Below are 64,065 nucleotides of genomic sequence, written 5' to 3'. Positions count from 1 at the left end.
TTTATACTAAGAAATTTCAAAGAAATCCATGTTCAGATTGGACAATATCGCTTAAATACCTACACAAACTTTCCCTAAAGTTTTCAAAGCTGTTTCAAACCCGTATTTATTTAATAACGTTACTTCAATTATACATATTTACTACTCGTCTAAATCAATTAACTCATTAAAGTGACTTACCAAACATTTGGCAGTGTACAAAAATCAGAAAAAAATATGCAAAAAAGTGCTTGTCATGTGCGCTTTTGATTACCAACGTTAGAGTTAGAAAAACTAGAGTAGGTCTTTGAAGGCAGTTTCTTAAAATGAATAACGTTTTCAGTCACAATAGTCGAAAACAAATTTATACTTTTTTTCGATATTGCTTAGCATTTTAAACAGGGGCGTTCAGTGTTTAGTAATTGTATTGTTCCTTTCTGTAAATGTATCGCTCCTATATGGGGCGAGTATGACACATAACCGATCCAATGACCGTAAGGACGTGGCCAGCGCCGTTATTGACTTTCAAATGTTGAACTCTCGAATTTTGCACATTGAGAATGGTTAGCTAGTCCCAAGCCTTGCTTTCATTGGTTCTCTGTGCAACTCTGGTCAATCACGGAGTAGCAACTACGGTGTGTACGATTATCTTTGATTTGCTTTGCCTAGAATTTTAAACATTTTTTTTGAATGAAAAGTGCTACATATTCTTCCACATGAACACTAGAAAATTACTGAGAAATATGTGTTAAATAAAGATCTAATAGTACACCAATTTTGGAAGAACAGGAAACTACGACGTATATGTAATAACATGGGACACGGTTTATATTGGAAAATATAAAAAAAATGCAAAAACTCTAGTTATTGTATACTTTTTGAGTTCCATTTTGGTCCCATATCAACTGTGCAAAATATCAGGTCGATCGGGAAAACTATTTTTTGCGCCCGTCATTCTTAGTTTTTCAGACGATTTTATGAGAAAATTTACTTCTTCAATGAAAAATGGCTTGGGGTCACCCCTTGGTCCCTAAAAATAATTCGATGAATGATTTCTGTAGCAAACTTCACGATGAATTAGACCTCCGAAGACCGCAAAGCGATGTGAAGTTCATGGAAAAAAGTTAAGAAGCCTTACCCGATCGATAAAATGACGAGATTTGATTATTTATTGTTATTCCTTACATGTCAAACAGCGTTTCCATGCTATTCGGTTTTCAGTCAATAACTTTTTCCACATATCTTAGATCCCTTTGTGGTCTTCGGAGGGTTGGTTCCTCGTTATATACAGGGGATGGCCAAAATGTTTGGGATAGGCAACTTTATTTCTCCCACAAAAAAATTCAACATGCTGTAACTTTTCATAGAGTGCATCAAAAAATCTCAAATTTTGATTGTTTGTCAATCTATTATGTGTGCATCATTGGTACAAATTTGGGCTCGATTGATTAATTTTTCGCGAAGTTAGAACCGTTCGCGCAAAACACTATTTTTTAGACAACTCATTTTTGAGCTGTCATAACTCGGAAACCAGTGAACCAAATTGAATGAATTTTTTAACGTTTATCAACAATATATTGATACTCAATACGACGTTATAAAATGTAATATTTTCTCACGGCGAATTAAGTTATATCGGGTTGAAATTTTTACCCATATAGAGGAAAATAAGTAAAATTAACAATACCACACAAAAAATTATTAAATGTGTTTTTCCTTCAATCTAAATAGGCTCTAATATATCTGATTAGAGATAATTTGAGAACAGAAGTGGAAAATCTTTGGATATCAACACGAAAATTTACTCACATCAATTTAAAAAAATTACATTTTTTCGAGAAAAGTCCAAAAAGTGTCAATACATGATAACTTTTTTCAACGTTTAAAAAGTATCTATGTTTTAATAGTTTGTGAAGCATTTACATATTGTCAGTGTACGTTCAAAATTTCATTCAATTCGGTTCACTGGTTTCCGAGATAGGACAGCTCAAAAAAGAGTTGTCTAAAAAATAGTGTTTTACCCGAACGGTTCTAACTTTGCAAAACATTGATCAATCGAGCCCAAATTTGTACCAATGATGCTCATATAATAGGTTGACAAACAGTCAAAATTTGTGATTTTTTGATGCACTCTATGAAAAGTTATAGCATGTTGAACTTTTTTGTGAGAGAAAAAAAAGTTGCCTATCCCAAACATTTTGGCCATCCCCTGTAGTAAACATGTTGTAGAATTAGGGAAAATTTTAATGTATAACACTGGGATGTGTAATATGTTCATAAAACAATAGGGAAAAATCGCGTTTTAATGCTTACGTTAAAACCATGCATGGCTTGGAAAAACATACTTCTGTCAGTTTAGTCAGTTAATTGAGTTAGGTGAGTAGTAAATATGTATAATAAAAGTTGCGTTGGTAAATATACACTGGTTTGAAACAACTTTGAATACTTTGGAGACTTCTTTTTGTAGGTATTTAAGCGATATTGTTGAATCTGAACATGGATTTCTTTGAAATTTCTTAGTATAAAACATCAAATCGAGATTTCTCGAGATTCCTCTTAGGGATTTTTTTTTTAAATTTGCCCAGAGGAGCAGAATGGCACCAAGATTCGACCCCTGTACTTAGTTTTGATGGACATTTTTATTTTATAATAACGGTCTGTGGGGGCACCGTGAGCTATGTTTTGGGGTCACTCCAAATTAGCATTTTTTAGGCCCTATCCACGCAATTTTCGTCGGATTTAAAAAAATCTCATGCAAAAGATACTAAGCCAAAGAAACTATGAACATGATTTAGGCGAAACTTTTCCAACAATATTAAGTTTATGCTGCAAGATTTTCTCAAAAATAAGTTGCAATTTCGGCAGTTTCGCAGGAAATTAGGTGAATCAAATTTTAAGATGAGAGCTAGGGTGGCCCACACTTATATGAAAAACAAAAACTTCAAAAACTGCTAAGTCTTACTTCCTAAATCAGTTGTTTTGGACTCCCAGAAGCTACGTTCAAAATTTGAGCAAAATCGATTGAGCCTAAGAGGGCGCTCAAAACGCTTGAAGTTTGTATGGGAAAACTTGGCCAAATGTAGGCAGAAATTTCAAGTTTTCGAATTTTGCCGCTAGGTGGCGCTGTAAGCGTTCAATTTATAAACCCTTTGGTATTATTGTAGGTGACTATATGCCAAACAATTTTGTCGAAGACCGCGAAGTGATCCGACGACTGTGGAAAAAGTTATACCCTAGGCAAAGTGAGGCAAAGTATTGAGATTTCATTATTGATATTATTCCTTTACATAGCTCAGCTTGGTTGGGAAGGATTTGATGCCAACTCTGAGTTCAACAGGTTTCAAAAAACCTTCCATGACGAAGAGACAAAACTGTCGAAAATACGTAAGTTCCCCTACAGCAAGGAATATTATTCCAAAACGTTTTCTGAATCTCTGAAAGTGGTCCTTCGACATCTTTGATGAGAAATTATAAACAGCATGAAATCTGAAAATTAAAATACACATAAATAAAAACAGAAAAGTTTATCATCTTGAGGTCTAGCTCCTGAAATCCTGATCAACTTTGACAGAATAAAATTTTTCAATGCGATCTGATTCTCGAGATACAGAAGTTAACGATTTCTAATAGGTTACGCTCCCAAAATAATCCTATTCGAAAACAACAGATTATGGCACCGATTGATTCTGTTATTTTTGTTTTCACGCGTGCTCATTTCTAACAAAAATACAAAAATATTTTATTTTATTTTATTTCATTGATGCATAAGGGGGTCATGGGGCCAAGTCTCCAATGCAAGTCCAAGGACTCACATTTTCCATAATACACCGTGGAATTTGGGAGTAGGCATTGCAACCTCTTTAGCCAATTCTAACAAAAAATACAAAAATATGAAACAAAACAAACAACGCTTGAATCACCTTGAATCCTTCGTTTTCGTAGGATGAAAATGGAAGCCACATGCTTCATAAGGGAATCAATACCCTACTTAATAGTGAGTCGCTGCGACATCTATCGATAAGCCTAGACAAAATTACTTCATCATCGGATTGCTTTTCAAGTCCTGATCAACTTTGCCGAAGACTAAATTCTCAGTATAATTTCTATGACTGTTGCCGCTGGGAACACTGTATTCACTCTGATGACAGTCAAATGTTACTGCGACTGACATGGGAGAATTGTGTATAAGAGAAAAGAAGAACCAAAGCTTTGAGGCAGCAAGTGACTTGCAAATCCGTGCATCCTTAATGCATTTTCGTTAATTAGTGCGTCTTAAAGATAGTGATTTACTTTAAACTATATCTAAACAGGTAACAGTGAGTGAAATAGTTGAATTGGTTCTTACTCTATTTACTTATATAAATTTAACTGGCTTACAGCTCCTAACTGAAATGTGGGCACTATCTGGATTACGATGCCAACTGCAATTTATTAATTCCTAAAAGTAACTATTTAAATCCATGCAACATAATCCTAGCTTATCTAAACATGCATTCAATTACAGAAAGAACTAAATGTTATGTGTGGTTGGGAAGCAATTGGACATTTACGCGGTGAAAACACTGATAGTGTAAGTTTTAGTTTATATATATATATTTATACCTAACCTCACCTATGCCTTACCCTACCCAATGAAATATATTTACAGTTTAAAGCTGTACTCAACCGAAGCCCGATGTTGAGCCTGCTAAAAACCCAGTGTCCGAAAACCCAATTTGCCTGGCGCCGTAACAATGACCTATTAGCACCACCCAGCGGATAAACAGAATCAAATAGCTTATCATCGGATAACTCTTGATGTCCTCATTAACTTGGCTGAAAACGAAATTCTTCTATGTGATCTGATTCTCGAGATGCAGAATTTTAGAATTTCTAAGGCTGTTGACGCAACACCTATCAAATTAAAATGTTTCATGGTCACTAGCGCCACCTACTGGAGCTACAGGGGATGGCCAAAATGTTTGGGATAGGCAACTTTTTTTCTCCCACAAAAAAATTCAGCATGCTGTAACTTTTCATGGAGTGCATAAAAAAAACTCAAATTTTGACTGTTTGTCAACCTATTATGTGTGCATCATTGGTACAAATTTGGGCTCGATTGATTAATTTTTCGTGAAGTTAGAACCGTTCGCGTAAAACACTATTTTTTAGACAACTCATTTTTGAACTGTCATATCTCGGAAACCAGTGAACCGAATTGAATGAATTTTTTAACGTTTAACAACAATATATTGATACTTAATACGACGTTATAAAATGTAATATTTTCTCACGGCTAATTAAGTTATATCGGGTTGAAATTTTTACCTATATAGAGGAAAATAAGTAAAATTTTCAATACCACACAAAAATTATCAAATGTGTTCTTCCTTTAATCTAAATAGGATCTGATATATCTGATTAGAGATAATTTGAGAACAGAAGTGGAAAATCTTTGGATATCAACACTAACATTTATTGACACTGATGTAAAAAAAATAATTTTTTTCGAGAAAAGTCCAAAAAGTGTCAATCCACGATAACTTTTTTGAACGTTTAAAAAGTACCTATGTTTTAAAAGTTCGTGAAGCATTTACATATTGTTAGTGTACGTTCAAAATTTCATTCAATTCGGTTTGCTGGTTTCCGAGATATGACAGCTCAAAAATGAGTTGTCTAAAAAAACGTGTTTTACCAGAACGGTTCTAACTTTGCGAAATATTAATCAATCGAGCCCAAATTTGTACCAATGATGCACACATAATAGGTTGACAAACAGTCAAAATTTGAGTTTTTTTTATGCACTCCATGAAAAGTTACAGCATGCTGAATTTTTTTGTGGTGTAGGTTGACAAACAGTCAAAATTTGAGATTTTTTGATTCGTTATAACATGTTGAACTTTTTTGTGAGAGAAAAAAAAGTTGCCTATCCCAAACATTTTGGCCATCCCCTGTATGTATTAAATTAAGTCCTATTGGAGAGAAGGGGAATTCAGGTATTTTGGGCAGACCGTTACGCGTATATGATATGGACATTTACGGCAAAATCAAATGTAAATGTCCAAAATATATACGCGTAACGGTCTGTCCAAATTACCTGAACACCCTAACTGACCTCCTCTACAACTTTGCTAACACTAGCCTTCCAAGATGCCTAATTTCTTCACGGTAATTGTAATAATTATTGATTTATAAATAGGGAATCGCGCCACTTGGGCGGTGGCTTCTATATTCGTCTGTTTTCCACTATAACTCAGTCAAATTTGAACCAATTGACACAACTTTTGGAATGTGGTGAGATAGGTATAGTATCTACCCGTGTACAACATTTCAAGTAAATTGGTTCACAATTGACTGCGTTAGAGTCCGCCCTATGTTGCTTATCCTTTGACAGATACGCGTATTTCGACTACCACTTGTAATCTTCCTCAGTGTCAGTTATCCACTCTAGAGTGGATAACTGACACTGAGGAAGATTACAAGTGGTAGTCGAAATACGCGTATCTGTCAAAGGATAAGCAACATAGGGCGGAATTAAAAGGTACGAAACTGATTACACTCATTCATAGAGGGTATTCTGCTTAGAGGGTTCGAAAAGTCGGTACAAGATGAGTTAGAGTGGAAAACAGACGAATATAGAAGCCACCGCCCAGACCACTTGGTGTTTGAGGCATCTTAACTTAAAATAGATCGCTAGGCGTAAATGGGTTAAACATAGGTATTCCCAACCAGCATTACAACTGAATAATTCTTCATATCAACTGTAAGCATTACTAAAAATTTTATAACACATAACGGAGTTATGTTTTCCTACCACGCGTATTGCATATCTGACAGGCGCTCTTCTCCTCTCTCGTAGCATAAATTCATGCTCACAAATACTAGCAACTTTTATGCTTCTGAGAGAGCGTGTGTGGTCAGTCTATGGGAACAGCAACAAACCTACACAATGGTTGCATATTGACTGCCAGATGTTTGTATAGTTTGCAAACCGGTATTTTTTGTATACCTACATATCGCGCGATAGGGAGAAAAAGTTATAATATGCATCAATTATTTTAACTTATGCAGTTTAGGAAAAAAAATCACAGATACATTACTAAAATTGTTTTGGGCTAATTGTAGTGATACTAACTCAAATCAATACAAATATAATTTGTCAATTCAGATTATGAATATGAACTCACATACGCTAGATTATATACAGTTTTTGATGCGAAACTAAAGTACTGGTACATTTTTAGTAAGTTTGAATTAAAAATATTCAAATTGACATTTTGTTTTTAAACTTTTAACTAAATATCTCAGCGAAATTCTCAATTTTGTTTCATACTGCATGTATTTATTTTTAAAATTCTTCATTCAAGTTACAAAGTAGAGACGTTTTTGTTCAATCTTGGAGGAAATTCGTTTCTGGTTTGCTATTTATGCAATGTCTTTAACTTTTGCAGTGTTATGGTTCTCTTCCACGTAAAGAGCCTTGACATTTTAGTTGTTTTTGTAACGTTTTACAGAAATCCAAAATAATTTTTTTTTCTCTTTTGTAAAATATAGTTAATGTTTGTACCTCTTTCTATAATTTTCAGTAAAAATAAATAAGTTAATGAATACAAAATAAAAAAAGAACAATGTTCAGACTACAATATAAATAACTTTTCGATAATGTCATGTATTATTTGAAGATAGATATTTAATACAGCCATTCAGATCTTTATTGACATGAATATGTAATAAATTCTAACGTAAAATGCGGCGAACAACAATAGTTGCTGAACTGGAGAATGGTATCTGACGGCGTAGCATGATTTACGAATTGTACCAAGTATATGTGAAGATCGATATAGTGAAGCGAATAAAATACGGCAGGCTGCTATGGGCTGGGCACGTAGACCGTATACCGAAAGAAAGACAAGCTAAAATCATATTCAGCAGAGAACCAGGAAGGGACCGTTGGCTTCATGGAAGGCCGCGCACACGTTGGCTTTTACCAGTTGAGGGCCTAAGAAATCTAAACGTTAAAAGTGACTGGAAGCGATTGACCCAGGACCGAGACCTGTGGCAATGATTCTCCGCTACGAGTTGTAGCCAATCAAATATCAAATAAGTATTGAATAAATAATTGACTTTGATGTGATGAAGGAATTAGTAAGTACAAAAATATTTTGAAACCAAGCTGATTTGAATCAGAGGTCTCAGATTTGTAGAAGTCTGTCGTCGAAACAGTTTTTTTTTTTTTTTTGAGAAATCCCCAAGTCGTATTCTCAAAAAGCACATTTTACGCCGCGCTCTCCCTAGCGTACAACGACCGAACGAAGATCCAACAACACTGACTGTAGTATGTAGCGAGCGAAGCAATCAACTGTGCACGGAATTCCACTGGTCACTTGGTCAGTCAGTCATAGCTTAGATCTCACCAAGTGCGGTCGTGTGTGTCCCAGTAAACCAACGTCTATCGTCAACCCACCGTCAACAGCTTAGAGACTTCCTGCTACATCTCATTAAAAGGGGAATTGATTTTTCTTTTCTTTCGGCTTTCATAGCAAAAACAGGTAAGTCATCCTCCATTGTAAAGTGTCTACGTGTCACAAAATTTGCGAAGATGGGCTTTTTAGTTTAAAAGTTTTGGTTTGTTCGTGTCTACGAATCCTTCTTCTTGTGCCTCGACGCTAGTTAATACCATTTTGAGGGCTGCGACCATAGTTCAATGGAACGTCCGGTACATTAGATAACACCACTTGACTATGCGGAGTGGTTGTAAATAAACAGGTTGTTAGGCAGAAGTGCAAGTTACTGCAAATAGTGACACTTCACGATGACCAGATTCGAAATCAGCCTGCTACGATGATACACCACTCCATTCTACATACCTAGCATTAATTTTCGCGACCATCGAAGGGGTGTGTGCGCTTGGTTACACGTCACTAATGCCGGGCGCGTCGATGGTGTCGTGTAGTGTACGGACAGACAAATTAAGAATGCGAATTAATGCCGAAATTCTGCCGGGTGATAACAAGAACGCGAAACCGGTTGGAGTGTTATGTAAGCCGTCGGCGATGATTTGGTAACTTTTAAAGGTGCCTTCCCGCAAAGGGGGATGGAAACCTTCGAAAAACAGTTTAACTTGACAACCAAACTAATGCACCTTCGTTGGTCGTTACGATAAGGGTGTGAGGTTGGGGGAACGCTTTTTAGACTGCTCCGATGATTACAATGGGTATGTAGAAAATTAAAAAAAAAATGTTTTGCAACAACTTACATAAAATGAGGTTTCATAATGTAACGAAGATAAGTTGCATTATCAACGTTATTATAAATTCATAAAAGTAGGTCATTATGATACTGAATTGAGTATTACATAATTTGAAATAGAAATTATGGCATACTGAATTGCCCTTGAAATTGCCTCACAGTTATTTATACAACGAGTAGCACGAGTAGTGATTATGTATTCCGTAAACCGAGTCAAATTGATCAGTCGGGGAATCAATTGTATAATTCCATACCAGGAGCTTCTACACCTCGTTATGGTCATAAACTTCTAACCTCATCTAGTTCATAGATGTCTAGAGATGAGTGTGCAGCACTATTAGTTTTTTTAGAATATGTTGGACATGCAATATTTCTTTTCGAATTTTTCAAAGAATTTCTTACATTGACCAATCCAAAAGCCTCTGTGGTAGTGATTTGTGTTCAAATTTCCCGTGTATTAAAAACTTTAAGAACTTTGTAAACATCTTTTGTTCTACCGTATATGGATAGGTTTGTATTAGGTTTCGTGAGACATTTTTTGGACAACTGAATCTATATATATATATATATATATGAGTTTGGTGTTTATTTGAGGCAACAAAACTCAAGAACGGATGAACCAACCAGCATGACTCTTGCAGGATTGGGTTCGTATTCGTGTTGGCTGTGTTTATATGTACAAAAAGTTTTTTTTTTTTCTGTATTAACGAGATTTTTAGCCCTAGGCTAGTTCATCTCGGTACAAAAAGTTACGAAAATGAGCTAAAAAAATAAAAAGTGCTGATTTTTTGTCACCGGGAAGAAAATCAGTACGATCGAAACGAAACCAATCTAGAGTGCGGTGCTTATGGGCTCAAAAGCTGTCAAACCACCACACGATTGGCAAGACCTGGCCAGACAAAGTTTGCCGGGACAACTAGTAGCGGATACATTGATACTAACACAGCGAAATATTTTTTTTGTCTCAAAAGCGAACTCATGTGTCTCTGACAGATTTCGAATCCGGGCTCAAGTTTGCTCCACCACGTAACAATTTTGAGCTAAATTTCAATTTCTTGAGTAAATCGTGTGATTTTGGGTTTTTTTGACAGCAAGCCATGAAGCATGGAAGCATTTTTTCAAAGCAATCAAATCAAAGTGTTGATTGTTAATCAATTAACATCTAAATTAACTATTTATGCCAAATATTTCGTTTAACCAAATCAAATTTGTTTTACTCCATCGATTCATTCATTCATTCATGTTCAATAATTTTCTTCACGGCCCCAATCAGTTATGCCTCCAGAGATTCATGAAGAAATGCATACAGACAGAAATTCATTCAGGAGTTCCTCCGGGTATTCTTTCACGTATTTTCTCGGAAATTCTTCCAAGCTTTCTTACAAAGATGCCTTTAGAAATTTCTCTAGATTTTTTTTTAAATTTCTCATAAGACTTTTAAGTTATACTTTACAAAACTTTAAGTGTTACTCCAAACATTTCCCCTAAAAAACTTCCATGAGCTTCTCCGAGTGTTGTTTCAGAAATTCCATGTATTTTGATAAGGGATTTCTCCAGGGATTCTTCTAAGGGTTTTTCAATTAGCTTTTCTAGGTATCACTCAAAGAATTTATTGAGCAACACCTTCTCCGATTTCTTCGGGAATTCCCTTATGATTCAGATCAGAAAAGAGAATTGTCGGACAAAAGAGGCACATAACAAGCAACAAAGAAGGCGCAGCTATTTCTCTTCATCCCATCTGGTAACAGATAATGGTAATGGTAACAAAATAGAAGGCAAATTCATCGCGTACTTTTCAACTCGTCAATGATCGATTACATTAGTTTACAGCATTTTTGAACTCGGTATGCTGATGATCATTTTTGGTGTAGAATCATGCCCTGAGTTCGAAAACGCAAAAGAAAAAAATTACAGTAGAGCGGAATTTTTTTCGACTTTCCATACAAGGCTGATGATTTGAAATCGATTTTTGTTCTATTTTTAAGCAAAGTCGCTCACTTCAAACATTTCATTCTCCGTAATCAATGCTCCGATTGAGCTGAAATTTTTACTGTAACTCGACTAAATATGATATGTCAAATAAACGTCGAGAAAGAATTTTTAAGTTGGGTTTTTCTTATTGAAAAAAAAAATACATTTCTTCAAAAAATTTTGGGAATTTTGCTAAAATTTAAGGAGATCGTCCCTAAAACAAGCCAATATCTTGAATTTCATCAATCTGATGCAAAACCTGTATTCAGATGATCGAATGGTATTGTATTCAGATTTTAATTTATGGAAAAAGATTCCGAATTGGTTGAACGAAACGCAATATATTTTAATTTTAGTAAATTACATATTTTGAAAAGTTGCAAAACTCGATATTGAGCTAAAACTCAAAAACTGTTCTACTTAAAATTTTTTGAAGGTCGGTTTCGAAATCAGCACTAAATTCTGGAGCAACATTTGTAAAGGACCCAAGAGGTCTTGTGTCTTTTTTCGAAAACACTCCGTAGGGCCTAACAGCAGCCCACCCACGCAAATGAACACCGTTATCCGAAAGATCGATGTTTGCTCTATCTGATAACGGTCTTAGTTTTTGTGAATAAGCTGATGGGGGCTCAGGAGCGACGTCTGAAGTCATTGTTTACCAATGCTTGTATGCCCTTTTCAAATGTTGCTCCAGAATAGTGCTTCAAAAATTTCGTTCGTTGACAGAAGTTCACGACTTTCGTTTTATTTTGTAAACTTGTGTTATTATTAACCTAGAACCGAAACTGTTCTAGGTGATGCTTTAACAGCGTTGCAGTATTTATCACCTCGAAGTAACCCATATGAAAATAGCTAAGCTTGGCTTGAACATCTTTAAACTCGTAGTGTATGATCTTTATCTTATTAAACCTATTCAAGTTGGGACAAACCTATATCGCATTGGGTGGATTGTCGCAACAAATGTAGGTTAGAACATTATCATTATTGTTGCGCGATGGTTGAATTTTAATTCAGTGTTTTTTTTAAGTGTTTCAGCTATTCCTTCAGGGGTTTTTTTTTTTAATAATATCCCAGAGATTTCTACAAAAAATAGACAGAAGAAATATTCAAAAAATACTTCAAGAATTCTTTCAGAAATTCCTCCACGGATTCTTTTTGAAACTTCTTCAGGAATCCCTCTAGATATATTTGCAGGAGTTTAATTTTTTTTTCTTTTAATGTCAGAGATTTTACAGAAATTAGACAAAAGATTTATTCAAAAACTAGCAGTCCCGGCAAACGTCGTACTGCCTGCCTACTCTGTTTTTTGACATCCGGTTCCATGAAGAAATGCCTCTCAAAATGGAATGAAATTTTGCCTGGCGGAATGCAACAGTGAAAGAATCATGTCGATCTGTTGACCCGTTCCCGAGCCTATTCGTGACATACAAACACCCTTCCATTTTTATTTAAAGATAGATTCTTCTTCAGGAATTTCTCTAGAAATATTTCCAGGAGTTTAATGTCAGCAAGGAATTTCCTGCGAAATTCTTAAATGGCGTTTTTATCTCAGAAATTTTTCTAAAGTTTTTTTTTTAATTCTGCAGCGATTCATAAAAAAATCTTTTAAGGACTCCACCAGGCTTCATTTTGGATCCTGCGGTTCCTTCAGAAATATTTCTTCAAAGATTCATCCAGGAAATCTTTCAAATATTCCTTCACGGATTTTACAGAAGTACTTCATAAAATTATACATAAAATAGAGAAGAATTTTTATTTTGGAAATTAAAGGAATTCCTAGAGATACCTCTGGAGATTTCAAGAAAAAATCCTGAAGATTCCTGAACAAATTTCTCTGATGTAATTTTTGGAGGAGTTTCAGCAGGCATCTCTGGGGAATACTTGGAGAAATTTCTTGAGATGTCTCTGGAGGAATTCCTAGAAGAATTTTATGGGAAACTTTTGGAGGAATTCAAGGAAAAATTCCTGGAGGAGTTTCTGAAAAAAACCCCTTGACGAGATTTCTAAAAGACACTCTTGCGGAATTGCTGAAGTAAACCTCGGGAAAATTTCTGTTAGAATCCGAAGTAAAAACTGAAGACAAAGGTATTGGAGGAGATCTGACCAGATATTTCCGGTGAAGTATCTCAAAAGAACTTCTTGCAAAATGTCTGAAGATATAAGTGGTCAAAACCTTTTCTTAAATAATCGCTTGAGGAATTGTCGGAGGGAATTCAGCAGAAATGTGCAACAAATTTTTAAGAAATTAAGGATTCCAAAGAAATGCCCGGAAATGTCGCGAATTTGCTGCAGTTATACCATGAATAATTTCTAAAGATATATTTATGTACTGGCAGCGAGGTTAGTTTTTATAGAAACTTATGATTTCCTTACGCCCAAAAAAGGCCACATTTGTTCTTTGGGTACAGAAAACAAATTATGTATTCAGTGTTGACGTTTTTGAAGGACTAGTTCTAATCTTTGCTGGGTTTCCTATCATATGGTACAGTTAGGCAGCATAATCAGAAGTTGTGGTCCACTTACCTTTCTCACTGTAAATTCTCAGTGACAGAAAGATTAACAGAAAGGTAAAAAAAAACCGTTCACTAAAATAAGATTGATCCCTCAGTGTATGATTCTCAATATTCATGATGCTGACAATGAATATTTTGCTCTCTGACACTGAAGCATATCACTAGATGGTGGTACACCCGTTTTATTTTTGTAGGGGTAGTTTGGTTTAGCCAATTGACTTGATTTTTATGGATAGTAAGGACTGTTCAATTTATAAAACGGACAACTTTACAAGGCTATAAAAAGAAGACGCGTAGTTCAAATTTAACCACCCTTGCTTCGCTGTTCAGTACGTCATCTTTCATTATAGTAATCATTTTTGAATCGAATAAAAATAGTTTTATTTTATAGAAAATCAGCCAGGTGTTACATGAGGTGAATTTTTTGATTGCTGAAAATTCAAAATAAATATAAAATTACTGTTCACATATGGTATATCGTTTTTAATATCAGAAAAGTATGTGCCATGCTGCAGCAGCATGAGCAATAAACACTCTGGCGAAATTTGAACTCAATTGGAAAATTGGTTGTTGAGATATTAAAGTCTCAAGTGAGATTCGATTTTTTGAATCAAATGCAATTGTAAAGCAAAAAGGGCATGAAAATATTAAATAATCAATTTTTTTATGCATCCTGTTGAAAGTGGGAATAATGTGGCTTTAAATGCAGAAAACTGCTTCTTGATAGCATTGCTGGTTTGGTTACTGTGCGCCATTACAGACACAGTAATCAAAACAGTTTCGTTCTCTGAAGGTTCTTCCAAATAACCACAGAGAACAGACATCCAAGTCCGGTTCCGAAACTGTGTAAGGAATTTAACGGCCATTTGAAATCGGCAACACAAGTGGCAATAGCGCGGCGCTGCAATCGGTTAATTTCCCATACTAATTTAATTCACCACTTGAAATGTTTCAATTCACCACTGACTGGCAATATGGTGTTTGGCGGTGTTAGTGATGGCACCGTGTATTGGTTTGCAACCTTACTTAAGTGAAGATGCAAATCCTTACACAACTTTCTGAATGAAATTTGTTCTAGCCTGGATGTCTGTTCTCTGTGAAATAACTATGCAACCTAAAGCAAATTTTGCATAACAATGATGTTGGAAATAAAAACTTTGCATCCGATTATTTTTATAAAAGGTGTACATAGGACCAACTTTGTTGCAAATAAATAATAACAAGATACGCTAGAGTCGAAAATCTGCATCAATGGAGCAAAAAGTATGAAATTTTTTAATATGACCATCTTTATGGATCAAATTTTCGATGAAAAATGCAATTAAAAGTAATTTTTTCTGCTGTATCATTCAGAGAGCAATATTCTGCTACTCTGGACAAAGTTTTAGCCGGGTCCGTGATTCTATTGCAACACAGGACTTAAATGAACATTTTTGAATAATTTCTATGAAAACAAGGCAACTCACTATATCAAGCCGGAGAATGCTTGGTGCATTATAACTGACCAACTATTGAGCTTTACCTTTAGTAGAATAGTATAAGATTCCAATACATTAAAAACATGAAATGTCAAATGTCATGAAATGTCCAGGTTAAGTATGTGGAAAGTTATGTCGAATTTTGAGAAATGAGTTTTTATTCATGTTTTACGAAAACCGCTTCAGTTACACAACAATGAACATTTTGCTTAATGTTATATTTTTCCCATATTTGAGAATAGCTACAGAAAGTTATGCAAAAAACTGATAATAATTTTATTGAAAAATAAAAAAAGATATCACACAAGCAAGTTGTCCGTTTTATAAATTGAACAGTCCTTATTTGCCATGTCTCACGGTGTACAAAATGTCATGTGAATTGGTACAAAATGTACTGAGTTATAGCAAAAAAAAATCGAAATGTGTAAACAGGAATCGGGTGTAGTGAGCAAACGTGAAACAACTGGAAAAATGATGTGAGCGCCGAAAGCGGCCAATCGTCCAAATACCGAATTATTTGAATCAAGCGTTAAAGTGTAATCGATGTAGAACGAGCAGAATGTGACTTCCATTTCTCTCTGTTTCCACACTTTTTACAGAGTATCTACTGAGAACGAATTAGATTCGATGCAAAGACTAGTAGTTTATTGTTATATTACTTACTTATACAACGAGTGTTTCATAAACTTTGGCCATTTTATGCGACTAAGAAATAATTGATACTGTATTTTATTTCGATACTCGTTACTAAATTTAATAGTTATTTATGTAACGAGTTGCAAAAAGTTGTTTTTTTCAGCACCAGTCGTACATTTAACCAACGAGGCTTGCCGAGTTGAATAAATACGAAGAGTGCTGAAAAAATCGAGTTTTGCAACGATTTCCATACAAAAAATTATGCAATGTTTTTTTCATTATACAACTCATTTTGCATAATATTCATAATTTTTCAGCACGAGTCGTTCATTATGCAACTCATTTTAGTTGCATTATAAATCGGTACGGAAAAGTAGGTCATTATGATACTGAAATGAGTAGTATAAAATAGAAGTTATAATACTGAATAGCATAAAAGAATACATAATACCAACATTTTGATTATTTGTTCTTAATAATTTTCGGCACAGTCTATTCTAAACACCCATACCTATTCCCTTGCCGATCGTTCGTCCGTCCGTATGCACAATATTCTGCTTCATCACGCCACTCCGAATATCGCTGTCCATCAGCCGGTATATTCGTGAGTCCACTATACGATAAGATTGTGGTCGCGGAGACGTGCTCATCCAAATGAGCTGATAAAGAGCGGAACGCACGATGTACATATATATATTTTTTGTCAAACGATCATTTCGTTTTTTTTTATTCTTTCGTTCCGAGACCATTATCGCGAATTGTGGTCAAAATTTTTACGCGAAGAATCATTCGACAATTGAGCTGAACAATACAAACACTACAAAGCCTTCATCAATAAATAACCAGAAACGGCTGGCTATGCGTGATTGCAAGTTTCTCGACAACCGGCGTGGCGTATGTGTTCGCCGGTTCGGTGCTGCTAAGGTCAAGGTTTTTTGGCGAGGTGCCTACAAATACTTCAATACCGTACGACGATAGCGTTCGGGTTGCGCGGGTTTAGAAGTCAGCGGTTAATAGGTGATGCAAATTACGCACGCTTTTTATGTTGAGGAAAGGAAAGTGTTACGTTTTAGGTAGATTGCATATAACATATCAACGGAATGGATTTGATACTAGGAATAGGCAAAATTATCGTAGCAGGCAAAATTTAATTTATGCAATTGAGTACCATAATTTCTATTTTATATAACTTAAATATTATGGTATTATAATAGCCATTTTTTCCAAACTGGTTCATTATGCAACTGAAATGAGTTGCATAATAAAAAATAGTTGCATAATGTTCATAATGCAACTCAAATGAGTTGCATTATGAACATTATGCAACTCGAATGAGTTGTATAATAAAAAATTATTGCATAAAATGTTGTATGGAACTCGTTGCAAAACTCGATTTTTTCAGCACTCTTCGTACTTATTTAACTCGGCAAGCCTCGTTGGATAAATGTACGACTCGTGCTGAAAAAATCAACTTTTTGCAACTCGTTACATAAATAAATATTAAAAAATGATTCAAATTACTGCATTTTTGTAAGTTCCACTAACAATTCCGAAAATTTGTTAGTTAATTATCTAGATGTATGTAAATGATACAAATTTGGCAACATTATTAGATTATTCTACAAACAGTTGGAACGTTTCTAATAAATTGAATGATTATCTGACAGCAGTTTTGAAACTGTTATATTTTCGCATTTAATTAACCGAATAATAACTTAAAATACGTAGTTCACAAGAGTTTGATCATTTTTTTGTGAAGTTTAAATATTACATGTCGCGATCATTTTGTTTATCCCATTATTGATCTGAAAGTTTGATTGCTGGAATGTTTCGTTGTGGAGGCATGGAGTTTTAAAATACTTTTGTTACTTTTTGAATAAATAACTATTATCAGTTAATTGACATAAATTCTACATGAATGATGCTATACTATGATATATTCTGAACCTTTTCTCTTTGCAGAACCCCCATTTAAAACATGGCAGCCAAGATCAAGGCCGGACCCGTCGTGGACATCCTGGGCGATGAGATGACCCGCATCATCTGGGACTCGATCAAGGAGAAGCTGATCCTGCCTTTCCTGGACATCGAGCTGCACACGTACGATCTGGGCATGGAGCACCGCGACAAAACCGACGATCAGGTCACGATCGATTGCGCCGAAGCGGTCAAGAAGTACAACGTGGGCATCAAGTGTGCCACCATCACTCCGGACGAGGCTCGCGTCAAGGAGTTCAACCTGAAGAAGATGTGGCGCTCGCCAAACGGAACCATCCGTAACATTCTGGGTGGAACGGTGTTCCGCGAGGCCATCATCTGCAAGAACATTCCCCGGCTGGTGCCCGGATGGGAGAAACCGATCGTGATCGGTCGTCATGCCCATGGTGATCAGTACAAAGCCACGGACTTTGTTGTTCCAAGTGCCGGTAGCCTGGAAATCAAGTTCACTCCAACTGATGGAGGAGAACCAGTCAGCTACGTCGTTCACGAGTACAAGGGACCAGGAGTGGCAATGGCCATGTACAACCTGGATGATTCGATTAAGGACTTTGCTCATTCCTCGTTCAAGGTCGCGTTGGACCGCAAGTTCCCACTATACCTCAGCACCAAGAACACCATCCTGAAGAAATACGATGGCCGATTCAAGGACATCTTCCAGGAAATCTACGACAAAGATTACAAGGCCCAGTTTGAAGCTGCAGGAATTTGGTATGAGCATCGTCTCATCGACGATATGGTTGCCTACTGCATGAAGGCCGAAGGTGGTTTCGTGTGGGCTTGCAAGAACTACGACGGAGATGTCCAGTCTGATACCGTTGCTCAAGGTTTTGGATCGCTGGGTCTGATGACTTCGGTTCTGGTCTGTCCGGATGGCAAGACTGTTGAAGCCGAAGCCGCCCACGGAACCGTCACCCGTCACTACCGCCAGTATCAACAGGGCAAGGAAACTTCGACCAACCCGATTGCGTCGATCTTTGCCTGGACCCGTGGTCTGCTGCATCGTGCCAAGCTGGACAACAACGCTGAGCTGAAGAAGTTCGCTGAAACGCTGGAGAAGGTCTGCATTGACACGATCGAATCCGGTAATATGACCAAGGATTTGGCTATCTGCATCAAGGGCATGGCCAACGTTACGCGGGCTGACTACATGGAAACGTTCGAGTTCATGACCAAGCTGGGCGACAACCTGAAGGCTGCCCTGGCCTAAATTAACCCGAAACGGGAGTTGGGGTTCATGCATGCTAAAATGCGGGCATTTAACGCTGTACTTTTAGGATAAGCCGTACCACGGAATTCTCAGAGAAAGCTGTTGCTCGATACGTACTTTTTGTGTTGGTCTAATTGAATATATGTATTGCGAGATTTTTGTGTAGGTCTTTTTTGGAAATAAATCACATCTTATGACAACTAAGAATTTATTAACAACCCGGCTTTTTCAAAGAGATCCGAAGTAAGTGAAATAAAGGCATAGGCTCCCTCCTCCGGAATCGGGAATTGACTCAGAAAATCATCACCTGAATTGATTCCCAATCCGTCGCTACGATTCATGGGTTTGTTTTTGGCTACCTTCCGGGCGGTTTCCATAAGTGGTTCCAGTGGATGGGTCGGTAGTCTGCGAAATGGTCCCATCAACTGATGCTGCAAGAGGTAACTCATCAACACCAGCAGATGATCGTTACGGATGCCCTTGGCTCGAGCACAGCAGTTTCTATCGATTTGCGACAGAACTTCGATCCACTTGCAGGCAATCCGTAGCTCAGGGTAAGAAGTTAACGAGTGCATGTAGTACTTGGTGAGATACAGGAAGAATTCGAATTGCTTGTCCAGGAACTAAAGGTAAGGGATACAAAAAATGTATCAGAGAGCCTGTGCCATTTTGCTGTTCAAAAAACTTACTGTAGATCGAGCATCTTTACCGCCAGTACACTGTTTAACGTGAGATTGACACTTCCGGATGGCCGGTATCTTCAACTTCTTGTACAATTCCGACAGCAGCAACAAGTGGTCTTTCCACTCGGCCGCACTCACGTGCCACGCCGGCGGTGCGAACGTTGGTCTCTTGATCGACGATACTTCCGGCAGTTTGGTAACCGGTGCCGCATTGAACGGAGCCTGAATGTGTCCGCTCAGCAGACATATGCAAAGCATCATCAGAAAGCGGTTTCGCTTGTCGCGTAGATTGCGTACATTCAGGGACGGTTCCACTAGCTTCGTCAGCCATCGGTTGGCGTGCTCCTGCTCGTCGGGGTTGCGAAGGTTCGGGATCAGTTCATGTAAGAGAGCGCTGTCGAAATGGCGACGATGTATGGTTAGCGGCCATTTTACAATGAGTAGGTTTAACAATGTACAGATAGTTACCAATAATAGTGGAACTCCGTATCAAGAGAATGATCGGAGGGTTCGGTAATTTGCGAAGCATTGGCTCTGGAAATGTTTGATTTAGATGTTCCCGGCTTCGGTGTCGCCATCTTGACAATTTCTGTTTTAAGAATAAATCTAAGCCAGCTATGATTAGGAAAACATGGCATAAGATTGATGAATTGAAAGAGAATTGGCTTCTTTAACGGTGTTGAGATAATTCAATATTATGAAACTGCATGTCAAACTAAGCCGAAATCCAAATTTTCATAATTTTTGGGGCCTGGGAACCTATTTAAAAATCAATTTGAAGTTTGTATGGGAGCGATTTGTCGAATCACCCCTCGTTGTATTTTGTACTGGGCGGAGTTGTCAAACAGTTGCCCAGCTGTCAAAAGGTGATTTCAAAAAATCTCTTTGAAATTGATTTTAGGTACCAAAATAAAGCTTTAGAAATCTGAAAAAATCATAGTGGCTCAGAAAAAGGTTTCATATAAAATCAAAAAATCATTACATTTTTCAAAATTTAAAAACCCAATTGTGGCTCATCCGGCTCAGATACAAGAGTTTGCTGTAAAACGTGAAACAAAAGCTTAAAATTCATTCTTTATTTGCAAAGAATATAATCGTTTTAATTTCCTGGAATAACATAACATAAGAATCAAAATATTGATTTAAAGCTTTTGTTTCACGTTTTGCAAAAGAACTCGTCTATCGAAAACTTGTACGTATGGTAAAAACCTACATTTTTTCCGAAGACAGTTCCAGGGTGGCCACACAGAATCAAAAATAAAATTCCCGCATTTTCCCGACTTTTTCCCGCATTGATTTCAAATTTTCCCGACTTTTCTCTAAATAGCTGAGAAGCTTGTAAAACTTCCAAGAATCCGAAGTTTTCGCTGGATTTGAAAAACTTCTGAAATATTCACATGTAACATATACCTACTTGAAATTTGCTACTTGCTCGGGAGGTCTTGTAACGTTATCTCATGCTTGAAGTTATTAGTGTCAGAATTTGATTTTTGTGAACTACTTAACATTCTTCGTGCATTAGCTGACGCTCACTTTGCTGACGCAGTACACGCTCAGCGTACCTGTCTAGATCATAATGACACCAATGCACGACTAAGGGTTGAGAAATGCTTAATGAAGTTCTAATAACAAATCTAATCGAATAAATGAAGTACGTCGGGGCTCGTGGCGTAGTGGTCCGCACGTTCGCTTCATAAGCGGATGGTCATGGGTTCGAACCCAGCCCCGGCACTTGCAATTTTTCGTCAGTTGCTCTTCCCCCCGAGAGCAGCTGACACCTGACCCTCTTCGGATCATATGCTCTAACGAACCCGGAAACTTGGATATCGGCAAACCGCAAATAGTAAATTAGGTTAAGTGATTAAGAATAAAAAAAAACTGAAGTACTCTGGTGAATTCCTTATAGCTTTCTACGCTATCTCGGAAACTCTGAAAATTTAAATGACGAAACTTTCTATGTAATTCTGGTACAACTCTTATAAGCGGATTGAATTATTGAAATGTTTGCTGGTGAAATTCTTCGAAGAATTTCCTGACAGATTTCTTGGAAGAATTTTATCGCTAAAATACTGAATAAATGTCTGTGATATTTTCTTACAACTCTGTTGGCAAGAAATCAGAAAGTCTAATCAATAATATGAGTTCAGAAAATAATTATCATATAAATGATATTTCGTAAATATTATAATGTCTTGTACAATCAAATTATAGTTTCTTCAGTAGGGTGGCCCACACTTATATGAAAAACAAAAATTTCGAAAAATGCTAAGTCTTACCTCCTAAATCAGTTGTGTTGGACTCCCAGAAGCTACGTTCAAAATTTGAGCAAAATCGGTTGAGCCTAAGGGGGCGCTCAAAACGCTTGAAGTTTGTATGGGAAAACTTGGCCAAATGTATTCAGAAATTTTAAGTTTTCGAATTTTGCCGCTAGGTGGCGCTGTAAGCGTTCAATAATCAAACCCTTTGGTATTATTGTAGGTGACTATATGCCAGAGAACTTTGTCGAAGACCGCGAAGTGATCCGACGGCTGTGAAAAAAGTTATACCCTAGGCAAAGTGAGGCAAAGTATTGAGATTTCATTATTGATATTATTCCTTTACATGTATTGGAAAAATAAAAATAAAGTTTATCCTCACTTTTCCTAGGGTATAACTTTTTTTCACAGACGTTGGATCAACTTGCGGTCTTCGACAAAGTTGTTTGGCATATAGTCACCTACAATAATACCAAAGGGTTTGATTATTGAACGCTTACAGCGCCACCTAGCGGCAAAATTCGAAAACTTAAAATTTCTGCATACATTTAGCCAAGTTTTCCCATACAAACTTCAAGCGTTATGAGCGCCCCCTTAGGCTCAACCGATTTTGCTCAAATTTTGAACGTAGCTTCTGGGAGTCCAAAACAACTGATTGAGGAGGTAAGACTTAGCATTTTTCGATTTTTTTGTTTTTCATATAAGTGTGGGCCACCTTATTCTTCAGTTTATAATAATAATTCAAAATCCATTCGAAATCCATTAAATTATAAATAATGCGATATTTCGTACATGGAAAGGGTTTTTTTTTTCGAGGTCTCTGCAGCTTTATGATGCAAAACTCTTGTAAAATTCTTAGCAAAACTGGCTTCTGAAATTGCTTTTAAAAACGCAGAAAAGAGAAATTTTGCGCTGAAGTTTCTTCGGTAAATCAGGTGTTTCTACAAAACTTCTGGTGGATTTGATAAGTTTTCTATAAAAGTTGAGGTTAACTACCAGAGCTTTACCAACGAATTCCTTAAAGGATTAAATCTCGAATGTTTCAAATTATCTGGGGCTTTCATGACCCATTTTTTATTCATAAACAATGTCTAACTGAATTTGTAGAGCAATCTTCAATCCTTGAAAACGTAATTAAGCTGTTTTTAGATATTTCAGAGAAAAATAAAATATATTTTGGACTAAATTTCTTAACTCAGTTTTGAAGAAATTGCTTGAACATTCGTACATATATTTTGGGGGAAACTGATGAGTAGTACATAAATTGAAAAAAATGTAAAAATAGGACTTTATCCAATTTTTGTAGAATTCCTCCAAAAATTTAAAAAGAATCTTGTACAGCCAGTATTGAGGACCATTCAGAGCATTGGATGAACACTCCATCCCAGAGTAACGGAAAAAAAATTATCAGCTATGTCTACAAGAAATGGGTTTAAAATTCTTCTGTTTTTTATTTACTTTCAAGGTTTCAGTAACAATTCTCGCATAATATCCTGCGGAAGTGCTTCTATGAATAGCTCCAAGAAGTTCATAAAGCAATTATTCAGATTTGCTTCGAGAAATAGGTCAAACATTCCTCTACATGGGATACATTTCTGTCCTAAAGAATTTATACAAAAAGCTACCCCGTAACGTGGGTAGATCACCTTAGAATGGTGCGTTGCGGTGTAAGATCTACCAAATCAAATTTTGATCTTGATATTTACCGTATTTTTAAATATTCCAAGATCAAAGTTTGATGCTCTTTTCCTTGTGTTTTGTAGTATTTGTGTTTCAATGTACTGCTAATTAACATTTTATTTCAGCAGGATTCAGGTAAATGTATCGTACGATATAAATAATATTTTTAAAAAATGTAAAAGTGGCGAGCGTATCACTAATATGTAGCTTATTTGACGTACGATGTTAATATTATTTTATATTTCAGATTATCAACCGAAGAATCTAGTAATTCAACCAAATGCCAACAAGATGACAAGGAAACCAGGATGAATTGGGCAGACAACTGATTCGAAGCAGTCTAACAATGGTGTGCCTGAACGTTAACCAAGCGTATCCTTTGGAGTTTACCCTTCCACTAACAACACCCAAATTCCCGTTACACCTAGGCCTGAGAGATCGTAGAGTTGTCTACATTTTTCATAGGTATCCAAAACTAACCACCCTTTCCCATTCCACAGCAGTCGCAAGGACGTGGCCAGGACAGTGCTCGACCATTGGAGGATTGCGTCAGTCTTGTCTAAGAGTCAGAGATTAGTCCCAAATCTTTGTGCTTTGGTTCGGACGGGAAGGAGGGAACCCTCATAACAGCGGTCTAGGACTGTACCACCTACGAATTTGTGCGACTCGCTTAATGCTAATGCTAATGCTAAAGAATTTATACAAAAAGCTTCCATTGTTTAGACCAGGAATTTCTTTAGGAGTTTTTCTTGAAATTTTGAAGGAAATAGATAGAAAGATTTCATATAACAGAGAATACTGTCTTCTGGTTTTCAACTTGCAATTTCGCTTCCGTTTTATATCTGTAACTGAAAAAATAATCTCTAGGGATTAATTAATAAATTTATTCTACTAAAAGTTACACAGAAAATACTTTAAGAGTTCTTTTCACTATTTCGTCATATATTCTAAGAGCTGCTATATATGTGCCAATAATTATAATAACAATAAAACACGTCAGAAACTCTTCCGAAACGACTGAATTCTTATTGCCTTAAGTATGTTTTTTTTTCGAAGACATTTACCGTTATTTGAAATTTTTATAGGTAATGATGACTTCGGTGATTGCATGGAGCTTTTCTATGAACTCATTTAGAAAGTTCGTTAGAAATGCCACCCTGTAGATATATAATTTAAAATTTCTAGAAATAGCGTTAGCAAAAATCCTATGATACAGCAATTATACTTATCAAATATCCCATCGACAAAAATTCCTAAATATTATTGAATTTATTTCAGGCAAAATGACTTGTAGAATTTTCTAAGGAATTCATAGACATGTTTGCTAAAACCATTAAGAAATTCTTCTTTGCTTTATATTTGTTTTTTCGTTTTCAAGGTTAACTTTTTTTGTCAGTTCAGAACGTAATTTTTCAAAATTTTAATATATAATATGCTGGTGTCCAAGTTTAGGACTTGAGCATCTGAACAATAAAAAGCTATCGACCGAATAATCTCTCTAAGAACCACTCGTTATTCATAAATCAATGCTCATCATCAAATTTTGAGTTTGGAACTTCTGTGTGCGGCTTTGAAGCAGAAGATTCAAGTATGGTATAACTAGGTATAATTGTAAAAATGTGTAAGAATCAGGATTTGATGTGAGCAAAGTGTTAAATCTTTGTTTGGTTTCACATTTTGAAGGCATCACACGCAAATTGAAAAATTCCAGATCTTAAACAAAATTCCCGACTTATTCCCGCATTTTTCCCGATGAATTTCAATTCCCGATTTTTTCCCGCATTTCCCGAATTTCCCGATTTTGTGGCCACCCTGCAGTTCAAAATTGTATGAGTTAGATGTAGTTTTTCGATTTTTTAAGAGTATTTTTGGAGTCGGTTTATTCTAGTTTAAAAAATAACGTTCTCGTAATTTTTGCTCCAGATTTGGCTTTATATGTGACCTTTCAAATGCCGCTTAAAGATTTTTTTTTTATTTTACCAACTCCATGAGATATAAGCATTCCAAGACATCGTTATTTTTAAGTCAAAACTGGACATGTGGATGACAAGACTTAGCAACATGCTATGTTCGGAACAAATACGCGTCATTACTTGCTCTTTAAATACTCCAAAGTTCACATCGTCGAAAAAAATCAAATAAAAAAAGTTAATCCAAAAAACCAGTACAGGTCGGACTCGATTATCCGGAGTCGGGTTCTGGTGCTTCCCAAAAATATATCTCAAAAACAGAATGCTCTAAAAAGCTGAAATTTTTACTGATTACTAATCAAAGTTGGTTTGACAAAATGTCAAAGTTTCAGCATTAAAGAGCATTCCGTTCTCCAGATTTGTGTTTGAGAAGCATCAGAACCCGACTCCGGATAATCGAGTCCGACCTGTATTTGGAGGGATCACCCTAAGTCAAAACTTAAAATTGACATACTACGTTCAAATTAGGAGCTTGATAAAAGCTGTCTTCGGCAAAGTTGCTCGCAATAGCATTGCCTACAACTTTGCTGAAGAACTCGATCGCATATGACTCAACATTCAAAAGTTCTATTCCAGATTTGAGTAAAGACCAAGGTAAAGACAAGGACCACCCTAATCAAAAATTTTTGGAAAATATGCAGCAAACAAATGCAAATAACTTCTCTGAAGACATCCAACGCCTAAAGTTGACGATAACAAAGATAGGGATTTTTTTCCTGCTAAAACGTTGATTCGGACCATTCCCAAGTAACCAAAAGTTCCACTTCCCATGACAAAATGCACTTTCAAGTTCCGCGAAGTTCAGATAAAGTTCCAAATGGAACTTTCTGGCTGCTTAAGAGGCTAACTATGAGCCTTGCTGGAACTTCGGTCGCAAGTTCCGTCAAGGCTCATTGTTAGCCTATTAAGCAGCCAGAAAGTTCCATTCGGAACTTTATATGAACTTCGTGGAACTTTAAAGCTGCTTAAGATGCTACTCGGAACTTTGTAGGGACTTTCAAGTTCATAGAAGTTCAGTTCAGTAGCATTGTGTTTAAATGAAGATTAGAGTAAGGTGGGGCAAAAGTTCGACCGTAGTTGAAAATTCAACTTTTTTCTGGAAATCGAAGCAGATATAAATAAATGAATACCGTGTGGTGATTCTACCATCCATCAGCTAAAATTTTGCTGAACAAAGCTACGCCAAATATCTTTTCAATCTTGTGTTACAACACTTTTTGTATGTGTGTGTCTAATTCGAACTCTTGCCCCACCACTGGGGCAAAAGTTCGAATCTTGTGTTTGTGATATTTCGCTAACCGTAGCACGCTATTTCGACACTTTGGTACTGCGGTAAAATAGAAAAAAACCAACGGGGTTGCGGTGGTTTCGACCGCCGCAGTCGTTCCGCAAACGTCAAAAGTGCTCGGTTCACGCTAAAAAGCATTCACTTACTTGGTTGCCATAAAATTGAAAAATAATGCAAATTGTTCCATTTATGGTTTATGTAATCACAATTGGTGCCACAATATGTAACTTATTTTTAAACTATATTAGGTGTAGTTTCAGCACTTTTGTATGTAGCTGAACGCCATTAAACACAATTAAAATTTTCAACAATTTATTTTTGTTGATAGGTTGTGTGCATACTTTTTAAAGTGCGTAGCAGTTTGACGTTTGCGGAATAGGTCTTCTTTGTCTTCTTCACTCCACCAGGTTGGAAGATTTCTCTGGATAAGCAATAATTGGAATACATAAAACCAATTGATATTTGATGTTGGAACTGGAATACACTTTAAAGTTCGATCTGGCTTTTACCCAAATTAGGGTTGAACTTACTTCACCAAAAATTAGTAGTTTTCCGCCAAATTCAGATAAAATATTTTTTTTTAACTTTGATCGGATTTTCTCACCAATTCCATCATTTTTGGAGATAATATGTACATTTTGCAGAATTGTAGGGTTTTACCTAAAGTTGCCACATGACTCGAACTCTTGCCCCACAATTCGAACTTTTGCCCCACTATGTGTAAAATATGATTTCCAAATGTTTTTTGCAAAACATTCTGAGTTGAGATTCCACTGCCTAATGAAAAATAGGTATGAGAATTAGCAGATTCATGTGATTTTTAATTGTTTAGCATGGAATTGGCTGTTTTGTGAGTTGCTCGAGCTGCTGCCGCCAGTAGTTCAAATTAAGATTAAAATTGGTTCAAATTATGATTACGATGGATCAAATTAAGATTAAAATCATTGTTGATGAAAAATCGAATATTTCAATGAAATTCGGTGCAAATACAAACTTTTTACCATTTAACAGAAAGCTTATACCCGTGGCTTTCATGTACATACGATTTTGCCGTAGTAAATTATTTCCATGTGGGAGAAAAAAATCACTTAAAATTTGCACTGCTTCACAAAGCCGCAATTTGGTTCAAAGTTTAATTACCTACCCTATTTAATCTTGTTATTACGTTATAGAGAAAATAGTTAAGTCTACTGCTAGAAATTAAACGAATTAATGTGATATTGAAGATGATTTTCCACAAACATTTCCAGGTGAATATTACATCCGAACCAGCAAAGAAACATTGAACCTTCGGATCTGTAAAACTTGTTTGGCAGACAACTAGGCGTGCTTTCCATAAATCATTAGCGGAGCCAGCTTTTTCTCTTTTCTTACTCACTCTCCTAAACATACACGAGAGAGAGCGGGATGAAAGAGGGGACAAGCTGCCTCCTCCTCTATCTTTCTCTCTCTCGTGTATGTTTAGGAAAGTGAGTAAGAAAAAAGAAAATGCTGGCTCCGCCAATGCCATAAATGAAAGCTGTTTTATTGTGAATAGAAAAAACAAGTGTGCCTACATATTCAAAGTGGAATTATTTGTTTTATGTTGAATTATAGCGATAGAAGGAGACACAGAATATCATTATGTGGAAGCACACTGCCAGCTGAAAAGGTTGGGCATTAACGTAATTTTAACATAAAAGCAACAAGTGTTAACAAGTTTCAACTCAGTGGTGTTTATTATTTGCCGCTCGTTTTCTTTGTATAATATGTATTTGGAGGAACAAGACTATATGAATAACTTATCTTGTCAACGTAGAAAATACATAAATATATCTTACGATACTGCTTATGAGATTATTGGCAATTTGTTATCGCTAAACATTACAAAAACACAATTTCAACTAAAGATGTTTACAGTTTCGTTAATAATATTATATTATAACATCTTTTTGTAATTTAATTTGCGAAGATGTTTTCTGTGTTACTTGGGTCGGTGAAGTACTAGGGCTGCAAAGCGGTGAATCAATAAGGAGAGCGTCCAACATAGGTATGGTTCTCACAAGTTTCTACCTCATGCTTCCACGGGGCAAGCGATGACAAAGACCGCCAGCTAAGAGTTGTGTGCAAAGCTGGTAGTACAGCCTGGGTACTGTTGTCCTTCTGACTTCAGCTAGATTGAGGAGGTAAGACCCGTGTGGAGTTTATCATTCTGCTGTCGTCTGAGAGTCACCCAGCAAGCCGAAGTGGTGGCAGCGGTAGCAATCGCAGCCTGGGGAAGATGCGTCCGACTCGTCCGATGGTTCGCCTAAGAAAGAGGTAGAGCCAACGCAATGCATGTGCACGCACACCGACTGTTCGCTTATGGAGTGTGATGTAGCTGTCAATTGACGCCTGATCGAGGGGTATAATTTAGGCGGTATTCTGATGGACTATAGGGTATCCCACAACCCGAGCGTCTGTTCACCAAGGAGATGCGGCTCAAGCAGCGTCTGTACTGGCATCCAGCCCCATCAGCGTGGTTGTCCCAGTGTTGGTTGGGACGTTAAACAGAACTGGCACGATGGCCCTCCGGCGAGACAGGAGTGTTGGCGTAGGACCAAAAAGCCACCTGTAAAAATCCCCTTTGCGAATAACGTAGGAGAAAATGCGACTCGATACAATCGGCAAAGACCCACGCGACGAAATAAGGACTACGATTGGAAACTTGGAACATGGAATTGCAAGTCACTAGGTTTCGCAGGATGTGACAGGGTAATCTACGACGAACTAGAACTACATCCCCGCAACTTCGACATCGTGGCGTTGCAGGAACTTTGTTGGACGGGACAGAAAGTGTGGAAAAGCGGGCATCGAGCGGCTACCTTTTACCAAAGCTGTGACAACACCAATGAACTGGGAACAGGTTTTATAGTGTTGGGCAAGATGTGACAACGTGTGATCGGGTGGCAGCCGATCAACGCAAGAATGTGCATGTTAAGAGTTAAGGGCCGTTTCTTCAACTAAAGCATCATCAACTTCCACTGCCCACACGAAGCGAGACCTGATGACGAGGAAGAAGCGTTCTACGCGCAGTTGAACACTTTTGATGAATACAGATCCTGAATTGCAGTTTGATTTCCACATTCTGGCAAGACAAGCTTTACAAAGCCAACCACGTCTTGACTTGAGACTGCTGAGCCAAAAGCTCTACATTTCGCTCCTAAAAATCTGCTTCCATCTTCGCCACTTCATACATAAAAATGGAATTTGCATATGGGGAGCGAAGACTAGAGCGGTGGCAAACATTAATGCTTGTCCCCTATTATTACAAGGTTTTTTTTGCATTATAGATATGTTTCTATATCCAACAGCAATACCTGCTGTACTCGCCTAAATTTACGCTTAATCAAAGCGCAAAGCCTTTCAAAGCAAACCACACATGATTTCTTCTTTTCTGGCCAACTAGCACCGTTCGGCGCCAGTTGTGCTTAACGTCGGCTGGGTCTAGGGGCTAAGCCTTTAATTCCGACGCCCAGGGAGACAGCCACCACACCTGGGACCCTCTACATACCGAACCCATCAACATATGGGCCGGGACCTACGGCTTTATTTCCTATCCGAGGGAAGACATGATCACGGATTTTATGTCTCAGAAAATCCCATCGGCGTCGACGGGAATTGAACCACGACCCACTGGGGTGAGAGGCAACCACGCTTCACACTACACCACCGACACCGACACACATGATTTCCACACATTTCTTGTTCTCAATCGTACTTTTATTCAATTTCATTAAATTATGAACAGAACTTTTCTTAGGCTAATCAAACTTAGCACACGTTTGATTAATAAAAGCTAAATGAGGAAAATAGCAATGAACTTAAAACAACTTCAATCAGAATCATTAAAAGAGAAACATATAATTTATGTTATTAAAAACTGTCATCCATCGTCACACATCCTCAAGTGCTTCCATACATTTAGTCCCAAAAGTGTCCTTACTGAGCAGTTTGTGCTTGTCCTTCGGATTCCATGGCGGCAGTCTCTAGAGCCGCTTTAGCTTTTTCTTCCGCTTTGTAAAGCATTACCTTGAAGTATCCTTTGATACATTTCCGGATTTGAGTCAAGAAGCAAGACTCAATAAATACCCGGATTGATCCGTTCTTGTGGTGCTCCTCCGGAATGTGGAACTCGATGGCGTCGTTCGACTTGAACATGTCAACCCGGGAGGAGAACACCAGCGGCCGGTTCATCTCCCATCGGTTCTTGCTGATGGCGATTTCGTTGTTCAGCTCTTGCTCGTTGTTGATTTGGAGCCGGGCTCGTTTGAAGATGACCTGCCGCTCGCAAGATAGCTCGAACGTCCGAACGTCCTCCTTCCGGATATTGTTGGGCACGCTTGAAGCGCGTTCTGCGTCCTTGATGGGCTCCACCTTGCAGAGGTAAATCTTCTGCAGGATGTCCTCGATGAAGTCCAGCATGCAATCGGCCCAAACATCCTTGATCTGCCGTTCCGTAATGATAGCTTCCTTATCGGTTTTCCGGGCCAGTAGAACCTGCCGGACGATGAACAGCTCATACTCAACCGGGAGCAACCGACAGATTCTCCAATGGGCAGAAACGTCCACCGTCTTGGGAACGGTTCCGTTCTTGGAAACAACCGGAACGACCGCATTCTTGGTCTGTTTCTGGTAGCGCTTGGTCTTGGTGAACAAATTCTCCAGGACCTTGGAAAATGGTTCCGAATTATTTGCACACATTACCTCGTGGGCCGTTTTGAAGCTGAGCTTGATCTGCTCAAAGTGAGCCGCCGAATTGCAGACCCCTCCGATGTTCATGTTCAATTCGAATGGATCCTGGATGGAGATCTGCGTTCCGTAGTTGAACTCCGGATAGTTCTGATGCTCAACGGCCCGGTAGTAAGGCTGCAACTCCCGAACCTTTTTCTGCTTCATCTCCTCCACGGCGCACAAGCGACCAACGAACGGCGAAATCAGATTCTTCTCAAACTCAAACGTCGAGTAATACTTGAAAAAGTTCTGCAGCAGCATCCGGATCGCTTCCTTGTTCATCGACGTGAACTTGATGTCCTTCGGGTAGCCCAGATTCCACGGGCCAAATGCCACCCGAGGAACACCCTTCTGCAGGTCCTGAACCGCCGGCAGCAGCGGCAGCTTCTTGGTTTGCAAGTAGAAAATCAACATCATGATGATGCAGTAGGTGTTCATCTGACGGTGGTTCGTTAGCAAGAAGGCGCACTTGGCCCAGAACTTGATGATGATTGCCAACTTATGAATGCGAGGGTCAAATCTGGAAGTAAACATGCATTGGTATTCACTTTTTGTTGGAGTTTTAAACACAATCGATTCTTACCTTGTGACCGCGAATATAAACTTGCTGTTGTAGCACCCACGAGCATTGGAGAAATTGATGTCGCACGTCAAATTGGTTGGCCCGTGGATGGCCCTCAACAGGGGCACTTTCGCACCCAGAATCTTTACCAACCCATGGAACGTCCCGTCTCTAAGCATCCGACCATGAATTATATGGATCAGCTTAGTTTGCTCCTGCTTGCTCTCGCTGTTCCTTTCATAGTGGATGTAAAAATCCAAATCCGAATCACGGAACGCCAGCCCGGATTTGATGGAACCAAAGTCGTAGATTTGGTAGGCATTGTTCGGGAAGCCAAGTACTCGATCCAAGTCCATCTTGACCTTGGTCAGGGCCATCTCTATCTCAATCTGGGACGGTTGAAGAGTGGCAATTAGCGCCTTCATAGTTTCATTTTCATTGCCATTCAGGAGGCTTCGCAATGCGTTCAGAACCGGATCCAGGAGGAACCTAATTTTTTCGGGATCCGGGTCCACTTCAGTATCTGAGTTGCCATTGTTACGTTTGTTGGTGTTCTGTCGCTTCGCAGAGAGCTTTCGCTTCCTGCCCTGCGGCTTCTGCTCCTTACCATCGCCTTGTGGCTTCTGCTCCCTGCCATCGTCCTTCGGTTGTTGTTCCGGTTGGTTCGATGGTCCCGCTTGCTGTTGATCATCGGCCATCGCGCTGAGCACTGAAAGTGGAACATCACAAACAAACCACGATGAGGAGACATGCTTGGCCCCCTTTCACACGCCATTTTTCGCCCCTTACCTTCACGAGTTTTCTTTGTTCGTTGGTGAGAAATCAAGCGTTTCACCACAAAAAATCCAGGAACACAATCACAAGACGAACTGCTACCGAACAACAGGACACTTTTAGCGGGATTAGAGACGAAAACCTCGGGAAAACTTTATACGATGCAACGAAACTGGATCCTAACTTTTTTGTTCGTCTGTCGTCTTGCGGACGCTGGCTGATGGATGCGAAAAGTGGAAACTGCACGCAGCCGATTCACAAACACAAACGCCACAAACGCAATGTATTTGACAGCTGTCAAGACAGGGCCGCCGGCAGGGGAATAATTGTCAGCTATCGAATCAAAAGTAATTTTTTGCAATTCGGCACTATAAATTCTTGTTTTACACTTGCCGTTTTGGCACCGAAACGGCCTACTTTTTTGCACTATATCAAACAGTTGCATTATGGTTCATAATGCAACTCATTTCGGTTGCATTATGAACCATAATGCAATTGTTTGATCAATAATCTGAGTTTCCACATTGGTTGTCACCGTTTCATCGGTTAGAGCTTGCAAAACTGTGCCGGTTATAGCACAGCTTGCTTGATCCAAACTACACAGAAAAAAATAATGTAATATGCCTCGATGTAATACTGTCGATGTACAAAATATCCGATGTAAACGTGATTTTTAGATGCACAATTACAACGGCGCGACTGATAATTACATCGTCCTTGAAATTACACAAAATAAAAATATAAGTTATCCTTCACATCGTTCTTGTGTAATATTCACATCGAAAGAATGTGAATATTACACATGAACAGCTGCAACCAACTGGTTGCGATAAAGATGTGTACAATTACACAAACTAAATGCCATATCGCATCTCTTCACGATGCGATATTGCATCTCGCAACACTGCGGTGATGTTGTCGTCGGCCAGCGCGCAGGCAAGTTAGCGGCCATTTTTAACTTTCTCCTCAGTTGTTGCGAGTCGTTGGTTTTTGTTAATTATTTTATTTTGTAAGTAAAAGTAAGTACAAAAAATCTCCCAAAATAACAATATTTGTTTGTTTCTTGATTTCAGAAAACCGCCAGCCAGCCAAGATATTCTCCGCCCTGGCAAGAACAAGGGTAAGTTTCCTGCTGATCGACCAATTTCAATTTTCGGTTCATCTGGTCGAATTCCCGGTCAAATAAATCAATTCGGAGTTGAAGGTCGTTGATCCGGGCAAGTTGGTTCCAAACCCATGGACCACTTCTCCCAAGGCCAGCTGGGGAAAGCAAATGAAGAGCAGCTATTTGTGATAGAAATCACCACCGTCTGCGTCTAACCGGCCAAAGATGGTTCGGAATTGCCTTGGCACAAGATCGCTAGCACAGGAGACTTGAGAATCACGACGTCAATCTGGAAGGTCCAGCGTATGATATCCAAAGCTGCCGACATCGCAGTGACCTGAGCGCATCGCAATTTCAATCGTTTTCTGAGGCCGTTAAAGAGGAACATGACTTCTACGAGGCCCATATGATGTCGTCGCTTTGGAAGATGGCTACGGAGAAGCTGACATTAATTCCGGGAAATGCGAGGAGTGTTGCAGGTAATTTTTAAATTAATTTCAAGAGAACCATTTTTATCGAGCTGGATTTTGCATTGATGTAATCTGGTATAGTCAGCCAATCACAGGTTCCGTAATTATCTTGTTTTGGTCGAAGATAATGGGATCTCAAGATAGTTTGCATTACCAAAAGATTTTGTATTAACCGGTAATCGAATCCAGACACCATCGACACGATCTTCCAAAATATTTAACCCAAACTTAGCATCCTACTCAGTGCTCAATTTGGGGCGTTTTCAATCTCAAAGCATTTTTGTACAAATTTGGTCTTTGAAAATCAGGATGACTTTTGCGAGTAAATATTTTTTTGGAAACGCTTCATCTTCTTCTTTGTGGCTCTACGTCCCCACTGGGACTTGGCCTTAGTGTTCTATGTGCACTTCCACAGCTTTTAATTGAAGGGCTTTCTTTGCCTGCCAAGGCATGAATTTGTATATTGTGAGGCAAGGACAATGATACACTATGCCGGGGAGAAACTTTCCCCGACCGGAACGGGAATTGAACCCGCCGTCTCCGGATTGGCGATCCATAGCCTTAACCATTAGGCTTACTGGAGACCCCATTTTTGGAAACGCGTAATGGGTGAAACTCGTGAAACTAGCATTTATGTTAGAAATAAAGTAAACAGGCCTGACACATGACTTTATTCCAGGGAGATTATTGATAATTGATAACTCCGTTGAATCAGCTTCAAATGTTTGAACTTATAGTTTCAAATTATTGGAAAGACAGAATATTTTGATAACATTTGACATTTTTCATCAATTTTGAATATTCGAGGAAATTTCGCTTTTTTTTAAGGAATTTCCTTAAAATTAGAGATTAGATGTAAAGATTACTGTGATTTAGGATATGAAAATACTGAGGAGTTCTGAGAATGTTTGATGGTATAAGAGCAGTTGAAGCAATTTTGCTTATGGACGTCTGCACGAATGTATGCTGTCCTGTCCGCTCCAGAAATTCCTCGATAATTTTTCCAGGAGTTCGCCGGAAATATCTCCAGGAGTTCCTCGGGAATTCCCTCAGCAGTTTACCGGGTATTCACCCATGAGTTCCTTAGGATTTCCTCCAGGAGCTCCTCGTGAATTCCTCCAGGAGTTCCTCGGAAATTACTCCAGGAGTTCCTCGGGAATTGCTACTGAAATTCCACGGATGACGGAAATACCTCCTGGAATTCCACGGGACTTCCTCCTGGAATTCCACGGGAATTACTTCACGAGTTCCTTAGAAATTCCTCCAAGAGTTCCTCATCAATATCTTCAGAAATTAATGGAGAATTTATCCAGGCGTTCCTCGAAAATTCTTACTGGATTTCCTCGGAAATTCCTCCAGGAGTTTCTTGGAAATTTCTCCAGGAGTTGTTGGGTACAAACGAGGCTGTGTTGTGGATTGACATTTAAGCCGAAAGAGAGATGGTTTTTTAAAAAGTGAATGTTCATGGTGAGGGCTCGGGTTCAGTTTGGCTTTCTATTCCGCAGAATTGTCACCTGTTCTGTGGCTTAGTTGGTTAAAGCACCGGTCTAGCGAATACGGGGTCGTGGGTTCGAATCCCACCATAACGCGATTTTTTTTCAAAAATTCATCCCTCAATTTGTCAATTAGCAACATTCTGTGTCTTCTAACTACAAGTTTTTCTGTATGTTTATGACATACCAGCAAAATCTGGTAAATGCCAGTAAAGGGCAACATATATCAGTGTTCCTTCAGGAGCTTCACGGAAATATCTTCAGGTGTTCCTTGTAAATTCCTCAAGAGTTCCTCAATAATTCCGCCAGGTGTTCCTCAAAAATTCCTCTAGGAGTTCCTCGGGAATTCTTCCAGGTGTTCTTCAGGAATTTCTCCAGGAGTTGCTCGGGAATTCCAACGGAAGTTACTCGGAAACTCCCCCTGGTGTTCCTCTGAATTCTTTCAGGAATTCCTTCACGAGTTCCTCAGAAATTCCTCCAGCAGTTCCTCGAGCATATCTTCAGAAATTCCTCGATAATTCTCCCAGGAGTTCGCCGGAAATATCACCAGGAGTTCCTCGGGAACTGCTCTAGTAGTTCCTCGGGAATTCCCTCGAGAAGTTTCCCGGGTATTCACCCATGAGTTCCTTGGGAATTCCTCCAGGAGCTCATCGGAAATTATTCCAGGAGTTCCTCGGGAATTCCTACTGAAATTCTACGGAAATACCTCCTGGAATTCCACGGGAATTACTTCACGAGTTCCTCAGAAATTCCTCCAAGAGTTCCTAATGAATATTTTCAGAAATAATGGAGAATTTCTCCAGGCGTTCCCCGGAAATATCTCAAGGAGTTCCTCGAAAATTCTTCCTGGAGTTCCTCGGAAATTCCTCCAGGAGTTTCCTGGAAATTTCTCCAGGAGTTCCTTAGGAATTTATTAAAAATTTTATCGAGGATTCCTTCAGGAGCTTCACGGAAATATCTTCAGGAGTTCCTTGTAAATTCCTCAAGAGTTCCTCTATAATTCTGCCACGTGTTCCTCCAAAATTCCTCCAGGAGTTCCTCGAGAATTCTTCCAGGTGTTTTTCGGGAATTTCTCCAGCAGTTCCTCGGGAATTCCAACGGAAGTTGCTCAGAAACTCCCCCTGGTGTTCCTCTGAATTCCTTCACGAGTTCCTCAGAAATTCCTCCAGCAGTTCCTCGAGCATATCTCCAGAAATTCCTCGATAATTCTTCCAAAAGTTTCTCGGAAATATTTCCAGGAGTTCCTCGGGAATTTCTTCAGGAGTTCCTTCCATGTGTTCTTCGAGAATTCCTCCAGAAGCTCCTAGCGAATTCCTCCAAGAGTTCCCCCGAAATATCTCCAGGAATTCCTTGTAAATTCCTCCAAGAGTTCCTCTGGAATTCCTCCTGGAGTTCTTCGGGTAATCCTTCTGATTTTCCTCGGAATTCCTCCAGGAATTTCTTCATGAGTTCCTCAGAAATTCCTTCAGCAGTTCCTCGAGAATATCTCCAGAAATTCCTCGATAATTCCTCCAGGAATTCCACGGATATATCTCCAGGAGTACCTCAGAAATTCCTCCATTAGTTCCGCAGTAATTGCTCTAGGAGTTCCTCGGAAATTCTTTCAGGAGTTCCTCGGGAATTCTTCCAAGTGTTCTTCGGGAATTCCTCCAGGAGTTCATCAGAAATTTCTCCAGCAGTTCCTCGAGAATATCTCCATAAATTTCTCGATAATTCTTCCAGGAGTTCCCCGGAAATATCTCCAGGAGTTCTTCAGGAATTGCTGTAGGAGTTCCTCGAAAATTCCTCCTGGAGTTCCAAGGGAATTCCTTCAGGATTTCCCCGGGTATTCATCCATGGCTTCCTCGGAAATTACTTCTGAAATTCCACGGGACTTCCTTCACGAGTTCCTCGGAAATTCTTCCAAGAGCTCCTCGAGAATATCTTCAGAAATTCCTGGAGAATTCCTCCAGGAGTTCCCCGGAAATATCTCCAGGAGTTCCTCGGGAACTGCTCTAGTAGTTCCTCGGGAATTCCCTCGAGAAGTTTCCCGGGTATTCACCCATGAGTTCCTTGGGAATTCCTCCAGGAGCTCCTCGGAAATTACTCCAGGAGTTCCTCGGGAATTCCTACTGAAATTCTACGGAAATACCTCCTGGAATTCCACGGGAATTACTTCACGAGTTCCTCAGAAATTCCTTCAGCAGTTCCTCGAGAATATGTCCAGAAATTCCTCGATAATTCCTCCAGGAATTCCATGGATATATCTCCAGGAGTACCTCAGAAATTCCTCCATAAGTTCCGCAGTAATTGCTCCAGGAGTTTCTCGGAAATTCTTTCAGGAGTTCCTCGGGAATTCTTCCAAGTGTTCTTCGGGAATTCCTCCAGGAGTTCATCAGAAATTTCTCCAGCAGTTCCTCGAGAATATCTCCATAAATTTCTCGATAATTCTTCCAGGAGTTCCCCGGAAATATCTCCAGGAGTTCTTCAGGAATTGCTGTAGGAGTTCCTCGAAAATTCCTCCTGGAGTTCCAAGGGAATTCCTTCAGGATTTCCCCGGGTATTCATCCATCCCAAGTAACAATTTAAATTCCTTTTAGATTTGTTTATTTTTATAGAAGCTTTATCATTGCATGAAGAATTCATGAAACATTTATAGTTGTTTTTATCAAGAGAAAATAATCTCCGTTCGCATGCGGTTTTTAAGTTGTCTTCAAGTTAATTATGAAAATCGCGCATAAAACAACTTGATTCACTAAGGCATTTAATCTTATAATAAGTTTTAAGACGTATTTGAAGTTATTTTCAACACATAACATCTGCCAATTTTATTAAAAGTTTATGCTTCGTTTATTAAAGTACAATTCATCTGAGTTGTTCTCCTTTAAAAACTTCTTAAAGCTTTCAATTCTTGAGCTAGAGCCTCTACCCTGGAACAAGAACTAAGAGGAATAATAAAACAACGAACTATCTTATTATTTGAAATAAGAAATTATGCAACAAATTGGCTTTCTTATGCAAATATAAACACTCAAACATTTTTGCTCACTGTTAATTTAGCCGTTTTGGTGCTCAAAAGTAGTCATATCGACGAAATATTCATTTTATAGCCAACAGGGTGTCGACTACCTGGAAAAACCTGGAAAGTCAGGGAATGTCAGGGAATTTATTTTTGGACCTGGAAAGTCAGGGAAAGTCAGGGAATTTTGTTGATGGTCAGGGAAAAATTTTCATGATAATCATAAAACGATGTATTTGAGTTATACAAGTTCATACAGTTATGGAATTTGGAAAAAAATGGCTGTATTGTTTCTTTAAAGTTTAAACTGTTCAATCCATGATTCTGACTTACGACCAAATCAATGTATAATCTTAAACCTGAGTTTTGTACTACAAATTCAGTTAACGTAATGCTGTTCTGAATTTTATCATTAGGTCTTATTTCATGTCACCTCTTTTTTAAGTCCATTTCAGAGCAAATAAGCCTAAAATTAAAAGGCCCATTCATTGGCAATAGCGTTCTGAGAGATACCTGATGGGTTCTAATGAATTTATTGATGAATTCAGTCTTAAGATGCTCGGAAATTTGTTGTACAGACCACTGATGAATTTAATTTCTGGATAAATCTTTGATGAATCCCTAGTAATAATCCCGGCATATCATCAATGATGCGTACCAGATAGTATTATATGCAAGTTTAACTGTATGATCATAATATGTGGGTTAAAATCTGAAAAAAAGCAGAATCTGAGTTTTGCAAGAAATTCTTCATAGATCTTAAAAAGTCTGCACTAGAGAAACCATAAAAAAAATCCGAGAATAATTGGAAAAAATCTAGCGATGATTTTATCAAAGATATAGGTACCAACAGAATTGCAAATTGTTTGAGACTTAAGTAGATAAACACTTGACTAGAAAATTCTAAACAGATTTCTGGGTTAAAAATCTATCCATCAAAAGTATTTGAAAAATTTCAAATATATCTAGATAATAACGTATGTAACGAAGACAGGACTATGAATCTCCTAAAAGTTCTTCTTAGGGAATTCATGCAGCAGTTCCTAGTTTTTTAAATAATTTTGAAAGAATTTCGAAACATAATCTGCTAGACATCCTGTTAATATTATTTTTGGATACAACAGAAATTCAATCAATGCTAGAAGTATCAGGTAGAGAATAGCAAAAAAAAATCTGTACGAATATTCAAAAGTTTGATGGAGCTTTTAAAAGTATCGTTAATATATAATTTCTAAAAAAAAATAAATGTGGTGAAATTTCGAGAAAAAAAATCTAAAGGAGTTCTAAGCGAGTTTGTCGGCATTGCGGCAGACCTTTTAGGGTCTGTTCCAATTGGCGAATTAAAATTAATTTTTATTAAAATTTGACAGTTCGACACTTAAACTTGACAGTTCTCCTAAGGAAATAATTATCGAACTGACAAGTTTAAGTGAAAATTAATTTTAATTCTACAATTGGAACATACCCTTAGAGGATTTTCCATAGAAAGTTACAGGATTCATAAAGTTTTAGACAAATAAGTTTATAAACTTAATTCAGATATTCCCAATACGTTATCCGTACTTGTTTACACCTTTATTAAAAATAATATTGCAGGATTTTTGGATGAATTTTTGCTGAAAGATTTTCGTACCGTGTTGCGCGGAAATCAAGATTTAATTTTTGAGATCTTTTTCAAATTTAAATCTATCAAATATGCGACAAAATGGCATCCACAGTATTTGAGCATCTGGAGTAGCTCTAATTTATAAAACAAAGTCAAGCTGTCATTCTTATGATGTCCTAGGGATAATGTCTTTCGAACATCCTAGTTGTAATTTTGGCGTTATTTAAAAAAATAGTTGGTCTTCTAAATAGATTTTATCTAAATTAAGGAGTTATTGGTTGACAGGTCCTAAATTATTTCCAGCACAGCGTATCAGGAATTCTGAAGAAAAACTGTCAATATGGCTTAGAAATCTTGGAAAAGATCTTGTGAACTTTGCTTGTTTTTTTCTTCTATTTTTCCACTTAAAAAAACAGGAAAATTCAGAGAATTTTATATCATCTCATTATCAGACATCATTAACCCTCGAGCAGTCGCGTCTTCGGCCATCCTCAGCGACACCACGCACACCCTGTGTTCCACAAGCGTGCTTTTTTCATGGTGCGTGTACTCAGTACACGACGCGACCGCTCTCGGGTTAAGCTTGAATTTACATGACCTGGAAGTTTCAGTGAAATAGACTGGAAAGTCAGGGAAAGTCAGGGAATTTGATTTTCAAAATTGAGTCGACACCCTGAGCCAATCAAAAATGCGAGTAGCTTGCTGGTGTCGTCCCACCTTCAGCCAGTTACTCACACAGGCCACAGCAACTTGAATCAAAAATGAAATGGGTACTTACTGTGACTCTTCGCATGCTCATGCTAAATAGTGTAATGCTAGTAAATTTTAGTAATGCACTAATTAAATACACGAAACTATAATATAATCGGCACTTCCTGACACAAAATGTACAGGAACAACTTTCAAGCTCCAAAAAGGTAAACAAACAATTGTCAAAGGCTGTTACTCTTGAATAAAACGAATAAGTTTCATTTAAGATGAATAAATCTGCCTTAAGATTATCACTAGTAAAATCAATCTTCAATAGATGTTGGAGATTTCATGCAAGGCGACTTGGTTCCATCATTGTTTTGAGGTGGTTTGGATTAAAGGTAATAACAATTGATGGCGGCTGCATGACTTTTGTTCGCTTGGAACGACAGCCATGTTTAGAAAGAATTGAAAAAGTGGCGTAGACTTTTGTTTTTATAGGAAATTTATGTCTTCGTATGTTAATGAATGATATTGTTTTTGAGGCGCTTTGTTATTTTCGTATGTTTTGGGTGGCATATCAACGACAAAGTGGGTATGGCACGGACAATTTTGATTCCCTGTCATCAATGATCTGTCAGGCAATTTAAATGGTTTAGCCATTTCAATTTGATGAAAATTAATTCATAGTTCATTTAACATTTCATCCATGAAACAAAACTAGTTCGCATCGGAAAAATGCTTAGGTAAAAGATTTCATTTATTATGCACTATTAGCACTTTTGAGAAAGACAGCTAAAAGATCAACATGCCTCAAGCTATTCTTATTAAAGTTTCATGAAGTTCTTATAATCAATCATCAGTGTAAGTACATAAATACAACTAGTTTCAAAGCAGTCTTCAAAAGCAGCCTTGAAGATCTCCTGAAGAGTGGGCCAGATTAGTCTTATGGATATTTTATGCCTATTTAATCTCGGATTTGCAGAACAAAGAGCTTTATTGCTAAGTTTTATTATTCAATCTTAGAAATAACTTCAGGATTGCCACAAAAGTATAATTGTTACTTGGGATGGCTTCCTCGGAAGTTACTTCTGAAATTCCACGGGGCTTCCTCCACGAGTTCCTCGGAAATTCCTCCAAGAGCTCCTCGAGAATATCTTCAGAAATTCCTCCCCGAAAATGTCTCCAGGAGTTTCTCGGAAATTCCTTAAGGAGTTCCTAGGGAATTTTTCCAGGTGTTTTTCAGGAATTTCTCCAAGAGTTCCTCAGAAATTCCTACTGCAGTTCCTCGAGAATAAGTTAAGAAATTCCATGATAATTCCTCCAGGAATTCCCCGGAAATATCAACAGGAGTTCCTCGGGAATTATTCCAGGTGTTCTTTTGGAATTCCTCTAGCAGTTCCTCGAGAATATCTCCAAAAATTTCTCGATAATTGGGTTGTTTAAAGTATTAAATATTGCTGTTTTCTATAGCCTAATCGAAAGAGGTAATTTTTCTAAGTATAACGTGATTTTATTGCGTTCCAATTCCTTTGTTTTGATGGTTAAATAAACAAAACAGTTTTAATTTCCGTGGATAGAATGAGTTCAATCGATAAAATGACAGTTCAGCCCGAACAAAAAAATTCTCCATACAAACTTTAAATGCATTTTAAAAATAGTTCCCGGGCACCAAAAATTATGAAATTTTGGATTTCGACTATTTTTTTTTATACGGAGATTCTGATTATGAAATAAGCTAGATACCCTCAAAGAACCCAATTCTTCCAGGAGTTCCCCGGAAATATCTCCATGTGTTCCTCAGGAATTCCTCCAGAAGTTGCTCTGGAATTGCTCCAGAAAATCCTCGGAAATTCCTCCTGGGGTTCCTCAGGAATTCCTACAGGAGCTCCCCGGGTATTGATCCCTGACTTCCTCGGAAATTCCTCCTGGAATTCCACGGGACTTTCTCCACGAGTTTCTCAAAAACTGTGATTTCTCGAGAATATCTTCAGAAACTCATGGAGAATTCCTCCAGAAGTTCCCCGGAAATATCTCCAGGAGTTCCTCGAAAATTCCTTAAGAAGTTCCTCGGGAATTCTTCCAGGTGTTCTTCGTAAGTTCCTCCAGAAGTTCCTCAGAAATTCCTTCTGCAGTTCCTCGAGAATATCTCCAAAAATTCCACGATAATTGTTCCAGGAGTTCCCCGGAAATACCTCCAGGAATTTCTTTTAGAATGTGTCTGAACTTCCTCTGGAATTCCTCTTGGTGTTCCTCTGAGTTCGTCCAGGAATTCCTCCACTAATTTCTCAGAAAGTCCTTAAGCAGTTTTTTCGAGAATATCTCCAGAAACTGCTCGATAATTGTTTCGGGAGTTCCCCGGAAATATCTCTAGGAGTTCCTCGTACATTCCTCCAGGTATTCCTCGGAAATTCCTCCTGGACTTCCTCGGGTATTCTTCCAGGTGTTCTTCTGGAATTTCTCCAGGAGTTCCTCAGAAATACCTCCAGCAGTTCCTCGACAATATCTCCATGCAGAAATTCCTCGATAATTCTTCCAGGAGTTCCCCGGAAATATCTCCAAGAGTTCCTCTGAAATTCTTCCAGAAGTTCCTCGGAAAATCCTTCTGAACTTCCTCCAAGAGTTCCTTGGAAATTCCTTTTGAACTTCCTCGGGAATTCCTCTTGGTATTGCTCTGAGTTCGTCCAGAAAAAGAGACGAACCAGCCAAGGGCTGAAAGTCTCTCGAATAAAGATAAATCAATCAATCAATCGTCCAGAAATTCCTTCGCTAGTTCCTCAGAAATTCCTCCAGCAGTTCCTCGAGAATATCTCCAGAAATAACTCAATAATTCCTCCAAAAGTTCCCCGGAAATATCTCCAGAAGTTCCTATGAAATTCCAGCAGAAGTTCTTTGGGAATTCCTTCAGGAGTTCCTCAGTTATTCCTCCAGCAGGTCCTCAAGAATATCTCCAGAAATTCCTCGATAATTCATCCAGGAGTTTCCCGGAAATATCTCCAAGAGTTCCTTTAAACTCCTCCAAGAGTTCCTCTGGAATTCCTTGGAGTTCCTCGAGTTCGTCCAGAAATTCCTTCACGAGTTCCTCAGAAATTCCTCCAGCATTTCCTCGCGAATATCTTCAAAAACTTCTCGATAATTCCTCCAGGAATTCCCCGGAAAATATCTCCAGAAGTTCTTCGGAAATTCCTTCAGGAGTTTTTCGGGAATTCTTCCAGGTATTCTTGGGAAATCCTTCCAGGAGTTTCTCAGAAATTCCTCCTGCAATTCCTCGAGAATATCTCCAGAAATCCACGGTAATTCCTCCAGGAGTTCCCTGGAAATATCTCCAGGAGTTCCTCGGAAATTCTTCTTTCTTCCTCTGAATTCATTCAGAAATTCCTTCACGAGTTCCTCGGAAATTCCTTCAGCAGTTTCTTTAGTATATTCCCAAAAAATCGACGAGAATTCCTTCAGGATTTTCCCGGAAATTTCTCCAGGAGTGCCTTAGACATTCCTTTAGAAGATCTTTGGGAAATGCTTCAGAAGTATCTCGGAAATTCCTCCTGGAGTTCCTCGGAAATTACTCCAGGAGCTCCTCGGGGATTCCTCTGGGTGTTCCTTTGAAATTGCTCGAGGAATTCTTCGGGAATGGCTTCACTAGTTTCTCAGATATTCCTCCAACAGTTCCCCGGGAATATCTCCAGAAATTCCTCGATAATTCTTCCGGGAGTTCCGCGGATATATCTCCAGGAGTTTCTCGGACATATCTCCAGGAGTTCCTCGGAAATTCCTTCAGGAGTTCCTCGGGAGTTCTTTCAGGTGTTCTTCTGGAATTTCTCCAGGAGTTCCTCGAGAATATCTCCATGGAGACATTCCTCGATAATTCCTCCAAGAGTTCCTCTGGAATTCCTCCAGGAGTTCATCGGAAATTTCATAGTGTTCCTCTGAGTTTGTCCAGGAATCCCTTCAGTAGATCCTCAGAAATTCCTCCAGCTCGAAAATATCTCCAGAAATTCCTCGGTAATTCCTACAGGAGTTTCCCGGAAATATCTCCAGGAGCTCCTCAAAAATTCTTCCTGGTGTTCTTCTGAATTCATTCAGGAATTCCTTTACGAGTTCCTCAGAAATTCCCCCAGCAGTTTTTCGAGTATATTTTCAAAAATTCCCCGTGAATTCCTTCAAGGTTCCCCCGGAAATATCTCCAAGAGTTCCTTGGAAACTCCTTTAGAAGTTCCTCGGGAAGTGCTTCAGAAGTATCTCGGAAATTCCTCCTGGAGTTCCTCGAAAATTACTCCAGGAGCTCCTCGGGGATTCCTCCAGGAATTCCTAGGAAATTCTTCCAGGTGTTTCTTGGAAATTTCTCCAGGAGTGTCCTAGGAAATGCTCCAGGAGTTCCTCGAAAATTGTTTCATGAGATCCTCGGAAAATCCTCCTGGATTTCCTCGGGAAAACCTCTGGGAGTTCCTCGGGAATTCCTCCAGGGAATCTCGGGGAATTCCTTCTGAAGTTCTGCTGGAATTCTATGGGAATTCCTCCAGGAGTTCTCCAGAAATTCCTCCTGGATTTCCTCGAAAATTTCTCCTGAAGCTCCTCGGGAACACCTCCGAGATTTTTTTCAGGAGTTCCCCGGGAATAGCTCCAGGAGTTTCTTGAGAAATGGAGATCCTCGAAAATTCCTCCGGAAGTTCCCTGGAAATATCTCCAGTAGTTCCTCCTGGATTTCCTCGGAAATTCCTCCCAGAGTTGCTTTGGAATTCCTCCAGGGGCTCCTTGGGATTTTTTCTAGGAGTTCTTCGTACATCCCTTCCTGATTTTTCGGGAATTGCTTCAGGAGTTCCTCGGCAGTACCTCCAGGAGTTCCTTTGGAATTGACCCCAGGAGTTCCTTGGGAATCTCCTGCAGGAATTTCGTGAAACTTCGTAGAAATTTCTGAGGAACTCCTGGAGAAATTTTTGAGACACTCCTGGAGGAAGAATTTCCGAGAAACTCCTGAAAGAATTCACGAGGCACTACTGAACGAATTTCTGATGAACTTTAGGAAGAATTCCAGAGCAACTTCTGGAGGGATTCTCGAGGAATTCTGGAACAATTTCTGAGGGATTCACGAGGTACACTTGGAAGAATTTCCGATGAACTTCTGAAGGAATTTCCAACGAACTCTAGTAGGAATTGCAGTGGAACTTCTGGAGGAAATCCCGAGGAGAAAAATCAGTGGAACTGCGGGAGGAACTCCTGGAGACATTCCCGAGCAACTTCTGAAGGTATATCCACAGACAAACAGACGTAACACTCTGATAATTCCCATCGTACACCGATTTAACGGTCTTTTTCAAAATTGGATAGTTGGCCAACTGCCCAACCGTAGCGCTCGCATCGTTTTTGTTCGAGTTTGACGTTTGCTCACTACCGCCACCTAGTTGGTGGTCAGCCAAACATAGTCATTTAGCATTGGGCGAATATGTTTCCGTGACTATGATTTGAATCGAAAAATGTTCGAAGTGTTACGTCTGTTTGTCTGTGGTATATCCTTGAAACTTTTGGATGAGTTGCGGGAAGCTCCTGGGAATAGTGCCGAGGAATTCCCGAGGAAAACCTGGGCGAATTCCCGAGGAGGTACTGGAAGAATTCCAAAGGTCCTCCAGCAGAAATTTCCGGAGAAACTCCTGCAGAAATTCCCTGGGAAAGGAATAACCTTGGAATTCCTGGATCAAACTCCGAGGAGCTACTTGAAAAATTGCCAAGGAACTTCTGAATGATTTCCCGAGGAACTCTTGGATGAATTCCCTAGGAGCTCCTGAAGGAATTCCCCAGGAACTCCCGGAGAAATTTACGTGGAAATTCTAGAGGTGTTCTTTAGGATTCCAGGAGAAATTTTCGAAGATTTCCAATGGAGCTGCTGGAAGAACTCCTGAAGGAATTCTCGAGCAATTCCTGGAGGAACTCCTGATAAAACTCCCGGTGCACTACTGAAGGAATATCCTTGAAACTCCTGAATGAATTACCGGGGATCTCCTGGAAATACTACCAAGGAATTCACGAGGAGCTATTGGAAGAATTTCCGAGGAGCTCCTGGAGGTATACCCGAGGAACTCCCGATCAACTCTTGGAGGACTTCCCGAGGAACTTCTGCACCAATCCCCGAGGAACTCCTGTAGGACTTTCTGAAGAACTCCTTGAGGAATTCCCGAGGACCTCTAACAGAAATTCCTGGAGTAACTCCTACATAATTTCCGGGGAAGGAATACCCTTGGAACTCCAGGATGAATTACACTAGTTTACAAAATAAAACGAAAGTCGTGAACTTCTGTCAACGACCAAAATTTTTGAAGCACAATTTAGCGCTGATTTCGAAACAGTTATTAGTGTTATAAGTGTTATCGAGGAGCTCCTGAAAAACAAATGCCCAGGAACTCCTGTAAGAATTTCCGAGGAACTCCCGGAGATATTCCTGATAAACTCCCCTTCTTTTTTAATTATTGATCTATTTCTAATACATAATTGATGGTTAATCATATTTATATGTTTATAATGTTTATTTCCAGGATGGCTACGCAGCCATGTTCGAGTCAGTGTTGTATTATCCCTGGCGCCGTCGGGAATAATCGTTTCCTTTTCGTTCTAAAGTGTCAAGATGGTACCGAAAAAAACATTTGAAGCGTTTGAACGCCTCCAGAGTTGCCTTTGCCCCGCGTCGATCCACTGGTCCAAACTGCTTGAGTCGTCAGAAATACGTCTTGATCGAGGTCACCAAGATCTGCAGCGTCACATCTAAATGGATGTCGCATTGACCCCAACTACCCGGCCGGATTCATGGATGTCATCACTCTTTGATATACGGCGTTGTTTTGATGTTCACCGTACTACCCGGAGGAAGCCATGTACAAGCTCCTGAAGGTGAAATGCGTCCAGATAGGCCTAAAGAAGGTGCCGTTTATCATAACCCACTTTCCGGATCTGAGCATCCACCAGAATGATTCGATTCGCTACGATATCGCCACGGGGGATGGACGTGCTCAAGCTCGAACCCGATATGTGCATGTATGACCATCTATCAGAATTTTGTTCGTTGCGGAACTAGGATCCAGCGTGACAAGCACTTGGGATCGTGAGAAATCGTGTACTTCGAGAATGCCAACGAACACGTATTCGCCACCCGTCTGACCAACGTTTTCATCATCGACAAACCCACCAAAGCTTTCATATCGCTGCCAAGAAGCAAGGTTGTCAAGCGAATGGCCAGAAAAGCTGCTCACTATTAAGAAAGATGGAATACATGTGTACAAAGGCCCGCATAACCAAATCGGTATGCAAGCGAGGTTCAATTTCCGATTGGTTTAGGCTATTTTCGTAACATAAATATTTTGGATTTTCTCGAGATATATAGGTAGTATTGTTCTGCATGTAAAGAAAGCTCTCATTTCATTTGTAAATGCTTAATAAATATTAAGTTTATGTGCAGGCTCTATCCCTCTTGGGACAAAAATAATAAAAAAGCAATAAACTTTATAGTTCAACGCTTAGTTGTTTTTGTGTTTATTGATTGTTCATTGCCGTCTCTTCTATTGCTGATTAAATTGTGTTTTTATTCTTTTTCGATTTGAATTTAGTATAGATCTAGTATTTACTTCAGCTATACAACATTCTAAGCGAAAAAGAATGAAAATGCAATTTAATCGGCTATAGAAGGGCCTTTCAAATCGTTTCCATTTTACATCGCTTCATTCACGTCGTATAAATGTACGTCGAATAAATTACATCGCAAGATTTACATCGGATCTGTTTATTACATCAACAGCCGTCGAGTACATCGGGCTGTGTAATAATCATCAATCGATGTAATGACCTGGTTGCAGCGATTTCGATGTAATATTCAACAACTTTTTTTGCTGTGTAGGTATGTTGAAGCATGTGGTCGGTCTCATTGAACTTCCGCGAAACATGATGGTACCAACTTAAGTCTATGATGGTACTGACGGAAATGATCATATTCTAGTAAATAATTTTGGTCATTACAAAAAATGTTGCATGCAACTCGTTGCAAAACTCGATTTTTACACACCTCATCGTATTTATCCAACTCAGCAAGCCTCGTTGGATAAATGTACGACTCGTGCTGTAAAAATCATCATTTTGCAACTCGTTGTATAAATAACTATTATGCAATTTTTGTATAGGGCACTGCACGAAGTTCTCTCCTTCTCTTTCACTCTTCCAGAAATTTTGTAAACAACAAGGCCAAGAAACGTCAAAATCCCATACAAAATCAAAACAGTGCAGTGCCCTATTAGGGTTCATTCACAAATGTCATAACGCCAAAATTGGCCTTTTTTTAACACCCACCCACCCCTTCGTAACATTGTTTATATGAGAAGAATTTTTTTTTGTTCGAGCTGTAACACCATGAAGAACACCCACCCACCCCCTCCAGCGTTATGACATTTGTGAACAAGCCCTTACTTATTTCAGTATTTATCATAATGTGATATTATTGTTCGTGCAGTTGAAAATCGGAATTTTTGACACGCGAAAATCGATTTTTCTCCTAAACCGAGCGTCGGACGTACGTCGGGCAAAGTGCGCTGGATAGAGGGCCAAATCCGCTGCCCAGCGCACTACGTCCGACGTTGGGTTTCACGTATGGATTTGGAGAAAAATCGATTGTCGCGTGTCAACCGCGACGACAATAATGATCTTCTTTTTCACACTCGTTCATATTTAATGCAACTCATAATAATAGTTGCATAATGTTCATGATTGTTTCAGCACGAGTCGTACATTTATCCAATGAGGCTTGCCGAGTTGGATAAATACGAAGAGTGCTGAAGAAATCGAGTTTTGCAACGAGTTCCATACAACATTTTGTTCAATGATTTTTTTTTTCATAATGGAACTCATTTGAGTTGCATAATGTCGAAGACGGCTAATAACAAGACAGCCAGCTCCCACCCTGTCGCAAGCGACATGGTTGGAACGCCCTCAACGATTCACAGGAACATTAAAACATGATTGTGTGCGTGTACATGCTAATACGTACACGTAAATTGTAGTATCGCACGCACACTCATTCATGATGTTGTTCCCTGAAGTCGTTCGCGGCGCTAGTGTGCTTGTATCTCCCAAAGTATATGGAGCAAGAGGGTAGATGTCTGTCTTGTTATTAGCCGTCTTCGATAATGTTCATACAATTATTTTTCATTATGCAACTCATTTCAGTTGCCCACTGATCCAGATCGGGAAATTGGCCATAGAGGTTACTGATGATTGAAATCTGTCTCTTTCTAGTTCACATGTTTTCATCAGGAAGCAGTTTCCTGATGAAAACATGTGAGCTAGAAAGAGACCTTGGGGCAAGACACTGTGCTGGAGAGTACATTTTCCGTCACAGAGTTGCTCAGAATTCCTCCGGATCGCTCCTGTTTTTACATGGGTGTTGCCTGATTTATCGCAAAATCAAAACAATATTGCCCGATATCTCGCTTTTCTTGCAGTTTTAGGGGTGTTTTTCAACAAATTTCGTCGATCATTGGTGAAAAGTGTTACTCAGAATTTCTCAGAGTTACCAGCGGCGTCATGGTCGCAATTTTTTCCGCAGTCAAGTTCGCAGATTGTGAACAATCCTCGGTACTCACTTTACGTAATTTATGATTAGTCCCTTACTGTCAGAGCTGTCAGATCAGTGTAACACGCTAAATAAAATTTACACAAAAGGCAATTTACACGGAAAAAAATACACGGTTATGAATATTTATTGGGTACCGGACTGGTCACCGAAAATTTGATCGTTTTCTATGGTACATCGAGGTCTTGAAATTAGTCTATGGAGTTACTCTCGTTTGCACAGTGTCTTGCCCCTAGAAAGAGACAGATTTCAATCATCAGCAACCTCTATTATGACACCAAAATGAGTTGCGCAAAACATAAATTATGATACTGGATTGCATAAAAATTTATATTCAACTCGTTGCAAAATTTATTTTTCCCAAAAAAAACTTCGTATTTATCCAACTCGGCAAACCTTATTGGATAAATGTACGACTCGTGCTGAAAAAAACATCTTTTTGCGACTCGTTGCATAAAGAACTATTATGTGGGGGGATGGGTCAACATAAATAAAATCTGAAGTTCAATTTGAATAAATATATTGAATATATTGGCATATACAACAATAATGAAAATGAAACACCTTCACTTTAATACCGTCAACCCCTGTAAACTTAGCCAGGGGAAATATTATCATTTGAATTTCCTAAGTGTTCCTAACAATGCGAAAAACGTCATTTCGACAAATCCAAAATCAAACAAAACCCTTAGAAAATGGTAATATTGAGTTCTCCAAATTTTAACTCACGAAATCTAATGCAAGCCTATCTATCCATATACGGAATAACAAAAGTTGTTTACAAAGTTCTTACAAATTCTTAACACGGGAAGTTTGAACACAAACCACTACCACACAGGCATCTGGATTGGTCAATATGAACATCTTGTGCGGCTAGACTTGAAAACTTGTAGGAAAAGGCCTATTTTCCCTTATCACATTAGTAGTGCGGTAATGGTTCATTACAGCACTGATTTGCGTTGCGTAATGAACCATTACAGCACTGTTTTCAGTTTTGATCAACTTCTTGATGCTTTCTGGACGCAGGTTTCAAAATTTGTGACAGCTGTACAGCATAACCTGCTATGATCAGTCTTTCTTAAACATGGCTATGAACATCAGTGTCCAGTTTGATGAAAAAGTTTTGTTAAAAACTATCCTCAAGTGGTAATTTATGAAATTTCATAAAACGTTGTACGCATCTCGGTGCAGAACTCGATTTTTACAGCACTCGTCGTACTTATCCAACTCGGCAAGCCTCGTTGGATACAACTCGTGCTGTAAAAATCTTCATTCTGCATATATTTTATGAATCATATATTTTATATGGTGAATCATTTTTGGTGATGAATGATTAATGATTGATTAATATTTTTCTTATGATTGTGATTACTGATTAATGATTGGATTGCAAAAACAGCGTGATTAAGATTAATGATTAATGATTAAATGATATTTTTTTTGTGATTATGATTAATGATTTTGATTAATCTTAATCATTAATCATTAATCATGATTAAATTTATGATTAATCATTAACGCTCTGGTTTTTCGGCGTGATCCGTTTTTCGTATCTTGAGCAATCTACAAAGTGTTCTTGGCAATACCTGCCAGTGCCCGTCATTCAGGAGATTATACCTAAAGATTTGTGAAGAATTTTTTAGCAAAGGAAACAAAATATTGGAAAAATTAAAAAAAAAATCATGGAGCTATCCCTTAAACCCTTGAAAAAACCTGAATGAAACGGAAAGAATTTCTGAAGTTTTTATATACAGTACTCTGATACCTGGGTCTCCAGTTAGCCTAGTGATTTAAGGTTATGGATCGCCAATCCGGAGACGGCGGGTTCGACTCTCTGGGCATAGTGTATCATTGTACTTGCCACACAATGTACAAATTCATGCAATGGCAGGCAAAGAAAGCCCATCAATTAATAACTGTGGAAGTGCTCAAAGAACACTAAGTTTAAGAGAGGCAGGCCAAGTTCCAATGCGAACGTCGAGCCATAAAGAAGAAGAAGACCTGATACAAACTTTTTCGAGGAATTCTTAAAGTAATGAGCATGAATTTGAGTAGGACATTGTGAGGGTGATTCTTAGAAATTTGGAAAAAAATAGTAATGTCTGAAAAATGAGACATTATAGAAAGAAACTTAAACTTTAGATAAGTATTATCCAGGGAGAATATCTTAGGCTCGTCTACGAATTATGTAGACTGTTAGGGGGCGGGGGGCCTGGTCAAAGTCTAAGCTTCATTCTAATAGTCCATTTTACGAGCCGATTTTATGAATGAATTTTGACAGGAGGTAGCGTCCAATAACCCGTGAAAACCAATATCATCATCAACATTGTTGTCACTTCGTAATATGACTCATTTCGAAAATTTTGTATGGACAAAGTCTACGAGTATGTTTTTGTAATGGTCAGAAATGAGTCTACGTTGTTTATGGACAGCGTCTTGAGGAAATATTGAAGAAATTCCAAGAGAACTTATAACTATGCGGTGTAGCACTCTGAAAATTCCAACGGTAAATCTTTTGTTACGAGAGCTCTTCTAGTGGCTTCTGATGGATGGATTACTCCAGCCATGGATTCCTGAGAAATATATATATATTTTTTTTTTTTTCAAAGTGATTACGGCGGTAGCAACACTGTGCTTATGTTCTACACCGCACCCTTTCCCTACATTTGCTTCTAGGAGCCTCTATTTTTGTTTCAACACACAGTAGTACGTAGGCGTGTGTGGCCCAAGTCGACACTGTTTTGGCCTGCGTTGAACAAAAATAGTTTTAATAAAAGTTTCCCCTTTTTATCTTTTTGTCAATTGGTTTTTTGTAGTATGGTCCATGTAATTAGTTAGGTTCTTGTCAATTTGTCAGTTATTCGAAGTAGATCTCCAAGGTAATAGTCAATTAAGTCATTCTGATCTGTTCTATCACAGCAGCTTTAGTCTTTGCTACATTGAAGTGTAGTTTGATTGGAAATATGCTGAATGTCGTTATTGAAAAGAGACGTCTAGAACTGTGTCCTGCTAGTTGTTCCATCATGCACATACGTCATGTCTTAATATGTAATGCTTAGGAGATCAACGAAAACACGTGTGTTCGATCAGATGTCCATTGCGTGGAAAGTCAAGGAAAATAGGTTTGTTATGTAAGCCTCGCTTGAAGCACTGCCCGTGAGAACCCTGTCATCTGTACACCAGCTAATCCGTATCTTCGTACACAGCTAAATACTGTACTGTCAACCGGCGAAAAGCCTACGGGTAAATATTAATAAATGAATAATAATGCTGTCTAGCGCATTGTTTCCTATCGGCCACTATTGTAGTCTAGTCCCAACTGCAAGCTTTTTTCCAATCTTAGCGTCAATTGTCTTCTAGATACTTCTAGATAGATTCATCGAATCAGTCGAACCCGTATGTTAAAATATAGTCGATTCTGTGTCAAATTGTTTCCTTGATTTCTACTTCTCTGTGTTCATCTCTTGTGTCCTTAAATTGTCATCGGTCCAAAACCCACATAAACATGTAACTGAACTTCTGATATTTTTTCTGTTGGTGTCATAGCACCATCTAAGAGATATACAAAAATACGCCAAGTTGGTCAGTTGACTTTAATAAAACAAAAATTGCTTGCCAACTATTATGTATTCATCCCCCTATAAATACTATGAAAAATATTCAAATTCGTTCTGTCCTATCGGTCCTACCAAGATAAACCATGTCATATTCTCATGCGCGGCCTAGAAATGTCAACCTAGTCATACAAAAGTAACGTTGTTCAGTTAATAAAAAGCAATCAGTTTTTCGTCCAAACTGTCACGTCGAATGCATTGACGTCAACAATGCGTTTAAGTGTTCGCACGTTGGCTTCGAATCTATTAGCACAATTAAGTGCTGCAAATCTCCTTCCCACTATTAATTTTTCGGTTGATTTTAATTGCTTTATTTAAAGAAAATATATTCAAGTACCTAACATTGTAAAAATTCGAAAAAGCGACTATGACATTAATTAATTACTAATCAAAATCAACCGAGAAACGTGGCAAATAGAGCCCAAACAACATTTTGAAGTCAGCTGGCTGTAAAAGGTTCCAAAACCAATCACAAATCCTATAAAACTTTTATTAGGATTTGTAACGTTCATCAAAACCTTCTCAAATCCAACCGATTTGGAACTATTGCTTGGGAATAGACTCTACTGAGCCCTGGCGGTTCCTCCGTGTTTATCGAGCATGTCTGATGCATATGATCAGCCATACTCCATCTGCAGCAGCCGATTCGCGATGAACCGTTGGAGGTGCATTAAAGTGTTAAAAAGGTGATATGTTTCACTAAAGAACACTACATTACAATAATCAAAATGAAACTCCTTCACTTTAATACCGTCAACCCCTGCGAACTTGGCCAGGGAATTCCTGAGAAATATTTGTAATAAAATTCCTAGAATCATTTATTTTATTTTATTTTTTTTTGAAAAACTTGCATTCAAAAGATCAAAATATCAATCAATCCATGCGCGTAGCGAATTTTTTCCCTCTGTTCCAATGCCGTGCGCGCTTGTTATACAGTACAGAAAGCATGCACGACTTTGGAATTAAAAAAATATTATAGTGTTGTCAGAAACTCTTTCAACACGCAGAAAAATATCGATAGGTAGAACGGTGTTTTTAGACATCGATTAGAATCGATCATTTTCGTATGCATTGAATTGATCATGCATTTTTTTTTTGTTTCTATTCGGCAATATTTTTGAAACAACAATTTTTTCGATTTGAATAAAATATCTACACAATATTTTTGTTTCGAAAAAAATATGCATTGGTTTTGACAGCAGATTGATTTCGGGCATTTTTAGAAACAAAAAACTTTATTGTTGTTATGAATTTATGAATTTGTTGAATCAACAAAATTTACAGGTAAGCGCTGAGTCAACAAAAAAAATTTTTGAATCTATGCAGAATTCCTTTGGTTTTACAATATATTTTTCTGCGTGTGCAACATAATGCCCAAGATCCAAACTGCCCCAATTCGCATAACAGTCCCATGTTTGCTGGGTTTCCTATTCACATGGGACTGTTGTGCGAATGGGGGCAGCAAAGGCTCTAGAAGTCATATCAACGGCAATAAAAGTTATTTTAAGCACTAAAATGGCTGTAGCTGTATGTTCATATACAAGATTCACAGAACAAAGTTCGTCGAAGGGATTCGTCAAGCGCTGGTAGATCAAAAGAAGGCAATCTCACACAAAAATCTATAATGCAAATCAGAGTAAAATCCTGTACAAATATTGCATGACGGAACAGCAAAACCAATTCCGCGCCAAATCCGCCTAAAGGCCGAGTGGCCAGTGGCAAATCCGCGCCAAATCCGCGAAAATCGCGAAATCCGCACTGTTGTAACAATCCTGTAAATATTTATTGTTGCATGATTTCCTGGACTTAGATATATGGCTTGTCCAACAGGGTGTCGTAATGGTAATGAATAAATTACAAAAATTGTAGATGTAGATTAGTGTTTTTCCTGCAATTATCACCAAGGACGCCATATTCTAGCTTTTATGTGTACGCTGTGAGAGCGCTAAATCCGATCGTTTAGTATGAGTAGGTGGTACGGTACTAACACTTTTACGTCGTAAATATAAGAGTTAGAATATGGCGTTCTTGGCGGCCTTAGGTTAGCGAACGAGATGTCGGAGTCATCAGAAATCGGTACAACATGTTTTTGTATGATGTACGGCCACTACTGTGAACTGGTACATGATCTGTTTCTAGTTTCTACAGTTAATAACTAATTCCCAGTTATTAGGGACTATTGGTAAACCATGTAGAACACATTTTGGTAATTTCTGACCCCTCCCCCTCATTATAAGTTGAGACCCTGCTGACCATTTTGCATCTGTCAAGTAACATTGCTCTTTGCCCAATAAAGACAAAGAAATTTTGATTTGAAAAAGTTCTAGGACTAACCGAGAGTCGAAACCAGATACCATCAGCTTGATCTTATACTTAATAGTCATGCATTAACCATTTTGTCTATATAAGCACTTTATCTAAACTAGATATTTAGTTTAATTTGATAGATGTTGCAATTTTAAAATATATAAAATATATCATGGAGTTCTTTTTTGCTCTTTGTCAGGAAAGCTTATAAGCTATAACATTAGTTATAATCAATAAAATTATTAGTCAATAATCGCTAGCAAATCGTCACACACCTGGTGTTCTACCCCTCCATTTCGAGCCGCCTTATCTCGTCCAACTCTTTACGCTGCCAGTCTTCGTCCGCATAACCATCGTCTCCTCCGACAGGAACCGCATCCATCTTCTCCCAAGAAGCCACATCCCCTCCCTGCCTTACCTCATCTTCGCCTTCCTCCATGTGACTAACTTGTGCACTGGTTCTTTGAGATTGTTTATTCTGCAGCTTCGCGTCAAACTCGTCCATGTAGGCCCGGTACCCCTGCTCTTGGTAACCGTTGGGCTTCTGCTGTAGGTACTTATGATGCATAACGTGGCCCCATTCGCTCCCGAGCACATCAGGAACCATGAAAGGAAACAGCCACGTCACCAGCGGCGTTCGACCGTAGATGTAGTTCGACTCTTTGTGGTAAAACAAAAATCCATCCAAACCGGTGTCGTTGAACATGGGGTACCTGAAAACATCGAGAGGTAGATTTATGTTAAATATTTATTGAATAAAAGGCGCGAACTCTGTTAGCGCCCTTGAATACATCCCCCCCCAAAAACTTGGTGATTTTTAAGCCCATGTTATCTCGAATTTACCACTACCAATTTAATATTTACCTAGATAAGCCCTCCTCAACCTGGTCCCTTGCCTTAAAATCGAACACAGGTAGCAGTTCCAGCTGCCACCGATTCTCCGGTGTTGTACCCGTACAAAACCGCTCCTGCATATTTTCTTCCTCCATTTTGGATCGCAGCCATTGGAACCGAAACTCGCACTCGCACTGCACCAGATCCATTTCCTTATAGACTAGCATATCCAATGCGTAAAAAATTCTCTTCTTGGTCAGGAAACAGTCCAGAACCGTCACGCAGTGCCTCTTACCCAGCCGGGTGGCGAACCGTGTTATCGATCGGCCGGTTTTCCCGTAGGCAACGGCATAGCCTTTCCTCAGCACCAGCAGACATCGGATTCCAACCGGGCACGGCACCAGGAACCAACTGTCCAGATCATCCGGCTTTTCGTACATCCACTCGGAAAGTTGCACCTTATCGCGGTACAGTTTGCTGAACCAAACTTTGCGCCGGTACCGCTGTGTCGGATAATCCGACGAGCATTCCGAATCTGTGCCCTCCGCTTCGATCAGTTCCAGTAAGCCCGGGCGGGAATTGTCCACTTCCGTCTGGCGAAGACGTTTTTGTTCCTCGAGAAGAGTGCGTCGACGTTCCGATTGGTGCTGCTCCCGGCCGCGGGATTTGTTCTTGTATAGGTCCGAAAACCGGGAAGCGCTGTCATCCGAATCGGTCATGATGCTCCTGGTTCGTTGGGAGCCGTGGTCAGGTAAAATTATTGCACTTAATCACTGACGATTTTACGCCATCGAATAAAAAATCTTATGTTTATTTCACGAGCTGAACCGCGTCGAGTACGAAAGGAAACTGAGCAAAAAAGGAATTGTTTTTGTATTTCTGTTTTGACTCGTTCTTCCGTTCGGTTCGCCTACCTAACGTCTTACCAGTGCTGCCAGTAGTTTCATTTTGCACGGTGGTTTACCCTGAATATGGGTAAACGAGTCTTCGCGGAAATCTCGGTACCCATTTTTTCTTGTTGTGAATAGACGTCAAAATCTGGGTAAATGGGACTTGACAAATTTTTCATATTGCCCGCGGCGGCGTTTAATCCGATAAATAAGCGGCTGCGGAGGTACTTTGGATGGCGAAAACAGCAAACTGTTGACTGGTAAGTAATTCATGTTGTCCATGAAATCATGCTCTGAGCCTATCTTAAACTTTTTTAGGTATTCTGTGCCGCTTACCTGGCTGGAACAAAATTGGCAAGGTTAGGAGTAGTAGCCCCATCCGATGCTGGCTCTGGCTGAACAAATACACAGTGTGTATTACACACATTCTGCAATGGTCACAGGTATTTTTTTCTCCAGCCAAACTATTGATTTGTGCGCTAATTAAATATTGTCTATCCGGTTGGAATCAAGACCGACATTCAATCAAAAATTGCCATTTTCTTGGTCCACAAGTGTCGCAACTGTTTCGCATCTAGTGCGTTGTGTTGCTGACAACAACGGGAAGGATGCGCACTACACTTGACATGATTAAAAAACGTCGCGAGTTAGGTCGCGTCGCGACTTGATTGTGCGAAGTCCGGTTTGGTGGCGGCCCGACAATACATTCTCTTACATTTAGGATCTGACCCGGCTTGGTGTGAAAATCGGCACAAAGATTTATAAAAAGAGTGCTGCCAATATCATCCCCATCCCCATCGTCGAAGGAGCCGTTGTGCCAGCGTTTTGCGATAATTTCCATTATATTTATGCTAGAATACTAAAGACAATAATAAATCGATTGTGTTTTATTTTATTAAGATTATTTTCCTGGCCGAACAATATGTAATATCAAGGGGGATTCACATTGTGCATGCTTATTCATTCATGTAAATATGGGTAGAAAATACCCTGATGAGAAACGTCTAAATCAGGGTAGCCTCTATCCAGATTTTGCAGTCAAAACCAATAACCCAGATTTGAGTAAAGGTACCTTTACCCACTTTAGAGTAACTGCAGTTTTGCTCGATCTGGGTCGCTTTGACATCAATCTGGGTAGCTGGGGGTTAGCGTGTGTTTCTCTTTCTCTCCCACCAAACAAAACAAAAAACTAAAACGAGCTGCATCAACCCACCCGGTGTACTTCAGCCCAATAAGCCAATTTTGGGTAAATGCAGTTTTTGGCAAAAATAGGTAGAAAAAAACTCACCATAGAGTAGGTACTCAGTATATTTTTTGCTATAGAATAGGAGGCAATCAGTGAAGTACTATATTGAAAGTAGTGAGCTGGATTTTCGTATGGCGAGATGATCATTTCTCCATTTCTGCAATGAAATGGTGCAAACAGCGTGGGTTATATGATTTATTGACTAATTTGATGCTGTTTGAGCAAATGTTTGGATAACTGTGTTGTTGAAGTTGCAGGAAAAAAATAATACAACAACACAGTTATCCTATAGGAGGCAATCAGTGAAGTACTAGATTGAAAGTAGTGAGCGTGGGTTATATGATTTCTTGCCTAATTTGATGCTGTTTGAGCAAAACTTTGGATAACTGTGTTGTTGTATTATTTATTTCTTGCAACTTTAACAACACAGTAACCCAAACTTTTGCTCAAACAGCATCAAATTAGGCAAGAAATCATATAACCTACGCTGTTTGCTCCATTTCATTGCAGAAATTGAGAATTGATCATCTCACCATACAAAAATCCAGCTCACTACTTTCAATCTAGTACTGCCTCCTATTAAAGGAAAACTACCTAGTGTGAGTTTAATAGATATATAGCGCATTTAGTTCACCACTGGACTATCGCACTAGTTTTCACGAGAACGAAAACGCTAATAAAAGTGCGCGATTGCATCAAATCAACTCGGTGTCTTCAGAGCACTTGTTCGCCATAGATTGAAGAAATAGTGCGCCGAAGACATCAACCTGATTTGATGCAATCGCGCACTTTTATTTACGTTTTCGCACTTATGAAGTCGCAGTTCGCAGTCCAGTGGTGAACTAAATGCGGTATACTCAAATTTGAGTTATTGAGCCAAACTGCATGGAGAAAAAGAGTACCCAAATGCTAGCCCAAAACAAATGTGAGTTTCTTTTATCCAATTTCGGAGTTGCGTGTGGGAACCCAAACGTGCCACTAGTTGTCTATTTTGTTCTACCGATGATCTTATGCAACTCAAATTCAGTAACAAATTTTGAAAATGACGTATAATCAATGGTACAGCATTGATTATCCGTCGTTTTCAAAATTTGTTACTGAATAGGAGGCAATCCGTGAAGTACTAGATTGAAAGTAGTGAGCTGGATTTTTGTATGGTGAGATGATCGATTCTCCATTTCTGCAATGAAATGGTGCAAACAGCGTGGGTTATATGATTTCTTGCCTAATTTGGTGTTGTTTGAGCAAAAGCTTGAGTAACTGTGTTGTTGAAGTTGCAAGAAATAAATAATACAACAACACAGTTATCCCAACTTTTGCTCAATCAGCATCAAATTAGGCAAGAAATCATATAACCCACGCTGTTTGAACCATTTCATTGCAGAAATGGAGAATCGATCATCTCACCATACAAAAATCCAGCTTACTACTTTCAATCTAGTACTTCACTGATTGCCTCCTATTGTGACGCCAAGAAACCCCAATATTTGCTACTTCCGCTGAAGAGCAGCGGTTGCGTCGGTGTTTCTCTCTTTGTTTTCAACAACATTCCGGTGGGGCGGGGGATAAGAAGGGAAGGGAAAACAACCCAACGCTGTGTTAAAACTAAAAACTGTTTAGCCAAATTTTTAACTTATTCGATGGGTTAATAGTTATTTATGTGACGAGTTGCAAAAAGTTGATTTTTTCAGTACGAGTCGTACATTTATCCAACGAGGCTCGCCGAGTTGGATAAATACGAAGAGTGCTGAAAAAATCGAGTTTGCAACGAGTTCCATACAAAATTTTATGCAATGATTTTTTTCATTATACAATTCATTTGAGTTGCATAATGTTCATAATGCAACTCAAATGAGTTGCATAATGAACATTATACAACTATTTTTCATTATTCAACTAATTTCAGTTGCATAATGAACCAATGCGGAAAAGTTGGCCATTATGATACTCAAATGAGTTGTATAAAATTGAAATTATGATACTGAATTGCATAAAATATTTTTTCGTTTGTATTCAGAAATTTTGGCATCACTCAAACGTCTGAATATTACGTCTGATTCCAGGCCCAGACCATCTACAAATGAACATACCATGACCCAAACAAAGTAGATGTCACTCACATAGTCTAACTTTAGGCAATTTTCACATCTCCATCGTAAGTAGTTTTCATTATTGTGTAAATTTAGGCGTAATTCCAAATAATTTTTAAATTCCAGCCCAATCACGTGCTCAAGTTCCTCATCCCACCGGAAGTAATATCCAATCATCCACCGCTGAGTCCTCCCGCGCCCAACCATGGTTATCCAACGAGTGTGGCGTTCCTCCACCAACTCCAACACTAGTAGCAGCAGCATCACGACGGCGGCGACCAATAGCAACAGCGTCGGTCTTACTGCGTCGGCATCGGCAGCAACAAGTTCTTCTGAATTGGCGCCACAAAACGTGATCGCTAGCGAAATGGATGGGTCTGGGACTGGAGGTTCTAAGATGCAACGTCCCAAGCTGAGTGGTGAGGCCATGCTGGAGGTGATGAAGATGCGATATTCTGGAAGGTCGCACGTTTCTCAGTCGGCAGGAGATGCGGCATTGAAGTCACTCGAGTTGTTGAGAGCGAATATTCAGTATCTGTTCGATAAGGAGATTGAGGTGGTAGTTAAGAAGTTCAGTTCGTTGTTCTTCATACCAGCCATCAAGAACATCAAGGAGAACCTGGGGGAGAGTGCAATATCGGAAGAAACTTTGAAAACGATATATTGTTCTTTGCTGGAGAACAGCAAAAGTCAATACGTTGGACAGATTGCTTCCCCGGCGGAGAATTCCCTTTCGAGGGCTAACACCCCTGGGATGGAACTGAGTGATTCCGACTCGAGTACCGATAATGTGGTGCCATCTGGAACAACCAGTCTTCTCCAGCAAGCCTTGAAACGAAAGCTTCCGGAGCCGAACCAACAAGACAGCTTCAAACGACAGTACTTCTTGCAAGGATCCCTCTACTCCCAAAACCACTATTCGATTCTTCAATCACTGGGAAACGTCCAAGGCTCATTACCATATCAGATTAGACCTTCCGTTCTAAACCCCGCCGTTTACACAACTACCATCAGTCCCGAGACACAATTCATACTAGATTTCAAAGCCGGTCGAGCCCTAGGAGTTCCAGACTTCCGCGAACGACTAGCCAACAAACATCCGGAAATTCTACGCTACTGTCCGGATAACCAAGACCGCGATTGGCTCCTTCAGCAGAAGCAAATCTCCCCACTCAACAGGAATGGCCGCTTCTTCCTACTGGTCCTCGACGAAGTCAGAAAACTGGCCGAACGCAACTCGGAATACGCCAACAACCCGTACATGAAACTCTCAGATCTACAAGGCTTCAAGCTACCGGAACTCATCTACGCCAAGGTTCAGAAGCTCATCAAAGACAGTGCCGACTCGAGTGTGGTCAAACCACCACCCGCAGCAACGTCCACATCAGTAGCAGCATCAGCAGCAGTTCCTAGTTCTATTCAACCGAGACCACGGGTTTCTTCATTGAGTTCCTCGCATGCTACGCTGACGGCGTTGCTGTCCTCACCTCAACAGTCGCAATCGAGCAGCAGCAGCATCACGTCGATTTCCGGCACTTCTTCCACCGGCCAAGGACTGGAAGCGAGCGCCGGTGGAACGGGAAGTGGCGACATGAAGACTTAAACATCGCAATATACCTAATCGACGAGTAATAATTGAGATGTGATTTTGGTGAACCGCAGTAGAATAGTCTAAGCATTTGATGCTTTTATAGATGTGTACATATCAGGATTCTAGAACCTTTCCATAGTGGGGGTCCCCTCAACGCATTCCACCTTCTGTGGCGTTCAGTAGTTACTGAAAGTGTGGGACCCCTTCGGAACGTTTTAAATGGTTTTAAATCAAGTAATCGCTTTAAATTTACTATAGGAATGTATGGAATGATGAACGTTTGTCAGTGTGCTATACTATTGGTGTATTGAGCTTTAAATGTTTTAGGAGAATAAAGTTTTGATCGCAATGAAAATCATAATGCGTTTCTTTAATATTGACATTGCCCTCGTCGAACTCTAAAAAAAAAGAACAAGCCTTGTTAATTTCCCGTAGCCTCGTCTCTTTTTCTCTTCCTTTTTTAAATACTCTGAAGATACTCTATATACTCTAGGAAGCCGAGGAAATTTCCATTACAAAAGAACCTAAATCGACCGGATTCAAACCACGTTCACAG

At 39.0% G+C, this 64,065-nt stretch overlaps 5 protein-coding genes and 1 pseudogene across 5 annotated transcripts; 3 read left to right on the top strand and 3 right to left on the bottom strand.

The window, feature by feature from the left end:
- The first annotated feature begins 8,346 nt into the window (after nt 1–8,346).
- On the top strand, nt 8,347–19,220 carry LOC109407766 (isocitrate dehydrogenase [NADP] cytoplasmic). Its single transcript, XM_019680942.3, has 2 exons — nt 8,347–8,507; nt 17,768–19,220. The coding sequence occupies exon 2, from the start codon at nt 17,784–17,786 to the stop codon at nt 19,011–19,013; it is 1,230 nt and encodes a 409-aa protein (XP_019536487.1). The 5' UTR covers nt 8,347–8,507; nt 17,768–17,783; the 3' UTR covers nt 19,014–19,220.
- Nucleotides 19,205–20,363, bottom strand: LOC109418928 (uncharacterized). The gene is made up of 3 exons (XM_019693142.3): nt 20,165–20,363; nt 19,703–20,090; nt 19,205–19,636 (listed from the first exon to the last, which is right to left on the bottom strand). The coding sequence occupies exons 1-3, from the start codon at nt 20,332–20,334 to the stop codon at nt 19,214–19,216; spliced, it is 981 nt and encodes a 326-aa protein (XP_019548687.2). The 5' UTR covers nt 20,335–20,363; the 3' UTR covers nt 19,205–19,213.
- A 10,245-nt stretch (nt 20,364–30,608) lies between these two features.
- On the bottom strand, nt 30,609–33,257 carry LOC134288618 (terminal uridylyltransferase Tailor-like). The gene is made up of 3 exons (XM_062853973.1): nt 32,993–33,257; nt 32,225–32,912; nt 30,609–32,161 (listed from the first exon to the last, which is right to left on the bottom strand). The coding sequence occupies exons 2-3, from the start codon at nt 32,899–32,901 to the stop codon at nt 30,850–30,852; spliced, it is 1,989 nt and encodes a 662-aa protein (XP_062709957.1). The 5' UTR covers nt 32,902–32,912; nt 32,993–33,257; the 3' UTR covers nt 30,609–30,849.
- A 14,618-nt stretch (nt 33,258–47,875) lies between these two features.
- Nucleotides 47,876–48,838, top strand: LOC109421955 (small ribosomal subunit protein eS4-like; annotated as a pseudogene).
- Nucleotides 48,839–57,078: 8,240 nt separating this feature from the next.
- LOC109407764 (snurportin-1) lies at nt 57,079–58,564 on the bottom strand. Its single transcript, XM_019680940.3, has 2 exons — nt 57,723–58,564; nt 57,079–57,571 (listed from the first exon to the last, which is right to left on the bottom strand). The coding sequence occupies exons 1-2, from the start codon at nt 58,409–58,411 to the stop codon at nt 57,142–57,144; spliced, it is 1,119 nt and encodes a 372-aa protein (XP_019536485.2). The 5' UTR covers nt 58,412–58,564; the 3' UTR covers nt 57,079–57,141.
- Nucleotides 58,565–61,937: 3,373 nt separating this feature from the next.
- On the top strand, nt 61,938–63,854 carry LOC109418903 (deoxynucleotidyltransferase terminal-interacting protein 1). Its single transcript, XM_019693128.3, has 2 exons — nt 61,938–61,983; nt 62,045–63,854. Exon 2 carries the CDS (start codon nt 62,124–62,126, stop codon nt 63,519–63,521), a length of 1,398 nt encoding a protein of 465 aa, XP_019548673.2. The 5' UTR covers nt 61,938–61,983; nt 62,045–62,123; the 3' UTR covers nt 63,522–63,854.
- Nucleotides 63,855–64,065: the final 211 nt, after the last annotated feature.

This window comes from Aedes albopictus, chromosome 2 (assembly GCF_035046485.1).
Source record: "Aedes albopictus strain Foshan chromosome 2, AalbF5, whole genome shotgun sequence".
NCBI classification, from domain to species: Eukaryota; Metazoa; Arthropoda; class Insecta; order Diptera; family Culicidae; genus Aedes; species Aedes albopictus.
The sequence above is the reverse complement of the archived record's forward strand: the minus strand, read 5'-3'. Positions and strand labels throughout refer to the sequence as shown.

Bases quoted from the DNA above. Each gene is read 5' to 3' on its own strand.
- LOC109407766 (XM_019680942.3), top strand. From the start codon at position 17,784: ATGGCAGCCAAGATCAAGGCCGGACCCGTCGTGGACATCCTGGGCGAT.
- LOC109418928 (XM_019693142.3), bottom strand. From the start codon at position 20,334: ATGCCATGTTTTCCTAATCATAGCTGGCTTAGATTTATTCTTAAAACA. The intron at 20,091-20,164 runs GTAACTATCTGT...CCATTTCGACAG, and splicing joins ACGGAGTTCCACTATTATTG to CGCTCTCTTACATGAACTGA. The intron at 19,637-19,702 runs GTAAGTTTTTTG...CCTTACCTTTAG, and splicing joins GTAAAGATGCTCGATCTACA to TTCCTGGACAAGCAATTCGA.
- LOC134288618 (XM_062853973.1), bottom strand. From the start codon at position 32,901: ATGGCCGATGATCAACAGCAAGCGGGACCATCGAACCAACCGGAACAA. The intron at 32,162-32,224 runs GTAAGAATCGAT...GTTTACTTCCAG, and splicing joins TTTATATTCGCGGTCACAAG to ATTTGACCCTCGCATTCATA.
- LOC109407764 (XM_019680940.3), bottom strand. From the start codon at position 58,411: ATGACCGATTCGGATGACAGCGCTTCCCGGTTTTCGGACCTATACAAG. The intron at 57,572-57,722 runs GTAAATATTAAA...CGATGTTTTCAG, and splicing joins GTTGAGGAGGGCTTATCTAG to GTACCCCATGTTCAACGACA.
- LOC109418903 (XM_019693128.3), top strand. From the start codon at position 62,124: ATGGTTATCCAACGAGTGTGGCGTTCCTCCACCAACTCCAACACTAGT.